The sequence below is a fragment of the Malus sylvestris genome, chromosome 6 (assembly GCF_916048215.2).
Source record: "Malus sylvestris chromosome 6, drMalSylv7.2, whole genome shotgun sequence".
Taxonomy (NCBI): domain Eukaryota; kingdom Viridiplantae; phylum Streptophyta; class Magnoliopsida; order Rosales; family Rosaceae; genus Malus; species Malus sylvestris.
This window is the reverse complement of record NC_062265.1, coordinates 22865787-22935402: the sequence shown is the minus strand read 5'-3', so window position 1 is coordinate 22935402 and position 69616 is coordinate 22865787. Positions and strand designations below refer to the sequence as shown.

Below are 69616 nucleotides of genomic sequence, written 5' to 3'. Positions count from 1 at the left end.
CTGATATGAAAAAATTAATAAATTATACATATCACTATTATATTTTATCTAAAGAACTAAATTATTATTTAACTAATTAATAATTTACACATACTACTAACACATAGATCATGACTGTCTTTATCTCCTCGGAGACGTCTCTCCAAGACTCCTAATTCACTCTGCATCTGTCATGCACCAATACCCCAACATCGCCCCGAAACTTGTTCACCATATCTGACTTCTTATATCCTACTAATTTTGCATAAGTGATTCAGTAGCGGCTGTTAGCAGAAGAAGTGTATCGAACGCATGTCACAGCTCTCTTCTTTTTCTTGTCTACCCACAAAATAAAAACTTATATTAGTCTACTTAAATATTTAATTAATTTACACAACTAACAAAAATTAGTATGTATTACCTTTCTCAGAACCTTCACCTTGAACTGTCTTTGACAAAGGACCACCAAAGTTTGCCATCGCATACGAAAAAACAAACAAAAATTGAAATAATAATTCGGTGAAAGGAATTTTGGCTTCTTTGCGTTTCCGAAACGAATTGTGAAAAATAAGGAGAGCAGAAGAGCATATTTATAAGAAGATTAGGGGCTTTGCGTGACGAGGCCTTTGTCGCGTAAACATCTGTACTAAATACGGTATTGATTCCTCTAATTCACATGCACTGAATGCTCTGACGCAAAAACTGAATGGACTTTGCGCGACGAAGCCTGTGTCGCGCAAGGTTTCCCCAAGAAAAACTTCGTCACACAATTTTTTCGGGCCAAAAAAAAAATCACCTGCGGTTTTCTTACTGACTTTGCACGATGAATTTTTTTTTTCCATCGTGCAAACACTATTGCGCGATAAAGATGTGCGTCACGCAAAGTAGCACCATTCTTGCACAACGAAGTTTTTGTCTCGTTGCGCAAAACTCACTTGCCCGACTAATTTTGCTTTGTCGCCCAAACATCTGTCGCACAAATAGTTTTTCCAACATTGAACCTTCCTAACATTGTATCTTTAGTTACAAAAATGTTCTCTCAGGTGACCATCGAAGCCGTGGTCACTCCCCCTTTGATTTGATATCTAGGGTGAGAAGAATAAATTAAGAATGGCTCTTGTTAGTTAATCACCTTTCCTTATTTTACTGCCCTGTTACATAGAGAAAGTCTTGGATGCGGACAACCGAACCACATGGTGTCCAACTGCCCGCAAAATGCCCAACCTCCGTTATTTGGTCTCACCCCCTTGTGTGGAGTCGATGTATACGTGTTTGTATTGAAGAACTCTTATAGCATGCTTTCTGTATGTGTTTTAGCTGGTTTTCATTTTTTATCATCCCATGTAAATAAAATGTTTGAGATGGTTGAAACTTGAAACTTATGAGATGTGTGCATTCTGCTTCATTTAATGGCAAGTGGCCAGTCAGCTTCTTACCTTTACCAGTTACCACTAATAGTCCAGTTTTTGGGTGAATTTACCACCTATGTCAATTTTGTTAGAAATGTTGTGATTTACGACTTAATTAGGATAATGTAGAAATTAAGTTTGTATTATTCATTTCGTTTTAGTGTTCTATTTGGGTTTGGCTTTGAATTTGACTTCTTAGTTGGATTCCTTGCTAGGTGGAGAGATTTTGTTAATTACTTATTTGATTAAAATTTGGATTTACTTTTAATTAGGATTATGATTATCATTGTAACCCAAGTCCTATGTACTATAAATAGGATCTTAAGGTTAGTTTATTTTGTGTGCCTCACCATTAGTTTAGAGAGTTTTCTCTCATTAGGTATTGGTTGGAGGTCACTGTTTGGAGTTATAAGTGTGTGGCAAATTCATAGCTCATCTATTTAACAATCTGGTGAGAGTACTTGTGAATTTGAGAGTTAGAGAGCAATTTGGGAGAGACTACTCTGTTTGTTTGAGTTCTCTACTCGTTTGTTTAGGGTTTGTAATTTGTGGGATTTAGGTTGCGAGAGTTATAACACTCTTTTGTAATCTCCGTTTGCACTAGTGAATATATAAAGGGTCTGGGAAGCGTGGCCGCCCCTCCTCTCTTCGGAATTCAAGCCGAGGAGCGACGGTTCGCCCCTTCGGTGTCGTCGGAAAACCTGCAAGGTGAAGCCATGGTTGATGTAGGCTACATCTCTGTGCAGCGCCTGTGTTTTGTTATAACCAATCATGTGAAGAAGACGTGTCCGTTGCTTTTATAAAATAAAAATAATAGACACTAAACGGCGTCGTTTGGACATAAAAATATTTATATAAAAAAAAACACAACAGAAGGAGGACCACTCGTCCCTATTTATTAACCTCACATTCACCTCCCCGATTCCCACCTCACTGCCATGCCTTCTACCTTTTTAAATTTAAATTACTAATTCATAATTCAACATAAATATTTGCTTAATTGACATTCTTTATTAGTTCTATAGGGTAATATGAATATCGATTATTGATATGAATAATATGATTATTAATTAATAAGTAGATTTTTAGGCAAAATTTAGCTGCCATTTTTCGAAAGAGTGCAACTTTTGTTAAAATTTGATGCTGAAAGGGGCTAAAGCATCAACTATTGGTTAAAGTTGCAGTTTTTATCTTGAAAAAAAAAAAGACTTAATGTTTATTAGGTAGATATGTTTGCAAAAAACTCAAATTGGTATGATAAAGTTCTCTGTTTTCACATTTGGCATATCACACTACAGTGGCTTGTATCAAATATAGGCTTCGTTTGGATTCTAGGATTGGATTTGAATTGACAAACATATAAATTCAGTCCTCTAGACCAAAGGAGGCCATATAGTATTATGATCAAAGAGATGGACATCACTGCAATGCCCCTTTCCCTTAAAGCTATCGAATAATTAGCAAATTTATGGCATAAAATCTCACCGACAACAATTGTAACTTGTTTGTCTTGATAAATATATGAACGAGATTAATATTGTCTATTATCTAGAAGAATTTGGTTGTCTACATTTATTTTGGAACCTTTTACTCTTTTAAATTTCGTCCTTCCCCCCGACAATTCCTAGCTTCGTCACTATCCAATTGTTTAGTAAAATTCCTCACCGTGTTTTGCCTATGAACGTAGGCTTTACGCCAAACCATGTTAATTTCTTGTGTTCTTATTTTGAGGTTGTTTGTTCCTTCTCTTTTGCTTATGAGGTTGATATTCGATACTTTGTTAGAATTCGCTTCTACTTGCGCATAAAAGTACAACAAGAAAATTCTACTAATCACACTTCAAGTGTTCGGCATTTTTAGCTCTATAGTAATTCTGATGTAATTATATTTTTTTGGGTTTCTAGCTGAAATGATTCACTTTGGCATTGGGTTGCTAATTGTCGTTCATATTTTATTTCGGTCATTTAGTTATCAAATGTCAAAAGTTGGTCATTTTAGCCAACTGTCATAATTTTTTTTATGTTTACTGTTATATATACAACTATATAGGGTTAGAATCTCATACAAATGCCTTTGACACTCATTTTTAAGGTCAATTCTTAATGTATTTCAATGATCTGAACTGTTAATATTTTAGTACACCATTCATAGATCCAGCCACGAACGTTGTGTTGATCTCAATCAGAAATTGAAAGAAGCCCGTGGAATTACTACGAACAACACTGCCAAAAACGACAGATAAAGAAAAAGAGGTGATGTTATAAAGCCCGAGCCAACGTGGCCACCGAAACTCTAAGCATCCTCTCAAATGATCGCAACAAATTGCGACTGCAGACCGGATCGAAAGTGATTAAGGAAGTATGTACACATTTCTGTGATGAATCTCCACTGTAAACAACACGTGGCTCGATCCTGTGCACTCATTAGTACACTTTTCAGCACTTGGTATGTACTAAGTAGAAAAGTGGCATAAGGACCATAATTTCTGCGTTCATATTACTCCGATCACTGTGTTTCAGGCAGTTCCGGCTCTATTTCCGCCCCTGAAAATGGTGCGACCATCGGAGCCTCCAATTGACATGCAAAGACGAAGAAGCGAGCGTTTGGCCGCAATCGATGCTGCAAACAATAATGTCAGTGAAGGAAGCTCTGCTTCTTCTGTAGAAGAAAATGGTGGTCATCCAATTTCAGGTAACTTGAACCAACGAATTACATAAATTTTATATTTTTTATATTTTCCTAAATTTCATTTATTTTGTGCTAATTTTTTAGTTTAGTGCTTGAATTTCTTTTGGTTAATTGGTTAATTTTGAGTAGTAAATGTTGAAATGTGTTGTTAAATTTTAATGTGGATATATATATATATATATATATATATATATATATATATATATGGTGCTTCAATTGATGTATCCTTGAATTAAACTTATTTGAGGCTCACTCATATTTTAATGATCAAAACCGTCTATTTTCTAGGTTCTTCTTGAAGATCGTTATTGCAAAAGTCACTCAATTAAATGGTTTTTAGTCCATTGTTTTCTTAAAATATCTGTTCGTCTATTTTATTGGAATGCAATTAAATTAGGGCTGGGCACGGGCCGGGCCGGGCCCATTTTTGAAGGGACCGGACCGGACCCGGAATTAAAGGAGATGGGGCGGGCCAGGCCGGGCATTACAATTCTGAAAATAGGAACCGGACCTTACCCAGCCCGGTTGAAACGGGCCGGTTCGGTCCGGGTACAATGGGTCCTTTTTTTTTTTTCTTTTTTTTCCTGTTTAAAAATGTTTGCTGCACACAGATTGCAGTTTTTACACAGAACAGATTTCACATATTGCAGTTTGAAAAAACTGCACAAATTTCACAGATTTCACAGATTCCACAAATTTCACAGATTCCACAGATTGCAGTTTGAAAAAAACTGCACAGATTGCAGTTTCTACCCTAACTGACATGTTGGACATTTTTACGAAAAAAAACGTTCCCCTAACTGACAACCATGACCCCTAGCATTCCTCCAGAACATGCTGTTCTACCCTAACACACATAATTATCAAAGAAACAGTTTCAGAAATCTACCCGCCAACCCACTCTTTTCTCCTCATCATCAATTTAATCCACAAAATCGCCAAATCTCTTATAATTAAACAAGTATTTATCTTTTCTTATTCCTGTTCTATAAAATTCACACTCATACACATACAGAAGCAGGAACAATTAAAAAAACCCGGAAATATAGAAAAATTACAAGAAATTCATAGCCACAACTTGAACATGGAAGTATATATAAGGCATTTCTATAGAGATACTAATCTATACACACACATATATACACGCAATTGCCGATCTGTAAAATTCATATAACCTACAGGTATATAAATATAACCAACTCACCAAATAAAAAATACATTGATCGTAGGTGAGCACAAAACAAATTCACCAAGTGCTTACATATAATAATGAAAGAAGAAATGACAAGCTACAATGATAAAGGACTTGAGTCCTCATATGTGCATCAAAGAACACCAAACTGACCTGGAGGGGAAGGGTGATCAAACCGCCACAACAAACTCCAGCAAAGAAACACTTAAGAAATGCCCTGCACTCAGGTAAAAACGTGTCATTCCCAAGTCAATCCAAGCAAATACCAACAAAAAGTACAATGAAATTATGAACTAACCAAGGTCCCCGCTAGAAAAGCCGTTGGATTTCTCACTCCAAGCGAAAATCGTTCAACTGAAAACCAAAATGCACTGAAACGTCACTATCTAATACCAGAATTCAAGCTTAATGGATTTGCTATAATCTTGTTATACAACACTAGGCTCTCTCACTGTTCTATTCCCAGGTGCTGAAATTCCTTCATTGTGATCAGCTTCATTTTTCCTGTACGGTCATGGGAAAAAAAAGTCTAATTAATCTCACAAATAATGGCACCAAACACACAAATAATGTACACATAAATCAAGGCTATAAATTTTAACACTTCTCCGGAGAATCGATATAAAATTATAAAATAACCAATTTGTAGCGCAGATGGTTAAAACTAGTGTCAAAACCGATACCCTTAAGTAATCAAACTTACCATCTTTTTGCATTAGGTTCATCTTCATCAAACTCCTCCCCTCCTCCTCTCTTTCTGAAAAAAATCAAAAGAGAATATTTTTTATAGCTCAATCATCGATCTACAAATTCTACAAATTCTAACTTAAAACCCCTAAAAATCCCTACACCAGAAATTCACATTACTAGTAAAACCTAATTCAAAAATACCTAAATTTTAGAGGGATGATGGTTGGTACTTGCCTTGGTACTGGTAGTAGCAGTGTCCTCGACGGTGGTGATGGGGTGATGATGGTGGTTGCGACGGCGGAGGTGGTGATGGGGGGTGATGATGTTGGTCGCGACTCGCGACAGCGCTGTGAGAGTGGTGAGGTGAGCACTGTGAGTCGGAGTCGAGGGAAGGGATAGGGAGAGGGATTCGAGGGAGAGGGATAGGGAGAGGGACTCAGGGAGATGGAGTCGAGGGAGAGTCTGAGAATCCGAGAGACTGAGGTCTGAGGCTGCTGAGGCTGAGGATGCTTCTGGAACTCGGGACTCGGGGAAGGTTGGCTAGGGTTGAAAGTTGAAAACTTGAACTGACGGTTGAGATTGGATGGAGAGATGATATTAAATCTCGTCCGTCCAATCTAACACAAACGGGCCAGTCCGGGTACCCGTGGATCCTATAATTTTGGAACCGGCCCGCCCTTAAAACTTCAATTACCCGGCCCGCCCCGCCCCGATCTATTTTTACAAAACTAAGAACCGGCCCGTACCCGCCCCGTACCCGTATTACCCGCCCCTACCCGCGGGTCCAGGACCTGTTTGCCCAGCCCTACTGAGGATGCTTCTGGAACTCGGGACTCGGGGAAGGTTGGCTAGGGTTGAAAGTTGAAAACTTGAACTGACGGTTGAGATTGGATGGAGAGATGATATTAAATCTCGTCCGTCCAATCTAACACAAACGGGCCAGTCCGGGTACCCGCGGATCCTATAATTTTGGAACCGGCCCGCCCCTAAAACTTCAATTACCCGACCCGCCCCGCCCCGATCTATTTTTACAAAACTAAGAACCGGCCCGTACCCGCCCCGTACCCGTATTACCTTCCCCTACCCGCGAGTCCACGACCCGTTTGCCCAGCCCTACTGAGGATGCTTCTGGAACTCGGGACTCGGGGAAGGTTGGCTAGGGTTGAAAGTTGAAAACTTGAACTGACGGTTGAGATTGGATGGAGAGATGATATTAAATCTCGTCCGTCCAATCTAACACAAACGGGCCAGTCCGGGTACCCGCGGATCCTATAATTTTGGAACCGGCCCGCCCCTAAAACTTCAATTACCCGGCCCGCCCCGCCCCGATCTATTTTTACAAAACTAAGAACCGGCCCGTACCCGCCCCGTACCCGTATTACCCGCCCCTACCCGCGGGTCCAGGACCCGTTTGCCCAGCCCTAAATTAAATGTCTTGGCCATTTCGGATTTATCTAAATTTTTTGTCAACATGATTTTTAGAATTAAAAAGATAGACGGTTCATATCATTTGAGGGATCTTGATAGAAGTTACTCTATATTGTATATAGGTTATGGAGGGGTAGCAAAGAAGCAGATGAAGAGCAAGAATATGGAAAAGAACATAATTGAAAAAAGGAAGGGTGGAGAAGATTATGTGCAGTTCCGTTGTAATATGATGTCATTTTTTAATACGATGCAGCGAGTTAAGAAACACTTAACAGAAAGGCACTTGGAGTTGCTTCAACAAACTCCGTTTTGGCCATTAATATCGGCATTTTACAGTGGCGTGATTTTGGAAGATCTGTGCAAGAAATCAGACAATGACGTCCGCACCATCATCAAGTGCTACAACTCCAGAACAATGAGTTTTGAGTTTGGTAGCACGTCTGCATCATTGACAACCAAAGACATTGCTGAAATTTTGGGACTTCCAAAGGAAGGTGAAGAAGTACAGTTGAAAGGAACACAGAAGCACATATCAGATTTTACCAAAAGGTATTTCGAGGAAGAAACAATATTGTACAAAAAATTAGTGGATAATGCTTTGGAAAAAGCGTTAAAGGGGAAGAGAGAAACCGATGTAGGGGATGTTGTACGTCTGATTGTACTAGAACTATGCGGTACCTTCTTATTATGTGTTGGAAGTTTGAGTAGCAATTTCCTTCCCACATTGGTCATTCCCAAAAGAGTTTATCACTTTATAAGGCTTTGTCCTTTAAAGAAAATAATTGGAGTAATAGGCCTGGAGACTAAAATTGGGCTCACCCTTGGGGTTGGGCTTTGGGGTGTATTAATTATTTGGTAATTAATATATAATTAATTATAATTAATATATAATTAATATATATTTAATTGTCAAAAGATGGGCCTTGGGAATTTTAATTAATTATTTTTAATTTCGAATTTAAATTAATTAATTATTTATTTTTTCCAACAGACTCATCTTTTCAGATGAAGTCTGAAGTGTGAAAACGCAGAAACAAAAACACCCATTTCAGCAGATGTCTCCCAACAGTTGCATCCCTTCCTTATACCTGTTGCGAACAGGTACAATCACATTATATATACATCCATCTGCATGGCATTTACAATATATAGAAAAATCATAAATCTCCTCCTGCAATCTTAAACATCCTTACTGAGAGAACCACATTAATATTCGCCAGAAGTCTATTTTCCGGTGCTGGAATTTCTGACTTAGATCGTTGAATCCTGGTGGAACAGACGTCCGTAGAACTACAAGCACAGAGTAGGGACGAAATTTCTGTTTCAAGGACATTGCGGTACGCAAGCCTCGATCTTCAAGTTGTTTGTTTTATAATTCATATTCTAGTTTATATTATGTTAGTTTATATTGCATTTATTATTTATTAGCATATATAAATTATCACAGATTGTTGACTTAAATCCAACATTATGTACCACAAGCCACACCATTTTCTGGAATTTAGTCAAGTACTGTGAAGATTTAGAAAAAAATTCAAGATATTCATGGGCAAAAGCAGTGGCTGACGTACTACACGAGGCATTGGGAAAACAGACCAGGGGATGCAAGCCATGTTCTATTCCTGGATGTGTCATTGTTATAATGGTAACTCACCTATGCTACCGTATAATAACTTTCCTAATGTAAGACTGCCTTCTTATGTGATTGTACTTACTGTTTATTTTCATGCTAACAGCTTTGGTTGTGTGAGAAAACTAACCTCATACAACCAATCAATGGAAGGGAGGGACATAAACCAGCTCTTGTAAAATGGAGGGTGCGGGAACTGCACTCCAAACTGAATGAAATAGACGTCACAGACATCGGGGTAAGTTTATAGCTGTAACATGCACATAGTAACTGTTATAGAATACATGTGTAGTTGTGATCAGTATAGGAATTAATTTAGGTACTGATATCCTATCTGTGTGCATAATGCAACTGTCCAGCTGAGCTTTAAGAAGGACAAGAAGAAGAAGAAGAATAAGAATGACGAAATGGAAAAGCCGCTTGAAGAAGCTAAAATAGATGGGCAAGATTTAGAAGAAGGGGAAAATGTATTAGATGATACAGCGGCCTCGTTGGAGTGTGCATTTCGAGCTCAGAAGACACAACCAAAACTCCTTTCAGTTCGTACTATGTCAAAAAGGTTGATTGACAAAGAAAACTTGGAAAAAAGACGGGAAGATTTAGGGGAAACGATTCAAAATGCAAGTGCTGAAGTTGCAAAAGCTCAAGGCAAAGTGAATAGGCTAACTGAAAAGTTGGAAAGTGACAAAATAAAGAACTTGAAGAGGAAGCTAAAAGAAGAAAAGGAGGAGAAGAGAAAGATGAAAGAGGACTATGAGTTCTTAATTGCTGAGCAGAAATCATTGCTTGAATCTGTAAAAAGGTTCGTGAAAAATCTGGAAGGGGCTCTTAAAGCCGAACTGGAGGAGGTGAAGAACCTTAAGAAAGACAAAATGGAGATGATCAAGGAAATTCAAGAACTCAAAGATCAGCTGAATGAAGGGAGTCCATGCGCCGCATTGCAAGACATACAAGTTGAGGTGTGTCCGAAGCAATTGTTTTTTACAAGTCTCGATAAAAACAGAGGAAAGAGGGCATCAGATCCGGAGTTTGAGTATGAACAAGAAGGAAAAAAGAAACGGAAAGTAGGGCAGTAAAAGATGAAATAGATGGATAATTTTCTCCCTGATGCAGTTGCTGCATGCATTTTTGGATGAAGAAGTTATATCAGTCGAGGAAGGCGTTGAACCTTCCCAGCAGTTTGTCTGTATTTGTTAAATGATACCCTTTCCTTTAATTTACTGCATTACATGGAGAAATTCTTGGATGTGAACGACCAGACCACATGACAAAACGCCACACCACCGGTATTTTAGTCCCACCCTCTTGTTTCTGGCACCGGTATCTGGGCCTCCGAACTGAAGAATTCCTCCTATTGCGTGCTTTGTGTGTGTGTGGTGTAGCTGGTTTCCACTTTTTGATCATCCCATGTAAAGTAAAACTCCTTCCTTATGTTTGAGATGGTTCAAATGTCTACTTATGAGATGTGTGCATTCAGGTTTACATGTGGTTCCATCCTTCTTATATCGTTGTCCTATAATGTGTGGTTCTACTTCTCAATTACATCGAGGCTTTCATGATAAACCTTCACACCATGCAGGTGTAGTTGTAAGTTAGAGGACAATATCGGTAACAATGGTAACGAGATCTTTTATGATAAATCTCAACAGAGTTTTTTTTTAAGATAGCTAGTACTTGCACTTCCCCTAAGGGATGACCTCATTCCCCCAAACGTATCTTCATTATAAAAATTACATCATAACTATTCAATCTCTTGATCTTCATATGACTATCATCTCTACAAAAATCATTCAAACTTGATATTGCTTAGTCATCTAAATCTATCAAATCGATCAATGGTTCATCATAAATATGCATATGGTCTAATATCTTAGTGGATATGTTGTTGGGTTTTTAATCATGTATCCCGCGTTCAAAACTTCCCTCTGGTAAATTATTATAAGGGACACTTTAGATGCGGTCCCTAACTATCAATATCCTTTGATTGAAACCTTGTTAGTTTTTAGTTTTTGATTGAGGTCCCTGATATTAATGTAATAATGTAAGTTACTATATTTTTTTAATTAAAAATTAAAAATTGAAATTTGTAATTGTTTATATTAATGAGATTTTAAATAAAACCCATAATTATGGGATTAAAAATAATAAAATATAAATTATTCTCTCTATATATTGTGTGTGTACATATATGTATGGGTACATTAACCAAAATTAACAAAAAAAGTTATTGTACCAAAACATGGATACATTCTCAAATCAACGAAAAAGAATGTACCCATATAAGTTTAAACATGGATTAAAAAATTTGAATGGATTTTATATTAAAAAAGGGTACATTTTACATATAACAAATTGATATATTTGAGAATGGGTACATTTAAGATTAAAAAAATTGAAAAATTATATGAATGGGTACATTTAAGATTAAAAAATTGAGAATCTTTTTATATATAAAAAAAAACTAATAGGTACAAACTTAATTTAATTTAATTTTTTATTATTTTGGAAATGTTTGAATTGAAAATTAATTAGAAGTTTAATAGAGGTGTGAGTATTAAACCCTAAATTAATTACTAATTTTTATATTAAAAAAATTATATAATAAACATGTAAATTCATTATCACATTAATGCTAGGGACTTGAATCAAAATTTGAGAACTAATAAGGTGTTAGTCAATGAACAGTAAAAACTAGGGACCGGATACTAATTTTTCCTTATTATAATAATTTCAAACTCTCCTCCTATCCTTGATAATAATACTTAAAAAGAAAATGAATATACTATTTGATACTTACACAGTTACACTATTAATTTATTTAAAACATTTAAATGATTAAATGACATTTGTTTTTTATGATCTTTTTATTAAAAATTACCTTCAAATGTAGATTAAGAGGTTCAACATCTTTTACTATAAAGGTCGTACGATCAAGATATTTTAAGTATGAGAATAAACTCATGTCAGAAGGGAATGCAATAATTATCCATCTTTTTACAATATCGATGGAATTAGGCTAGCCTTTAAGTACTCTTTGATATACATGATAAATAACAGACCGTACGATCATGCATGTTAACAACGCGTGGCACGATCTTGTGCACTCGTAGGTACACTCTTCAGTGACACTCGGCATTATTTGTTGGTAGAAAAGTGGCATTGGGACCATAATCGCATTCTTCGTTCATATTTTCATGACTTGGGTCCCTCCGGTCACTCCCACTGTATTTCTGAGACGTCTTCGGCTCGGTTCCGGACCTCCGGTTCAATTTCCGTCCATGAAAATGGTGTCGGAGACACGACGTACGATTCTTTCTAACGACCACGAGGGCGAAGCCGAAGCCGAAAATCGGAACGTTTCCGAGCTGGTTTCGGCGCTGAGAGCGGCGTCTCGGGCGGAGGATTTCGCCCGAATCGAAGAGGCTTTAGCAGGGAGAGAAGCGGAACTGAAGCGAGAAATTGAGAGGCAAAGGCACGAGAAGGCATTGATGGAGGAAAAGCACGAGTTCGAGCGGCTCGAGAAGCTCAAAGCGGAGGACGAGCTCAGGGTCAAGCTTTCCGTGATGGTCAAGGCAGAGGCGGTTAGCGAAGACAAGTTTCCGGTGAAAGACCAGAGCAATGAGGTCATTTCGGGGAAGAGGAGGAACATGCAAAGAAGAAGAAGCAAGCCTCTGGCTGCAATCAGTAATAACTGTGAAGTAGGCTCTGCTTCTTCTGTTGAAAGAAATGGAGGTTTGCCAATTGCAGGTAATTTGGATTAAGGATTTTTTTTTTTTTTACATCGATATTTTTACAATAAGGAGATAATAAGTAGTTCGGTTAAGTCATATAATGAACAGCCTAATTTAGTATTAAATTCATCATTTACGAGATTCGAACTTAAGAAATCTCTCTTCTAAATGAGAAAGAATATCATCATACCGTAGTTTTGACTAGTGGGATGGGGGTTATACTTTTATGTGTTTGGTTAAATTTTGTTAATTAAGTAATTTTCAATGAGAGTGGTTATTTCACCAATGTTCAATTTTCTCATCACATTATAATCTCACCTGTCATAAAATGTTAAAAATTTGAAATTTTATTTCCCCACCGACTATTATTCTTAAAGTAACCTCTAATATGATATTTTCTCACCTACTATTATTCCGAAAAAATTGAAATGCTATTTTTTCAACAACGAAGTCTCATCCGATGAATCTACCAGCAATGAATGACCCTTCAAATGCTTTTTTGATGTGTGATTATGCACTTGAGGTAACAACTACTATCAATATCCAATCATTATCGGATGCTAGCTTCTTCCTTTAGTACACTTTCTTTCCATAATTTCTTCTATCCTCATCCTTTATGGGTTTTTATTTCTTTTATTTTGAGAATTCGGCTTAAGAATGGTCCATTCTTTTTACAAACCAATGTCAATCTAGGGTTCCAGTGACCTTTCTGCGGCCAACTTATATATATACACACATATCTATATCTTTCTTTTTTAAGGTCTTTATCAGTCATTTTACAAATGGACATACTTGTAATTAAAAATTTCATTAAAAAATAGGTGAGATAAAAGACATTGGGATAGGAATAACAATACTCTTACCAATTGGTATTAGAATTTTTTTATTGACTTTTTACAACTAGAGTTTAGTGATTATTCCTCTACACCTATAAGTGGGTGGTATTAGGTTTTAATCTCGTGGATGACAAATTCGAGACTAATATATGACAGTGTGCTCATTATGTGATTTAACTAAAATCGTCTCAACTCTAAGTGTAATACACTGTTGTCAAAAGAATTTAAAATAAAAATTGTAGTTGACCTTTTAATTTGGTGTGGCTACTAGTGTATACGTTCAAACCACTGAGTACTATAGTATAAAAATATTCTTCATTTACTTGTAAGTGATAGATCTTAAGTTCGTCTTATGGATGATGAATTAGATGCCAACTTATTCCCCTATTCCTTAAAGTTAAAAAAAAATAAATCAACATTTTATGTGGCAAAGTAAAGTTCAGCTTTTGAGGAAAGTACAATATTGATTCAAATGAAACTGATGCTAGAGAACGACTTAAAGGAAAATCTAGTATCATTTCCATTTTTCGCAAGGGAAATGATATCCACACTCCATTTTTATCCCTTTGCAGTCTCCCTCTTGTTTCTAACCGCAAGATTGAATAAATCAACGGTGGAAATCATCTTCCTATTTGCGATTAAGAACAAAGTTAGTTTATTCTAAATTTTGAGTTTAGTGCTTGGATTTTGTTAGTTACGTAATTGAAATTCAGGAGCTTATATTTTGAAGGATTGACTTCTGTTTGATGATTGTGCCTCTGTACTTATCTGATTTCTGTATAAATGTTGAAATATATTGTTAATTTTAAATGTTGCCGTATATAGGTTATGGCAGGGACGCAAATATGCTGATGAAGAGGAAGAACATGGAAAAGACGAAAATGAGAAAAAGAGAAAACCGTGTACAATACCGTTGTAATATGATTGCATTTTTTAACACAATGCGGCGAGTTAAGAGACACTTGACTGAAAGACACTTGGAGTTGCTTCAACAATCTCCATTTTGGCCATTAATATCAGCATTTTACAGAGGTGTGATTTCTATAGATCAATGCAAGAAATCCGACAATGACATCTGCAACATCATCAAGTGCTACAACTACAGAACAATGAGTTTTGACTTTGGTAGCACATCTGCATCATTGACAACCGAAGACATTGCTGAAATTTTGGGAATTCCACAAGAAGGTCAGGAAGCAGTAGAATTAAAAGGATTAAGGAACTACAAATCAGATTTTACCAAAAGATATTTCAAGGTAAAAACAGTGTCAAAAAAATTGGTGGAGGATGCTTTGGAAGAAGCGATAAAAGGGAAGAGAGAAGCAGATGTAGAGGACGTCGTACGCCTGATTGTACTAGAACTATGTGTTACATTCTTATTATGCAGCTCAAGCACCGAAACTTCATGGAATATCGTCAAATATTGTGAAGATTTAGAAAATATTTCAAGATATTCATGGGCAAAAGCAGTGGCTGACCACCTACACAAGTCACTGGAAAAGTCGACCAGAACATTTAAGCCATATTCTGTTCATGGATGCGTGGTTGTCATAATGGTAATTGGCATACTCTTGGTTCTTATAGTATCCTGCCAATGCAAGAGTACCGCGGAATTTGATTGTAATTGTTTTTGTCCTGACAGCTTTGGTTGTGTGAGAGAACAAACCTCATACAACCAATCAATGGAAGGGAGGGACATAAACCAGCTATCGTGAAATGGAGCGTGAAGGAACTGCAAATGAAACTGAGACATATAGACGTCGCAGACATTGGGGTAAGTTTATAGTTATAATTTATCAATATCTACGTGCGTAATAACTGTTATACAATACCTGTAGTTCTAATTGGTATACACGTACTAATGCCGGTAGTTGGTGGTAGATGCTGATATCTTATTTGTTTGGATGATGCAACTGTTCAGCTCAGCTTTAAGGAGAACAAGAAGAAAAGAAGAGAAAATGAAAGAACATGCGAAGAAGCTAAATTTGATGGCCGAGAAGACAAAGAAGGGGAAATTTTGTTTGATGATACAACGGGATCATTGGAAGGTGAATTTCGAGCTCAGAAGACGCAAATGCATTTCCTTCCAACTAACATTGATTCAAAAAGGTTGAATGATGAGGAGGACTCAGAACAAAGTTTGGAAGATTTATGTGAAATGATTCAAAATGGAAGTACTGAAGTTGCAAAAGCTCAAGGAAGAGTGGATAGTGAAAAGTCGGAGAGTACGAATGATAAAAGAGAGAGATTGAAGAGAAAACTAAAGGAAGAAAAGGAGGAGAAGAGAAAGCTGAAAGAGGACTACGAGTTCTTAATTGGTGAGCAGAAATCATTGATTCAATCTGTGAAAAGCTTCGCGAAAAAGCTGCAAGGAACTCTTGAAGCCGAAAGGGAAGAGGTGAAACACCTAAAGGAGGACAAAATGGAGCTGATCAAGGAAATTCAAGAACTAAGAGATCAGCTCAATCGATGGACTCCATCGGCCGCAATGCAATTGAGAGACGGCATACAAATTGAGAAAAGCAACGTAAGGAGGACGTTTGATCCGGCGTTCGAGAACGAACAAGGAGAAAACAAGAAGGTTAAAGTAGAAGGGGAGAAAGTTGAAAAAATTCTATCTGATGCAATCGACGAAGTAGGTTATTGAACCAACCTAGCAATGTGTCTGCATTTGTAGATTGATGTAAATTATGTTGAAACTTATAAGATCATGTTTCATGTGTGTATTCTGCTCCATTTGTGGCTAGAGCAAATCTGCATGTTCCATTACCACCCGTGCTCCCTTTTTCGTGTGAATCTACCACTTGAGCCAATTTTTGTTTGAAATTCCGTTTGAAATTTCGTCTAAGCACATTATGTACCACTTCAAGATCCCTGGGCTACATCGGTAAAAATTTTGTTGACAAAGAGTAATGCTAAACTTATCACTAGAGGTAGGGTTTATCAACACATATGAGTCTCATCTTTGTTAGAGATATGGTACAAATAAATGGTAAGAGTAATATTTTTTGTTGACAAAAAATCATGTGAATAGGACTTAGAGGAACAAAAGAGATATTTTCGCATAATGTTTAATCAACAAAATGCGAATAGGGCTTAGAGGAACAAAAGAGATATTTTCGCATAATGTTTAATCAACAAAATACAAGGAGGGGCCACAAACTTGACCCCTCTTGGAAAAGAAAAGTCAATAAAAAGAGGGGGGCATAGGACCAAACTCCTCCAAATAAAACCTAAAAGGTAATAACCCGCAAGAAAAACTGCAAAACAGGAAAAAAAAAAAGAAAAAAAAATGGAGTTTTAACAAAACACTTCCAGTACTGTTCATTTTTAACGAAAAATCACATTTTTACCTTTAACTGGCACTATTCATTACACATTTAAAAGGGCTTTTCGTTAAAAGATAAGTTTTTTTGGACTTTTCGTTAGTTTTCCTAAAAAATATCCAAAAGGATTAGGTAAAAAAAAATGACACATCAAGAAGGAAAGATAAACTTGTAGGCCGGCATGTCTAAGAAATCTTATTGCAAAAAATGAAGAATCTTAAAAGGAGGATCAACATGCCAAACAAGAAAAAATGTGAGAAGACATAAGTTGACTAATTTGTCAGCAACTGCATTCTCTTCTCGAAATATATAAGTGCAGCAAAAAACCATGTGCTACGACCTAGAAATACAATTTCTCCAACTGAAATAACACTACTTCTGACCAAAATTTTATGTCCATAACAAATAATTCAACAAGTTGCTAATTAGTTTTGACATTCAAATGCCATCGGAAAGGGTCGTCTCGTCGTCGGAAATAATATTTTTTTGAACAGAAAAAGTTGGCGCCAAACTTATTTACGACAAAACTCTTTCTCCTCGGTTATAGTTGGTTTTTTATTTTCTCGACGGATAGTTCATTTTTTTTCGAAAATTATTACCTAAAGAGCAATAAGTTGTCATCGGTATAATGTCTTTTATAATCGAGGGCGAAATATTTTTGCGGAAATGATTATGCATATTTGAGGGAAATTAAAGGCAGTCAGAATGTTACAAAAGGAAAGGACCCCTTCTAAGAGGTACTTGTTCCTATCAAATAGGCCCTTAGTGAGCTTCAGAAATCTTAGCTCTCAAGTACTCCACTGCACTAGCATTAAATGAACCAAACGTGTAGACATGACTTACCGGCTATTCTTCTGTTACTCAATCAACATGTGCAAATGAAGTGATATCCACTTAGAGCTAATTGCAAGGTTTCCTAGGCCAATGCGTACGGAGCACTTTGCTTGGGTCTGAGTAGCCAAGAAAACACTTTCCCAAGCGCTAGGTCTGACAACCTTTGCGTTCCTTCATGGACCTCTGCTCTTATTGATGACCAACACGTGGTTTGGAGTTGATGTCTGAGTAGACGTGTATATAGAGCATGTATCATAAAGTTATCAGTTTTGTCAACTTGCTTGAACAATCGAAACATACTTTTCAATTAAGCGCTAGTCTTCTTTACCAATACAATCGAGACCGATAATTAATCAATTATAATGATCGTCATTTTGTCTTTGTGATAGTGCTCTTGTCATATATTTTCATTGGGTTGGCTCATAGGCCCAAGACTTTAGTCTTCTCCTCCTCTTGTGGGCCCTCTATCTTAACCCACTCTAACTGGTTCAATTTACAACTATATATTATTTAAGATCTAACTGGTTCAATCTAAATAGAACATTTTTGACGGCTCATCAGAAATGTATCTTTTCCAACTAAAGCTTTTGCAATTACCATTGACCAGCACTCGCCTTGGAAAAGAGTTTTTCTGACGAAAGAAATGTTTTATCGATGTCATTTGACCTTCGATGAGGTTTCATATTGTAGTAAACTCATATTTCAATCTCATCATCTATTAGAGTTGAACTTAAAATCTCTTACTTACAAATAAAAAATAGAGATTTTAGATTTTAAGGCTTGAATGAGATCTTTTTAGATTTTAACTTAAATGGTTTCTAAAGTTAATTCAGTTAAAACTTATCATATTTAAGTATTTATAGCACATTTATTATTTATAAACTTACCATCCGAAGTTCGATATCCATAAATAATTAATGTATTTTTTGTGCTCCAATCATATGAATAGAAAAAATTTCTACAATATTCAAAGTCTTATAATCAACAAAATGTCAACATCAAATCCCAAAAAAAAAAAGTGTTATATTTTAAAAAAAAATATTCATAGGTACGAAAATATCGATACATACGTAACTATAATATCGACAAAAAATAAAAACTATAATATCTAATAAGTACAATTATTCATGCACAATGAAGAATAGATGATAATATATAATTTTTCTTATTATGAAAACTTAACAATAATTATCGATAAAGTTACATTTTTATTGATTATGGGAAGCAATATATAACCTACGCACAAAAAAGTCAATAATTATTACAACCTGATTAATATTAAAAAAACTACAATTAAATGTCTAAGGAGTAGATTTAGTTTTAATCTTATACATAATTTTATTCTAAAAGTATTTATTATCAAGGATTGAAATAGAATTTTCCATAAAAAGAATATTACTAAATTACAGTAAACTCAAACTATTTTGATTTGCAAAAATATAGAAATCTACCTTTCTATGGGAATATGTTCGCTAATCACCCTCACATGATCAAGGTATTAAATATCGATAATATCGGAAATATCGGTAGTCCGAAAACATGGAAATATCGATGGAAATATCGGGATAATATCGATATCGATAAAAATAATATGGAAACCACGGAAATTGTAAGAAAAACTTGGAAATTTTTATTGAAACTTTGCAGGATGTTTATTTAGTCAATTATCTATTAGTTTATCACAAAAAATTGGAAGGAAATGCATTGCATGATGGATTTAACATTATAAGTTGATTATATAGCGAGCTGGCAAACATTGTGAGTGTAGAAAATATGTAGTAATTAATGAAAGAAGTTTAAACACACCATAATCATTTATATATAATGAATTAGTACAATATTTTACACTTTATACATTGCATGGTAAGATACATGAGTGACTTCGTACCACATAGAGTTCATATGAGGTTCAAATTTTTCACTATCTTCATCATCTCTATGTGTAGAGTGAGTGTATTGTGAAGAGTAGTTATCAAATGATAAATCCCCAAAATAGTTTTGCATGTAATTGTTAACATGCCACCCATATGGATCCGAGATTGGTTGACCTTGTCCATAAGCAAAATCATTTGAAGATTGAGTCTCGGATTGTTTCCATGAGTCACTCGATTCCATCCCAACAGGAATGGGATATGAAGGGTAGGGAAATGGTTGGTTATGAGTATAACCATAGTTACTACTTCCCAATCCAACAGAGTCCGAAGTTATAGATAACGAGTCATTTTCTTGACTTGACAAAATCCCCTTGCCTCTTTCTCTACGAGTATAGTCCTTCCCTATGGCACCAATTCCTGGTCCTGCCCACCTACTGCCATGGTCCTCATCCTGTGTTGCATGCGTGACGTTTCCCTCACCAATGAAGGGGCTCATAAATCCGGGAGGTGGTTCAACATAGTTTCCATATCCACCACCACTACCTCCATCTCCACTATATCCTTCATCATTCCCACCTCCGGTGGTAGGTGAGTCTCCTCCTGATCTTGTACTAGAGTTATCATTAGTATCAGCACGATGTTGTGGTTGTGTAGGATTAGGAGAAGGTGGAATTCCTGTGTTTCTTAGTCTTGGGCGCAAAAGTTCTTCCAAAGAGTCAGCGCTGCTAGATCCCACCTCCTCCGCTAATACTCTTTCTACATTTATCCCTTCATTACGTGCTTCTTCAGCAACTCTAGGAGCTGGGTTGCCTTCATCATCATCTAAATGAAGAGGTCTAATCCATTGATAAAGTTGGTTACCCTCTGTATCATCATCTTCAACAACAATATCAAACACATCTAGTGGGTCACCACGGTCGACATGATCTATTTCTGCTTCCTTATCTCGAATTTGAAGTTTCATATTGTAGTAGCAATAAACTAATTTTTCCAACCTACTATGAGCCAACCTATTTCTTTGTTTTGTGTGTATGAGTTCAAATGTGCTCCAATTTCTTTCACAAGCAGATGAGGAAGCTGTTTGTGATAATACTTTGATTGCTAACTTTCTCACAGTTGGTGCATTGGTCCCATACATGATCCACCATTCAGCTACAATGAAAAACAATGTTGATAAGCCTAATAACTCCAACAAATTTTATTATAAACTTATCGTGAAATATGTTTACACTCACTCGGAGACATTTTTGTTCGAGCAGCAACTGATGTTGGTTCTCCAAAAGTTCTTCTTGCATTTTTAAACCATGTTAGCTGAATTCAATCAATCGTGTTAGTTAATCCAACAAAGTAATTATTATAATTTAAGTAATTGTGTACCTCATTTCCAAATTGGCCAACTACTGGTGATGCAGGGTCTAATTTAGAGTATACATTATGTACAGCACGTATAAGGGTACCATCATCTCCAACACCGGGTCTGTATTGGTATCGAGGATTCAAATAATATGTTGTTCAAAGAAACACATACTCTAATAAGAGAAATAATACTTATGCAACTAAAGAAATAAATTGCAAATAATGACATAATTTATACTTGCTGCATGCAAATCGTGATATAATGTTTTATACCATCGGTCTTCAATTATCTTTATGACCCACCTTGCACCATGTTTTCTTTCCAATTCATCATTCACTACACGCATTAACTCATATATTGCCCCCATAATAGGATACACCTCTGTGTCAACGATCTGTAAAACTTTGTAAAGAGGTTCAAACACTTGGCACACATGTTCTGATTGAGTCCAAAAAGCATGATCAAGCACTATACTTTCCACCATACGACCTGCATTTGAGCGGCTAAAATTGTGGTTGGCCCAATCGTCACTAGTGAATAGTTGCTTCAACCCTGCTTTCTTCTTAAGTAGGCTGTCTAATGCAATATAGTTGGTGGCGAATCAAGTGGTAGCTGGACGAATAATTTCTCCTTTGCAAAATTCACGCATCTTTGCCAACAACCAACCGTGATTGTAAATATAATTTGTGATCGTTCTAGCTCTTTTTACCACATTAGCAACATTCTCTCTCTTCCCCATTGCCTCAAACATGAGATCAATACAATGTGCTGCACATGATGTCCAAAACACATTATGATGCTTCATTAACTTTTTTCCAGCTTTGACAAATGCAGAACCGTTGTCGATCACGACTTGGACAACATTATGCTCTCCCACCTCCATGATTACATCCCTCAATCATTTGTAAATATACTTGTAGTTCTTTATATGGTCTGAAGCATCAACAGACTTCAAAAAAATTGTCTTTCCCTTGGAGTATACCAAGAAGTTTATGATAGACAATCTAGTCAGGCTAGTCCATCCGTCACACATGATTGTGCAACCATTAGTATCCCACTTTGACCTCAACTTGTTAACATACTCGTCAATGTCTTTATACTCCATATCCAAATATTTGTTTCTTATCTCATAGGGAGTGGGAGGTTGTACTCCAACACCGGCCTGTTGACATCCCACTACCATATTTTTGAAATGATGTGATGATGCTTTCTCAGCAGGAACATTTTCATAGATAAAGAACTTGCTAATTAGACGCCCCATTCCCTCCTTCACATTACCTCCAGTGAAATAACTCCAAACACTCTTTTGACGTGCTTTGGATGACTTATATAAACTTGGGGCTATTGGTGGTGTTGGTTGTGATTCTCTAAGACTGCCTCCCCGTCTCATTTGTGCACCACCACTTGTCCCGGAACCTTGTGCTCTATTAGGAATTTTATGAAGGTGTTCTCTTTCCCATGCTGACTGTTTGGAGGCACGTAATGCTTGTTTCAAACTGCGTCGTTCTTCAGGTCCCATGTCATCATCACATTCGTCCTCATCGTCATCATCATCACTGTCAAGCTCTTGGCCATAGACTTCTCCTCGTAACCCAGCTCGAATATTTTCCATTCCATGTGTTATCTTTACCTTCTGCTGTTTTTTATTTTTTAATAATGTGCTGATGAATGCCTTCACTTCTGGGGGGACATTATCGCATCGTTGGACATTTTTTGCTGGATCTAATTCACTAAGATGATACTTAAGTCGTGTCACTCCGCCACTCTTCATTACCCGACCACAATATTTGCAAATTGTGCCATGTCTGTTTCCGTCTATTGGGTCTCCATGTTCCCAAGCTGGATCACGTTTAGTAACTCTACTGGACATCTTAAACGTACCTATATTATTTTTCATGAAAATTAGACAATTATTTTTTGGCCAAAAAATATAGTAGTGATGACAGTTATATAAGAGAACCTAAATAATAAAGTTATTCTACAGAATAATTAAATACGAAGTAAAGAAAATGATTGTAAAAATTTTAGTAATTATAAAAATAATATGGAATAATAAAACCTAATATTAATGAATAATAATCCAATTTGATAAAAAAATAATCCTAATATAAAACATAGTGATGAATAATAATCCAATTTGATAATAATCCAATTTGATAATAATCCAATTTAATGAATAATCCAATTTGATAATAATCCAATTTAATGAATAATAATCCAATTTGATAATAAAAAAACCCTAATATTAATGAATAATAATCCAATTTGATAATAAAACCTAATATTAATAAAATAATAAACAACATTAAACATATTAAAATTATCCTAGGGAATAATTATACAACATTACTTAATTACTTAAAAAAATTAACATGTAATTGTTAATATTACTTAATTACTTACAAAAACTAACATGCAAGTATTAATTACTTAAAAAAATTAACATACGAGTCCACACAAATTTTTTTGTTGTTGTATAAATTACAATAATATAAATATAAGTTTGTAAACTTACTTTAAATATGGAACCCTTTGTGTTTAAGCTCTAGAATGGATCTGGAATGGCTTTGAAAGGGGTAAGGGAAGAAGAAGAAACGAAAATGCTTTGAATGGCTATGATACTCCACCTCTTGAAAGAATATCACATTGGCACATGGTTTTGAATGAAACCACCATCCATGGTATGAAATTGTACAAGTTATAATTGTAAAAGTGGTCTGAAATTGTCAAAATAATTGTAAAAGTTGTCAGAAATTCCTGAGTGAGTCCTGAGTCCTGACAGGAGGAACCCCACACACACACACACAGTGACACAACGCACGTAACCACACACACACACAACGCACGCACACAAACATCACACACGTAGACACACAGAGACCTCTGTCTCTCTTTCTCGATCCTTCTCTATTCTCTCCATTCTCCACTCCCGCACACACACACATAGATCTCTCGATCTCTCTTTTCCCTTCTCCCACACACACACCACAGCCTTCTGCTCCTCCATCTCCTTTCTCTCTGCACCGAGACCCACATACACCTCTCATTTCTCTCTGCACAGAGACCCACACGCACACCATCGCACCTGCTCCGACGAGTTTCTTCAATTTCTCCGATTAGGTAAGCTTCGGGTTTTTCTTTTTCTGTTCTAGATCGAAGCTTAGATGTGAAATTGAAGTTCTATCTCGTGTTTTTGCAAGGTTTTTGGGATGAAATCGGCTCGGGAATAGGCACACCCATTTCCGGCGAGGCCGTGAGTGTCAACGAACTTTCCGAACACCTCCGACCGTTTCACGGCAAACGGACGTTATAAAAACGTTCCTCTCGTCTTCTATTTCATTTTCATACCTAGATCGGAGTCTAGGGGGCTGTTTTACAGTCGACCGGAGCTGTAGAATCTCCGACGTTCGTCTCCGATTTGCACAGTTCTGAAATTTCGCGATAATATCGACAATATCGTGATATTTTGACGAAAACCCTTTGGATACCTATTAAAATATCGGTCCAGCGAAAAACCGATAATATCAGCGATATATCGCCGATATTATCGGCATTTTGTTCCTTGCACATGATGATGATGCTTACTTTTTTTTTATCATCGTTGAATGAGTTTAAATTTCAAGATCTGTTTAGTGGATTAACACAAATCTCAAAATTTAGACTCATTCAATAATAATAAGTAGAAGGGTGAGCACTACCATCACTTGAGAATGGTGAGAAAATGCATCTCTTTTTATGGTGGAGTCTAGTATTGTCCATTACAATGAGTGGTGTTATTCACACACTTCTTTTTACCTTCTATAAACTCCTGCTAATTTATTCGATTCAGCTGTTTTTTTTTTTTTTTTGAACAATGAACATTATGTGTACTAAGGGTGAGGGGGTGAGTTTAGTCTTGCAATGAATTAGCAATAATATGATTCAAATTCGTCTTTGATAAGAATTGAACTTAAAACCTCTCACTTATGAGTGGAGAAAAATACCATTAAATTATAGTACAAAGTAACTATTCGATTCCGCTATTGAAAATTAAAGTATGGAAAAAAGAAAAAAAAATCATGTGGATATCACTACTTCTGATAATACATATAAAGACTCATAGAGGACGTTTTGTCTTAATGCGTTTCAATTATGGGACAACCGTACGATCATGCATGCTAGCAACACGTGGTGCTATCTTGTTCACTCATACGTCCACTATTACACTCAGCAATGGTGTCACTTCTTCGTTCCATGCTTTTCAAGACTTCAGCTCCGGACTTGAGTCTTGGTCTTTCTCCACTTCCTTCCGAAGCTCACTGAAAAGTTTCGGGGCATCTTCTCGGTTCCGTTTCGTATTTCTGTCACCGCAAATGGTGACCGCGACACCACTAACTCCTCCTTCAAACAGCCAGCAAGCCGAAGCCGAAGCCGAGGCTGAGAATCTGAGCGTCCCGGAGTTGTTTTCGGCTCTGAGAAGGGCATCTCAGGCCGATGAATTCGCCCGAATCGAAGAGGCATTAGCAGCGAGAGAAGCGAAGCTGAAGCAAGAAATTGAGCGGCAGAGGCACGAGAAGGCATTGATGGAGGAAAACCACGAGTTCGAGCGGCTCGAGAAGCTCAAAGCAGAGGACGAGCTCAGGCTCAAGCTTTCTGCGGTCAAGGTAGAGGCGGTGAGCGGAGAGGAGCTGCCGGAGAATGAGGAGGACAATGAGGTAGTTTCGGAGCGTCCGGGGGAAAAATTGAGGAGGACGAAGAGGAGGAAGGGTTTGAGTGAGAGTGACGGCATGCAGAGAAGAAGAAGCGAGCGTTTGGCTGCAATCGCTACTGATAGTGCTGCAGACAACTCTGCTTCTGATGAAGAAAATGGAGGCCTGACAATTTCAGGTAATTTGGATTAATGAATTTCCGAAATTAAAATTTTTGGATTAAGTACTAATTTTGTCAACTTTTTTTACTAACAAGTTTGGGATTGCGTGTGCTTTTTAACAACCTAAAGCACCTGCCAAATGTTTCGTAAAAAGCACTTGAATTTTTAATAAAAAATTTAACGTTTATAATAAAAGTACTTTTAATCTAAACGCTTATGAACATAAGTGTTTTCTTAAGACGAAACAAAAATGGTAGCAATTTAAAATGGAAAAGAAAATGTAGCATTTGGTATTGAATCTAAAATGAAGAATATAAATTAGCAATTTTATTTGTGGTAATTTTGAGTTTAGTGTTTGGATTTTTGTTTGTTAATTGGTATCGGCATGCATTTGATGATTATACCTTTGTGCTATTCTGAACTGGTTTTGGTATAATTCTGTTAGTTATAACGTGTGCATGTATATTTGTATGTATAGGTTATAGAGGGGACGAAAGGAAGCCGAAGAAGTGGAAGAACATGGGAAAATTGATGGAAAAGCGGAAGACGGGAAGTGGAGGAAAATATATACAATATCGTTGTACTATGATGTCATTTTTTAATACGATGAAGCGAGTTAAGAAACACTTGACGGAAGGGCACTTGAAGTTGCTTCAACAAACTCCATTTTGGCCATTAATATCGCCATTTTACAATGGTGTGATTTCCGAAGATCAATGCAGGAAACCAGTGTCTGGTATCCGCAACATCATCAAGTGCTACAACTGCACAACAATGAGTTTTGAGTTTGGTAGCACATCTGCGAGGATGACAACCGAAGATATCGCTGAAATTTTGGGACTTCCTCTAGAAGGTGAAGAAGTACAATTGAAAGGATCAACAAGATACAGATCAGATTTCACCAACAGATATTTCGATGTAAAAGAAGTGTCCAAAAAGATGGTGGATGATGCTTTAGAAGAAGCGATAAAAGGGAAGAGAGAAATCGATGTTGTACGCCTGATTGTACTAGTACTATGCGTTTCCTTCTTATTTAGTGGCACAACCCACTTCACTTCATGGAATATAGTCAAGTATTGTGAAGATTTAAAGAATATTTCAAGATATTCGTGGGCAAAAGCAGTGGCTGACCTTTTACACAAATCATTGCAAGCATCGACCATGAGGTTCGATGGATGTACTGTTCATGGATGTGTGGTTGCCATAATGGTAATTAACGTACTCTTACATATAGTGTCGCGTTAATGCAAGAGTGCTTTCATATATGAATTAATTTTTTGTTTTAATCCTAACAGATTTGGTTGTGTGAGAAAACTAACCTCATACAACCAATCAGTGGAAGGGAGGGACAGAAACCAGCTCTTGGAAAGTGGAGCCTGCAAGAACTGCACATGAAACTGCAAGAAATAGACATTGCTGACGTTGGGGTAAGTTTTGTACTAATAATATGAGTATTTGCATAACAACTGTTATACAACACAGTGTAGTTGTAATTGGTATGAAGTTACATACAACTGTTATCATATTTGTTTGGATACTTCAACTGTGCAGCTGAGCTTTAAGAAGGACAAGGGGAAGAAGAAGAAAAGAGGAGAAAACAAAACAACAGGTGAAGAAGCTAAAACTAATGGACGAGAAGATCGAGAACAAGGGGAAGATGTGTTTGAGTTGGAGACCTGCAGTTCGCAGTTTGAGCAGCGTAGTAAGAAATTGAGGAAGGGCAACAACTTGCAAAGAAGAAGTGAGCGTCTGACTGCAAACCGTAGTGCTGCAAACAATAGTAGCAGTGTAATTTCTCTTCCTGTTAAAGGAAATAAAGATCTCGGAATTTCAGGTATTGGATTAAGGAGTTTATATGATATTTGCAACTTAATTCATGCTAATTTTGAGTTTTGTTATTTAATTGGTAGTCAGGGGGTAATCTAAGTGTTGACTTATCTTTGACGATTGTGCATTTGTGCTTTTCTGGTCTGGCTTCTGTATAAGCGTAGAAGTATGTTGTTAACTTATATTTCTGAAGGTTATATAGGGGTCACAAAGAAGCAGATGGAAAATAAGAAAACACAAAAAAGGAAGATGAGAACGTGGACAAGTGCAGAAGGGGGAAAACATGTGCAATACCGCTGTAGTATGAAGTCATTTTTTAATACAATGCAGCGAGTTAAGAAACACTTAACTGAAGGGCACTTGGATTTACTTCGGCAAACTCCATTTTGGCCATTAATATCTGCATTTTACTATGGTGTGATTTCTGAAGATCAATGCAGGAAATCAGACAGTGATGTCCTTAAAATCATCAGATGCTACAACTCAATAACAATGAGTTTTGAGTTTGGTAGCACATCAGCATTGTTGACAACCGAAGACATTGCCAAAATTCTGGGACTCCCACAAGAAGGTAATGAAGTACAATTACAAGGATCAAAGAAGTACGAATCAGTTTTTACCAAAAAATATTTCGAGGAGAAACACGTGTCAAGAAAAATGGTGCACGATGCTTTGGAAGAAGCAATAAAAGGGAAGAGAGAAAAACATGTAGAGGATGTTGTACGCTTGATTGTACTAGAACTATGCGGTACCTTCTTGTTTTGTGACTCAGGTGGGTTAAATTCATGGAGTCTAGTAAAGTATTGTGAAGATTTAGAAAATATTTCAAGATATTCATGGGCAAAAGCAGTGGCTGACCTTCTACACGAGTCGTTGGGAAAACGGACCAAGATGTCGGATGGATATTCTCATCCTGGATGTGTAGTTGTCATAATGGTAATTGACCTACTCTAGTTTATAGCACTTTCCTAATGTAAGAGTACCGTCATATGTGATTGCGGTTTTGTTTTATTTTCTTTGTAATAGCTTTGGTTGTGTGAGAGAACTAACCTTATACGACCAATCAAAGGAAGGGAGGGACAAAGACCAGCTCTCGTAAAATGGAACTTGCAGGAACTGCACTCAAAACTGGAACAAATAGACGTCGCTGACATTGGCGTAAGTTTATAGTTATAACATTCAGCACTTACATAATAACTGTTATGCAATACAGTGCAGTTGTAATAGGTATGAAGTTACATATACATTATATATGCACTATTGGTAGGAATTTGGTTGTAGATGCTGATATCCTATTTGTTTCGGTAATTCGAATGTGCAGCTGAGCTTCAAGGACAAGAAGAAGAAGAAGAAAAGAAAATATAATGGGAAAACACACGAGGAAGCTGAAATTGATGGACAAGAAGATGGAGAAGAAGGGGAAGATGTGTTTGGTGATACAGTGGGCTCATCGGAAGACAAACTGCGAGTTCAAAAGACACAATCACAATTCATCCCTGCTCCCACTATTTCGAAAAGGTTGAACGGTGACAATGAGGAGTTGGAAAAAAGATCAGAAGATTTTCGGAAAATGGTTCAAAAAGCAAATGCTGAAGTTTCAAGAGCTCAAAGAAAAGTGGACAGGCTAACTGGAAGGTTGGAGAGTAAGAAGGAAAAAACTATAAAACTGAGGAGAAAACTAAAAGAAGAAAAGGAGGAAAAGAGAAAGCTGAAAGAGGACTACGAGTTCGTAATTGCCGAGCAGAAATCATTGTTCGGTTCTCTGAAAGGTTTGGTGAAAAAGCTGGAAGGAACTCTCGAAGCCGAAAGGGAAGAGGTGAAAAACCTAAAGAAAGAAAAAACGGAGCTGATCAAGGAAAACCAAGAACTCAAAGATCAGCTACATCAAGGGAGTCCGTGCACCGCAATGCAATTGAGAGAAGACGTACAAATTGTGACAAGCACCGTAAAGAGGGCGTTAGAACCGGAGTTCGAGGACGATCAAGGCGGAAAGAAGAAAAGGAAAGGAGATGAGCAGAATTAAACAAGGGTTCATGTTTTATCTGATGCCACTGCTGCAGGTATTCTTGGATGAAGAAGTATTAGTGTCAGTGAGGAAGCAAGGAAATGGAAATTTACATTTCTTATCTCTCTCTCTCATGTATAATTAGCAAGTTTAAATAACAATGAAAGGGGCATGAATCCGTAACGTGTAACTTTCTCTAATAAAGTTTACGAATTGGAACCCAAGATTATAATTACCGTGTTACAATATTATGCCACGATTAGCCCGTTTAACGTTAGCAAGCACAAAACTACTCCTAAACCACTCTTAATGTTTTCACGCCCTTTCTTCTCTTGACAGACACGAAGAAGGGGTATAAATCCGTAACATACAAGTTTTTCTCATAAACACAAAATTACTTCTAATTTTCTAAATTGAAATATTTACGTGAATAAATGGTTAAGCTTGTCATTTCACCTTCAAGTGATGGGTGTTGGATTTTATTTGATGTCGTTTATTTCTTGTGTGGTTTTTGTGTCATCAAACAATGCAGTGTAACACTCTTTTTGGTTCATGGGTTAATTTACAATTGCCCCTTAAAGTTTCATTATTTTAACTTTAGTCCTTTAGCGTTTTTTCGCCCCAAATTATTTCTTTACACGTGTCTTTTCCTTTACAATGTGATGTTCGTTACAAAATGTTGATAGATTAACACGTTACTACTTTTTAAAGAGCATTTCGACAACTCATTCACTTTCATAAAAATACTGGTCCAATAACATGTGAACAGTTATGTCCAGAGTAAATATTTATGCTAAAATATTTAAAAAAAAAAGATTGGTTGATCTAGTCTGAAACTGGTACTAAAATTGTTGAACTGAAAAAGTTAAATTTTACCTACAAACTTGATCGAATAACATGTAAATATAAATTGTGTCCATCATTAAACTTGTCAAATTTTGAAACTGACATTACTTTTATCTTCATTTGACACATTTTAAAAGCTTAAGAGCTGAATTGGGACTAAGAAAAAAGGTTTGAAGACCAAACTGAAGCTTCCACCAAAGTTCGCGGTCTAAATCTGTAATTAGCTCTTAGTCCGTCTCTCTTTTGATAAAAAAAACTACAAACGCTACTAAAACACGCCAACACTACTACTACAACACGCCAACTCCCCAACATTCCCAAAATCCAGTCACCTTCTTTTTCCTTGCATAATCAGCAGCAGCATCAGCATCAGCAGCGTCATCTCTTCAGTTGATTCTTCAAATTCCTTGACCTTCTGACTTCCCTGGTTCCCCCTCACCAACAAAAATCCCGCACTTTTTCTCCTGCTTCAAAACTTCCTCCCAAAACCCAAACCTCAAAACCTCTCACACTTCTCATCACCTCCCATCCCTCTCTGGTCTCCAACATTCGTCGTTTCACACTTTTGGGTCGCCCGTTTTACTGTTTTGGTCCCTCTCTGGTGACAAAGATTCCTCATTTTTTCACATTGGGTCGCCCATTTTACTATTTCAGGTATGTTTCTCAGAAAGTTTTGAACTTTTCCTTTTTCAGGTTATGGGTGTTGGGGTTTTTTCTTTTTTTTTTCTTCATGTTTCTGGCTTGTTTGGGTGATTGAATTGGCCAGAAAATTGGGATTTGTTGGTGGTTGTGTTTTGGGGTTTTCTGGGTGTCTTGAGTGTTTTGCATTGTTTTGGGGACTTAACTTGGTTCTTGTTCTGTATCAGTGTGCTTGAAAATGGGGGAATTTAGCAGTGAAAATGAAATTCCAAGCATTTCCCACATGATTTCGAATCTGCGGGCGACGTTTTTGTCTCGGGATTTCGACCGAGCTGAAGAGAATTTAGTAGCCCGTGAGGTTAAGCTGAAGAGGGAGATTAAAGACCTGAAGAACAAGAATATTAAGCTGGAAGAACAGCACCAGTTTGATCAGCTGGAAATGCTCAAAGTTGCGGATGAGCGAAATGTTGCGAACGAGAGATACCAAAAGCTGTTGCAGGAGATGAAGAGGGGAGTTGGAGGAGATGACAACGATGCGGTTATAGAGCTGATGAGGAAGTGCAGTGAGTTGGAGGTTGAGAAAAAGAAGCTTGAGGTTCTGCTTGAACGGGAATATTCGGAAACGGAGAGAAGACTTTCGAGGATAGAGGAGAAAGCAGAGAAATTATGGAATGGGAATCAGAGTGCAACCTCTCTCCCCCCTGTGATAAATTTGGAGAATGTGTCTAAGTTTAATGGAAATGGAAGCGGGGCGGCGAGTGCACAAGACCCTTCTCCAAGCGATCCTTCGCATTCTAAAGGAAATGGAGATAAGCAAACTTCAGGTATCGGAGAACTATATGATGTTTGCATGCTTCCACTATATTCTAGTTGCTTGCCGTTGGCTAATTGAGTTTACTGCTTGTGTTTTTCTTAAGCTTTATGAATTATGCATCAATGTGTGTGAATGTGTTACGAACCCTCGTTGATTGCTAGTCGGCTGATTACCAATTAAGTATTTTACGTGCGAAAGAGGAGCGCAGATTGTGTTTTATTTACTTCTTCCAGCGTTCTCCTCACATGTTGCATAGTTAGAAAGAGTAACTGAATAGGTAGCGAAAAAAGAGAGTATAATTGTTGAAATAATTATGAACAAATTTGTGGATGTATGTGACAATGTTTCTGTTTATTATGCTTGGTCATATGATATATGCATTCATATGCCTTCTCCTCTCGCCCTGTAAATTTGAAGACAAGTGTTTGGGGGAAGAGAACTTCTTGTTTTCGCATAGTCTATATATAGAATAAAATTTGGACATGCATTAGGTTTATTTGTGATTTGCGACGTGCAATTAATGCATTCGGTGTGGCTACTCATATGTATTAATGAGATTATATATGTTACAACCTAAGCTATCCTTAGAATAATTTTGAAGATATTCTCTTTAAGGGAACTTTGTAAATGTAGGTCAACAATGAAAACTTATATATGAATATTTTCGGTGCCTTTGATATTATACAACGAACTATTTTTGTCATCTTCAAAAGTTCTCCTAGAACCTTGTTGCCAAGGCCTCTGTGATCCCTAACATAAGTATTACATACATGCCAGGTGCTCAGAAATCCCTGATTTTGGTTATTGATAGTGATGATGACAATAATGGAAACCCCGAAGCCAATGACTATTCAGCTTTGCCAAGTGTAGAACAGAATCCAAAGGTGCTCAAAAGAAAGCGAACTTCATCTTTAAGTTCTAGTGATACCAATGATACTGATGCAATGCCCTTAAGACAAGAAGAAAAAAAGGGGGCAGAAGAGGAGTCACAATTTTTAAGGTCTCCTGTGCATATGGGTGATGATTGCAATAGTGATGACAGTTCTAGTTCTACTTCCAGTTCCAGTTCTTCTGACTCTGAGAATGGCAATGGAGGTCGGTCCTTCTATGCTGCAATTCAAAAGGTCAAAGCAACCCAGGTAATAAAAAAGATGACCCTTGTAGCTACTTGTTGCTTTTGAGAAATACCTGGAAGTGGTATGAATGGTGTTTCTTCTCTTGGCTAGTAGCGACTTGCTGTGTTCTTTCTACACTAGTGTGATTTATTCTGTCGATTTTTGTCTTAGTATTGAATTAGATTAGAAAAAGTATTCTTCTGAATGTTTTGGTCATTTGTTGTGATTTCTGCTTTTTTGTTCTTGTGTATATGTAACTTTATTCCATTTGTCCAGATCCATAAACCTGAATTTATATTTCTTGTTTGAAGAAAAAAAGCGCAGCAAAACACAAAAGCATTGAGCTATGCAGCAAAAAAACAGGTTTTTTTTTTTTTTTTTTACCTTTTCGGAAAGAGGCACTAGGGGGTTGGGGGAAGAGGCTCAGAACATACCTTTTACACCTGTTCCCCAGTTGATGCCTTACTTTGTAAGGTTTTCCAAAATCTCATAAAATTCTTCATCAATGAGCTTCAAGCTTATTGTTACCAACAATAAAATTGATAATGTGTGTCGTGTATATCTTTATTTTGACAGATGAGCTGCTATTTTGAAGTTTCTCCTGTTCTTTTCTTGTTGATCATAGCGCGTTATTCCTTGATCAGCCAATTATACTTGTTTTTATTGTAATCGTGTTTCACACATTGGCTTCAGGAACTCCGCTACAACTGATTATCCACAAGGGTGATTAAGAGGAACCATGATGGAGCTGCAGCAGATGCATGATGGACGTATTTCTGACTGCAAGCGAATATCAGTGATCGCATTTTGATCAGTTTTTTTAGATGTTCTTGACATAGTTGTCAAATAGACAGATAGATCGCTATACAGATTGCGAATAGGCTGAAGAAACAGCACATGATTCCTCTCAACTATCCTTCTACGTTGGGATCTGAAACCTTTGCTCTTCTTAGTTTCGAAGTGTTGTTACTTCTTTAGGGTTGAAATTTTAAGACCAGTATGCATTTCGTTGTTTTATTGGAAGTGTAAAGTTATCAGGTTATGGTTTACCAAAAAAAGGTTATCAGGTTATGTTTGCAGGTTACTATTTCAATCTCTTGCACCACTTTTTTTTTTTTTTTTTTTTGTTTGTATTTGACACCGGAGATATTTCGGAAACATAAAAGCAACCGTGAAGGAAACTTGAGTAGGGTTGCTTACATTTGGTCTCGTTTGATGGGAGAGCTGCCTCGGTTTCTCCCAATATGGAGTAATGTTTTTGATCATTTTAGCTACAAGTCTCTCGTACTCTAGCGATACCTAATACGACAGAATGTGGGACCGAGTACAGCTGGTAGCACCATGGGATTCCTTCTTAGCCAAATATGGGGTATTAGGGCGTTTCAAGCCCAAAAGTTTGTGCCGGCAGCTCCAGCACATGGGCCCAGCAATGGTTGATGGCTTTGCATGAACGAACCGAATGGTTGTGCTCACTCACCAGCGGTCTCGTCCCCGTGATGGGCCACGTGATTTGACCGTGATAACCTGTTGGGTGGCACGTGCAGCAGCCCATATGTTGGCCTTTCGACCAACGTGCCCCTTGGAGGGCCACTTATTCTCGGTTTGAATTTTATCTTGAAAGTGCCTCTTTAGAAATATAATTTTTTTTTTTGAGAATTGTTATTAGGATTTTAAAAATCTTATTTGATATTTTAAATTTTTTATAATTAGAAAGAAAAATACATTTGTGAAGAGTGGGAGTTCGGACGCCAGTGGAACAATCTAGTTTGATATCGAATTCGTCATTTACGAAATTCAAACTTAAAAATTTCACACTTACAAATAAATAAAAATATCATTAGATTGTAGTACATAGTTTTAAGCGGATAGAAACACAAACGGAAAATGGTTTTATAGTTTTTGATAAGGACAAACTGTATTGAGTTAGGTTTTTCCCTCATTGATTTAACGAGGTGGGACCAAATTATAGTTAGTAAGTGACTTGATTGAAATGATCAACTCGATATTGTTGAATTACTATTTTAGTGGGCCAATAGGATCCTCTTCAGATTCTTTGTGATGAAGATTCAGAGGATTCGTAAATCGTATCCGTTCATTGTACATTATGCGATCAATTTTTGTCAAATATTATTTATGTTTAATTTTAAATAAAAATATTTAAAATGATTGTACGATGAACGGACACGATTTACGGATCCTCGGAATCCTCACAAAGAGGATCCATCGAGAATCCAAATTCTTTAGTGGGAGTCTGAAATAGTTAAACACGTTCTTTGACAGTTAAAAACCAATTTAACGATATTTTGTAAAGAAATTTAAAAGCGTTTTTAAGTCATAAAAGCGATTTTTAGATTGACACTTGTCAAATGTTATTTCAACAAGCTTTTTTCCAAGTGCTTTGGATTTTCAATGTGAGTTTTTCCGTGTAATAAGCGCTTTTGATCATAAATAATTCCTTCAAAAGCAGTCACTCAAAAATGTCATATTACCTCTCAAACTTCTTTTCATATGATTCTAAGATCTTTACATGAGAAAATTATACCACAAATTTGAAACGTCTATCAATATTTTGTATTACCTCCATCCTATTTATTTTTCATATTTTTAATATAATTTTCTTTTGTAGAACATTAAGATGTGTTAAGTTATTTTTCATGAGATGTTTGAGAATCTTCGAACCAAAAAAATATAATCTTATGTTTTCTTATATATTAACACGAAAAAAATATGCTTGATTACAAGAAAGGAAACGAACTAACAATTCTAATGCACATATAACACGAAACCATCAAATTTAAAGTTAAAAAAAAAAAAAAACACTTATGACATAATACTTGGATTCAATTAAAGAGTCATGCAATTGTTCAAGAGAACATCATACATCAAAACTAACGAGAAATCAAATCAAAGTATGAAATCAATTTGGCTAATTTATGTATTATTAGATTTGGTAAAGCGTTGGATACGTGAAACTCGTGCACCATAAAAAAATTACTAACCAAATCAAAATAGCATATTATAATTCTCCTTTTAGCCTTGAGATGTATGAATTTATCTTTCTACTTAAGAGAATCTACAACAACAACAACAACAACAACAACAACAATAATAATTATTGTTAAAAGCTTAAGAGAATGTATTTAACAGAAAAATAATTAAAAGATAAATATGTCCTCCACGTTTTAAACACATGCTAAAAATTAAAAAAGAAAAGCATTCAATTTGTTTCTCATACGTAGCTTCTTCTGCTTCCATATTTGCAGTTCCATGTCTCTAGTTTACAGATTATTTACCAAAAATAAAAATTATGAAACTAAAATCATTTGTTTTACAATATCATTTTTAATGATTTTTTTAATGTTATGAAATATTATAAAATTATATCAATTTATGTATTTTTTTTTAAGATATTTGATATGTTGATCTTTTTTAATTGTAAATGTGGCAATCACCGAACGCGTTTTCATGGTGACATGGAAGTCACAATTACACTATCAGGATCGAAAATAGTTATCATAGAACTTGGACATCTCTTTAACTGATGATTTTATATTTCAAAACGACAACCAAAAATATTAATTAATCATTGTTTCACTATACATAAAAGTGTTTTTTACACACCCCAAATGAAGACGAACAAACAAAAAGAAAACTATAAATGATACCATTTAAAATTTTAATGTGCAATTTCAAAGAGGCTTATTTTTAGCAATCCTAAACTTGATTTCAATCTCACTTTACTCCTTAAAACTCAAAAGTTGTTACTTTCCTCTTTAGAACTCGATTTTGATCACACTTCATTTCGTAAAACTCAAGAGTCGTTACTTTACTTCCTGAAACTAGATTTTGATCCCTGAAATTCAAAACTCATCACTTTACTCCTTAAAACTCAGAATTCTCTTTATTATGTTGTTTCAAATTTTTTTTTGAATAAGTTCACCCATTCAAATTTATAATTAGTAATATGTCAATATCCCCTTAAATTAGAAAATAGTAAAAAGGAACAAAAAGAACCATATTTTCTCTTCACTAGCCATCTCCATTAAGAACATAAGAACGTAAGAAATGACAAAATCAATGAAACTAATGATAAGGTGGCTGGAGATGGAGGGAGAAGGGATGAATGTTATACAATGTTATTAGATATGTTAGCTTATACTTGTACCACGCCAACCATAAGTTGGCTCTAATTATGCCACATTATTAAACAAAATACTTAGAAACAAGCAAAAGTAGAGTAAATATTGAGTTTCAGAAAATAAAGTAACGACTTTTAAGTTTTAACGAGCAAAGAGGGACCGAAATCGGGTTTCAGGGAACAAAGTGATGATTTTTTTAGTTTCAGAGGCAAAGTATGATCAAAAACGAGTTTCAGGGAGTAAAATGACAACTTTTGAGTTTTAAGGGGCAAAGTGAGACCGAAAGCGAGTTTCAGGATGCAAAGTGGCGACTTTTGAGTTTCAAATAGCAAAATGTGATCAAAATCGAATTTCAAAAAGCAAAGTAACAACTTTTGAATTTAAAGGACAAAGTGAGATTGATATCGAGTTCCAACGAATCTACCTAAAAATATGCCTTAAAAACCGAGTTTTTTTTTTTTAATTAACCCTTAACATTTTACAACAAAAACAAAAAAACAAAAACCTTAAAAAAAAAACAAAAAAACAAAACCACTGGCAGAAGGTATGGCCTCGTTTGCTTCAGCTAACAGTGCGGTTCTGTGCCGTTACTTTTTTTATTAAAAAGAAATAATAATTATCATAAAAACAAACAAATAAATCGGCCCAAAATTTGACAGGCTCCTCCTTTTCCGCGTTTCGATTCAGAAAATTTAGCAAATTAAACTCCACAATTTGCGAAAAAGAAAGAAAATAAAAAAGCTCGAAAATTATCCGAAATTAGGCAAGGCCAAAGATATTTGCTTTTCCATTTCTGGCAAATGAAAGTAGCATTACTTTCACACTTCGGTTTCTATCTTTTCACTTTATTCTTCAGCTTTGGATTTCTCCTTGGGGGTTTTGAGCTCGGCGATTTCTTCCCCTTTTTGCCCATCTGCTTCTTCCTGCTTCCGAGAATCGAGTCGTCGGCGTTTCTTGGTTTCGCGTGGGAACTGCTTTTCTGCTTCAATTCAGGTGAGTGCGTGCGTGCGTGAATTGAATGAATTTTGGATTTTCAATTTCAATTTTACTTTCTGTTTGGTTGCCGAGAAAATTTGGGATAAGTAATGGTGGAGGTGGCATGTGTTATCTTATCTTATCAGCTCAGTTAACTTATTGGTTACTACTTGTTAGTCTATGGTGAGACTTGAATTTCTCTGTTTTTGTCTGTAATTTTGATATTTGTGTAATGAACTTGTGAATCAAGTGTTTGTAATTAAGAAGGATATTGCTGATTGACAGTATGCGTAAATTTGGAATTTTGATCAGTTTTGGTTCTCTTTCTTTTGTTTCTTTATTCATGAATTCCAGTTCAGAATCACTGTAACTCTATCAAAGCGTCATCGTGAAGATGTGGTTGCACGCAATTGTTTTTGCCTTTTTGATAGTCTTACGGTTTTGATCACTTTTTGAGGAATACTTTTAGGTACTTGAACGCGGTCTCTCACCAAACAAATCTCCTTATAGAGGGTTGTGAAGAGTTTTGTTGAATGCAATCAGTATAGACATCATGGAGGATGCAGTGGCTGAGGAAGTGAACCCATTAGATCCAGCAGAGGTTGCACAACTCCAAGGGAAAGAGAATGACTACTCACTAAAATCTGAAACCGGCAACCCATTGGAATGCCAAGAGATGCGTATACCAGTTGACGGTGATTATCCCTTAAGCTCGCAACATGAGATTTTAGAGAAAGTAGATATGGCTAGCTATGTTAACAAATTAGAACACCCATATGGTGGCCTAGGCTTTATGAATGATGTTGGTTTCATGGAGGAAGAGCTAACTCTGAGGAATTACAATAGTTCAAACCTAGCCATGCTTGATACATCAAACAATCAAGGAAGAATGCAATCTAGGCAGAACCCGCAACAACATTTATTTCAGCTAGCAAGTGGATCAGGAAGTGGGAGTTCACAAGTCAAAACTGCAGTCAAGGATAATGGGAAGGCAATTTCCGGTGGCTTGGAGAATGAGGGGGCCACATCTTTCCCTGGTTTTTGGAATAAAAGGGAATTAAGTGACAATCACTATGACGTTGTGGAAGAATTGACAAACATTGAAAATACGGGGGCTTCAGCCAACACTTATGCAGGTATTCGGACAAAAATCCTATCTAGGCCAGGATTTTCTGAGTTTTTTGTTAAAAATACACTGAAGGGTAAGGGTGTCATATTGAAGGGTCCGAATCATGAGAATGGTCACATTGAATCTAGAAACCTGAATAGTTTGAAGGTGGCCGGTGATTCTTTGGCAGCTTCTAATCCAACAATGAGTATGAATGCAAATGTCGTTACGTCTTCTTCCAATGGTGTGAATGTCGGGCTTAGGGGTGGTGGCTCTAATCATGATGAAAACAGTTTGAGAGAATGGCTGAATATTGGACGTCCTAAAGCGAATAAAGTTGAATGCTTGTATATATTTAGACAAATAGTGGATCTGGTGGATAATTTTCATTCTAAAGGAGTTTCTTTGCCTGGATTGCGACCTTCTTTCTTCAAGTTGTTACCTTCAAATCAGGTTAAGTATGTTTGCTTACCAGTCCGGAACGAGATGCTTGAGAGTATGAGGGATAGAGATACATCCCTTTTAGAAAATAGTTCAATCAAGAAAAAGCAAAAGATAAGTCAGAACACTAGATTGCACTGGCCCCAGTTCTCTAGCACTGCCTACTTCATGCATGATAATGTGAATACCAGCCACATCAACATCGCTCGTTTGCAGAACAGAAGTGATGCATTTGATGAACATAATCCAAGAACAAGGCATGAGATACGTACCATATCCAGCAATCCTCATATGGATTATGCAGCTCAGCGGTTTACTCCAATAAGCGAGCTATTGGAAGAGAAGTGGTATATTAGTCCTGAGGAACTCAGTGAAGGATGTTGCACAATTTTTTCAAATATCTACAGTCTGGGTGTTCTTCTTTTTGAGGTGAAAATTAGTGTTTCTGCATTTGACGCATTATATTTCTCTTCTAAATAGATGAAAAATCTAATGGATTAATTTGGGTCTTTGCTTTCAGTTACTTGCTCATTTTGACTCAAATAGCACCCTTGCTGCCGCAATGTCCAATCTGCGCCACAGAATTCTTCCCCCAAATTTCCTGTCAGAAAATGGTAAGGAGGTTGGATTTATTATGTGGCTTCTTCATCCTGAACCATCTTCACGCCCAACGACAAGGTAATCCTGAACCCTTGTCATGTTAATTCATAACATTTTAGTTGACCTAAGTTACAGAGATTTTGAATTTTTAAGTGTGAAGGTTTGCTATTCCTTGTAAATAGTTTTGTAGGTAATATTGGAAAGGAGTAATATTTAGTATATTTGTTTCATAAAAGATATGGAGTGCAAGTTCAGTGCAAATGAAGGCCAAAACGAGTTAGGGGTGAGGATCGGAGATCAAGAAATACCAAAGAACGACCGTTTTCGTTACCTAGGATCTATCTTGCAAAAGAACGGAGAATTAGATGGAGATCTCAACCATAGAATACAAGCTGGATGGATGAAGTGGAAGAGTGCATCCGGCGTGTTGTGTGACCGCCGTATGCCACTGAAGCTCAAGGGAAAATTTTATAGGACGGCAATAAGGCCGGCGATGCTGTATGGCACAGAATGTTGGGCGGTGAAGCATCAACACGTACACAAAATGAGTGTAGCGGAGATGAGGATGCTTCGTTGGATGTGTGGGCACACGAGAAAGGATAAGATTAGGAATGAGGATATCCGGGGTAAAGTAGGAGTAGCTGAAATTGAAGGAAAGATGAGAGAAAATCGGTTACGGTGGTTTGGACATGTGCAAAGAAGGCCTACTGACGCTCCGATTAGAAGATGCGACTATGGGACAGAGGTTCAGGGCCGAAGGGGTAGAGGAAGACCTAGGAAAACTTTGGAAGAGACCCTAAGAAAAGACTTAGAGTACTTGGATCTAACGGAGGACATGACACAGGACAGAACACAATGGCGTTCTAAGATTCATATAGCCGATCCCACTCAGTGACTTGGATTTTCCAAGTCTCCAACCGAGAAGTTTTCCTCACTCGGGAAATTAAGGGAACACTACCTCAACCTACATGCTCCACTCACAAAGCTTCAACATACAAGCTTCAACAAAAGAAAATTCAAAGAACTTAGCGAAGAAGGCTTTGGTGTATTTAACACAATACGTTGAAATGAAGGAAAGCTTATTTATTGATATCCCCGAATAGTTACAAATATGTACATATACTTGAGTCAAAATAAACAAACAAGAGGGAGCCTTCACAAAGGTTGCTTAGGAGAAGTCTCAGCAGTCGGTAGAGCCCCAGAAAGAGAAGGCACCGGAGGGGGATCATTCGGAGCCTCAGTACTGGACAGAACCCTAGAAGGAGGAGACATCAGAGGTTGATCATTTGGAGCTTCATTACGCGGTACAGCCCCAGAAGACGAAGGCAATAAATGCCTTTGGAACAAATCCACAAATCTCTGATGATCAAGTAAAACCTGACCATCAGATTCCTTCATCTGGTCAAGCTTCCTCTTCATGTTTGTAGCATAGTTATGTGCAAGCCGGTGCAATTGTTTATTCTCATGCTTGAGCCCTCTAATCTCCTGTTTAAGACTCATCACTTCAGCCGCCAATGATTCAACTTGGCGGGTTCGAGCAAATAGGCGTTGGGCCATATTAGACACAGAACCTGCACACTAAACACTGAGAGCCAGAGAATCCTTAACAGCCAACTCATCAGACCGTTTGGAAAGTAGTCTGTTATCTTTGGGAGTGAGAAGGTTCCTAGCCACTACCGCAGCGGTCATATCATTCTTCATCACGGAATCCCCAACGGTAAGAGGACCAGTAGGGGAGACGAAGGAGGGGTGCCATATGTTGTCTGGAGAAGGCGGGGCTGCATCTTCAACAAGGTTCAAGTCAAAACTACGGTCGGAGGGGCCAGACATTTTCAAAGATGTTGAAGAGAGAAGAGGTCGGACAAATCAAGATCTTAGAAGTGCAAGAATGGAGCTTCTACTGGTGGATATTCAAGTGTGCTTTGGAACTTAATGTCGGCCCCTATAAAAATTTGCACTTGACGAAGCTTCAGAAATCGAAGAGGCGCCTGCTCAGAAATCGAAGAGGCGTTTGCTTTCTCAAAAGCTGGGCTGCTCAGAGACCACGAGGGTCAATCTCAGAAATCAAAGAGGCGTTTGCTTTCTCAAAAGCTGGGCTGCGCAAAGACCATGAAGGCCGATCTCAGAAATCGAAGAGGCTTGCTTTCTCAAAAGCTGGGCTGCTTAGAGACCACGAGGGCCGATCTCAGAAATTGAAGAGGCACCTACTTTTCCAGCCTTGTCAGCACCTGTCACACGCACACTCAGCTTTGCGGAAATTATGGGCATTCTGTCGAAGATTTCTGGCGAAGTAGAAAGCACATGAATCGTACTGTTCAATCACCCACTTCCCACACGCAACAGTAGCTCATGGGTACCACAGATAACTTTGCCAAAGTTCTCTGACAAAGTTGAGACACGTGAAGCTTGCAGCTCCCACTACATCGCTCTGACCAAGAAGGGTAAAAGAATAGCAAAGAAACAACACTAACAAAGTTTAGACACAAATTTTGAAGGTCTAGCTACCATATTATTACCCACAAGGGTAAAGGAACAGTACCACTGCTGGATAATTGGAAAGTCCTGGTGTGTCAACCTCTTCGTGGCAAGGTAGACTAGCGAACATGCCCAACCTTTACTCACATTCGAGAAAACACTCCCAACAAGATTGCTTGCTCCAAAATCGAAGAGGCACCGCCCTCCGAATCTCGAGAGCCAGACTCCCAACATGATTACTTTCTCAAAAATCGAAGAGAGGGTAAAGGAACAGTACCACTGCTGGATAATTGGAAAGTCCCTGTGTGTCAACCTCTGTGCTTCGTGGCAAGGTAGACTAGCAAACATGCCCAACCTTTACTCACATTCGAGAAAACACTCCCAACAAGATTGCTTGCTCCAAAATCGAAGAGGCACCGCCCTTCGAATCTCAAGAGCCAGACTCCCAACATGATTACTTTCTCAAAAATCGAAGAGAGGGTAAAGGAACAGTACCACTGCTGGATAATTGGAAAGTCCCTGTGTGTCAACCTCTGTGCTTCGTGGCAAGGTAGACTAGCAAACATGCCCAACCTTTACTCACATTCGAGAAAAAACTCCCAACAAGATTGCTTGCTCCAAAATCGAAGAGGCACCGCCCTCCGAATCTCGAGAGCCAGACTCCCAACATGATTACTTTCTCAAAAATCAAAGAGACACCGCTCCCCGAATCTCGAGAACCAGACCCCCAGCAGGATTGCTTTCTCAAAAATCGAAGAGGCATCGTTCTCCGAATCTCGAGAGCCAGATGCCTGACAGGATTGCTTGTTCGAAAACCGAAGAGGCACCACTTTCCCAACTTCAAGAGCTGGATCTCCTTGGATAAAGCTTGTCTGTAATCTTCACACGCAACATCAGCTTTCCAGATACCATAGACCACTTTTTCAAAGTGCTCTGACAGAGTTAAAACATGTGAAGTTGGTAGCTCCCACTACCGTGCTATGACCAAGCAGGATAAAGGAATAGCATTATTACTTGATGTTAGGGAGACTCCTATATATGTCGACCTCCATCCCCAACGGACAGGCAGACCTGCAAAAATGCTCAACCCTTCCTCTTATCTGAGAGGGCACTCCCAACGAAGCCTTTCGAAATATTCAGCTTTCTTTCCCCCCGATAATACCTCTGTAAACAAGCTATACTAGAGCAAGAATATCTCATATCATCAGGGTTAAAAGCAAGAGTATCCCATATCATGCTTTTTCCCTGTCTTTTCCTTTGGCCTTGTTCTTACCTGCAAGACAAGGAGAAAGAGAGCAATCAGTCAGCACTTGGAATCAAGCTTCCAACCAGGAACTGACTGCCTGGAACCCCTTACCTGATTACTTACCTGGCATTGCTCTCAAGTACTCATCTTCAACATCTTATGCTTCCAGGGAAGATACCGCATCTGCCTGAGGAACAGATAGGGCAAGTGAGAAGGATATAAGGAAGCATGTGGAGACAAGCGTAACAGCACACGTGCCGATACATCCACTACTCTGTCAAAAGCAAAAGTATCCCATATCAGCAGGGTCGAACGTACTCTAGATTTGATGGACTTGTTTTGACCCTCAAATTCTTCAGTCGGCCTTATACTCTGGAGGAAACCAGAAAACCTCCAGCCCAGTTCAAGAATAAGCCTGTGGAAAGTTACTTCTTCAAAAGCAAAAATATCCCATATCATCTCTTCTCATTTTTCTTCTCTTTATCCTTCATGCTGCCTGCAAGATAGGGAGAATGTGAACAATCAGCCGGAGCTCTGATTGCTTACCTTGTCTGTCACCTCTTTCAGCAGATCCCCTAGCTCGGCGACTTGGGGGACTCCTACTACATGGTTTGTATCGCGCTTGACCAAGCCTGAAAGTACAAGTAAGCTTCAAGTGAAATTGATACATTACCTTGTGCATCTCCACCAGTTACAGATACCACCCCTGGATGGAGGAAGAGTACTTCCAGAGAAGATGCCACATCTACCTATGAGACAGATAAGGCAAGTCAAGACGATACCACACTCCGGTACTTAGAAGTTTCGTGGTTACGAGATCATTCTCCCACAATATTTCCTAATGTCATTTGTACTAAATCATTCACTTGTACTCACTAAAGGAGAGCTTGAACCTATGTACTTGTGTAAACCCTTCACAATTAATGAGAACTCCTCTATTCCGTGGACGTAGCCAATCTGGGTGAACCACGTACATCTTGTGTTTGCTTTCCTATCTCTATCCATCTATATAGTTATCCACACTAATGACCGGAGCAATCTAGCGAAGATCACAAAAAGTGACCGTTTTCGCTATCTAGGATCTATCTTGCAAGAGAACGGAGAATTAGATGGAGATCTCAACCATAGAATACAAGCTGGATGGATGAAGTGTAAGAGTGCATCCGGCGTGTTGTGTGACCGTCGTAGGCCACTGAAGCTCAAGGGAAAATTTTATAGGACGGCAATAAGGCCAGCGATGTTGTATGGCACAGAATGTTGGGCGGTGAAGCATCAACACGTACACAAAATGGGTGTAGCGGAGATGAGGATGCTTCGTGGGATGTATGGGCACACGAGAAAGGATAAGATTGGGAATGAGGATATCCAAGGTAAAGTAGGAGTAGCCAAAATTGAAGGAAATATGAGAGAAAATCGGTTCCGGTGGTTTGGACATGTGCAAAGAAGGCCTACTGACGCTCTGGTTCGAAAATGTGACTACGGGACAGAGGTTTAGGGCCGAAGGGGTAGAGGAAGACCTAGGAAAACTTTGGAAGAGACCCTAAGAAAAGACTTGAGTACTTGGATCTAACGGAGGACATGACACAAAACCGAGCGCAATGGCGTTCTAGGATTCATATAGCCGACCCCACTTAGTGGGAAAAGGCTTTGTTGTTGTTGTTGTTGTTTCATAAAAGATATCTTGTAGAAATTAATTGATTGAGCCATAAGTCATAGTGTCAAGGGTTGTCCAAATAGGTGTTATACGTATGTATTAATGTATAGAAAAACACAATGTGATTGAAATGCAACTGGAGAAAATTGAAGACCATTATGTGAAACCTGAATTAAAAAATCTTAAGCCCATACCCTGTTCTAGGGCTCCGCTATTATAGTTAGTTGATTAATATTACTTTGAATCACAATTGAAATTAACCTGGGTTCATGTGGAGGATCTTTTCAGGAAATTTCTCGATGGTCAATAGAAACTTGTGGATCTTGGGAAGTGCTTTTTCTTCTTTTAGAAAAATAATAATCGTACTGAGGGGTTGAAGCTTTGTATGTGAACCTCATTATCCTTCAGTTTTTCTTTTTCATCAATGATCTTCCAGGTGTGTTTTGGATGTACAAATGACTAGAGTTTGATGTTATTGTTCTCTCTCAATACCTACTGAAGTGCACCGAGGCTCCTTTAGTGAATACTTTAGTATAATCTAACTTGATGAAAATTTTGTTTAGTCTGTAATCGCTTTGGTCACTCCCAATATATATATATATACATATATATTTTTTTATATATAAATGTACTCTAACTCACTATCCTGACTTCTGATCTTATGATTATTGTTTTTTTTTTTTGGGCGATGTGATCATTGGTTTTTTTTGGGTGATGTGATCATTGGTTATGACAGGCAAATTCTACAATCTGAAGTAGTTAACAGGTTACAGGAGGTTTCTGTAAAAGAATTGTCATCTTCTGTGGAACAAGAGGGTGCAGAATTGGATTTATTATTGCATTTCCTTACTTCTTTGAAAGAACAGAAGCAGAACCATGCCGCAAATTTGTTGGAAACCATTGGGATCATAGAAGCAGATGTTGAAGAAGTGGAGAGGAGGCACTCTCTAAGAAAACCCTTGATTGATCGTGGCTTGTACGATGAATCCATCAGTGGAAGTAAATATATGTTCGTGAGCAAAGAAGATTCAAGGTCAGAGGTGCTTTCTCCATTATTTCCTGTTCCTAGTTCAAATGAGTCGAGGTTGATGAAAAACATAGATCAGTTTGAGAGTGCTTACTTCTCGATGAGATCAAGAATTCAGATTCCTGAGACTGATTCTAGAATACGCAGAGATAAAGATTTATTAAGAACTCGCAATAATTGGTATGTGGGAACAAAGGATGAAGACAAGGAGACATGCACTGATCGACTGGGAGCCATCTTTGATGGTTTGTGTAAATATTCGCGGTATAGTAAGTTTGAAGTACGTGGCATACTAAGAAATGGAGATTTCAGCAGTTCCTCTAAAGTAATTTCTTCTATGAGTTTTGATCGGGATGAAGACTATTTTGCTACTGCTGGGGTTTCAATGAAAATTAAGATTTTTGAGTTTAATGCTTTCTTCAACAATTCTGTTGATATTCATTATCCGGTGATTGAGATGTCAAACAAATCAAGGATCACATGTGTTTGCTGGAACAACTACATAAAAAACTATCTGGCTTCATCTGATTATGATGGTGTAATCAAGGTGTGTATATCCTGTGCTATATTCACTGTTTATGTTACTAAAAAAAACTTAGTGATGTCTGAATGTTGACCTGACAGCGTCTGCATGTTCATCCTTATGATATATGTTTCACAGTAGTCTAATAGAGATATATGACGGTTGAGACTTTGTCTATCCATGTATTTTCTCATGGATTTGTTTGTGGCTCATTTTCCCAAATATATTATAAAAAAATGACTATTGCTCGCCCTTATTTTTAATGCATTCTTGCATTGCATTTAACATAATATACTTACATGGATATCCAGTTATGGGATGCCAGCACTGGTCAAGAGTTTGCTCAATACACTGAGCATGTAACGAGGGCTTGGTCTGTAGACTTTTCTCAAGTATATCCAACAAAATTAGCCAGTGGAAGTGATGATGGTTCTGTAAAATTGTGGAGCATCAACGAGGCATGCTCTCTCTCTCTCTCTCTCTCTCTCTCTCTCTCTCTCTCTCTCTCTCTCTCTCTCTCTCTCTCTCTCTCTCTCCCTCCCTCCCACAAGATTTGCTTATTTTAAGACTCAAATTTACTATTGTGCGTGCGTGTTTGTATCTTTTCTATTTTGTATAAATCACAGGATTTGCTCAAATTAAGACTCAAACTTACTATTCAAGACTCTCTTTCTTTGATTTCTTATGATTCTTATATAAATTAAATTATGTTTGCTACTGATCTATGTAATTGAGCATATTTGAGAAACCCTAAGGGTCTCCATGGCCAGATAATATGGACATGTTTATACGTTTATGTCAATTTAGGATTTCACATTTTGTTTTAGGTCCAAAATTTGTGTTATGTAGGCCTTGCTTAATTTTTGTTGGGACTTTTTTAGCTAGTATTTGTTTTTATTATTATCAGGGGTTTCGTCATTAGCTTTATTTGTTACTGGGTTTGATTACCAATAACAATAAGGCTTATTATATGATAGGCAGTCCAAACCCAGCCAAGACGGAAACCATAGTCAGGGAAAACAACTCCTAATAGTTAATAAATCCCATTTACAATCAAGCCCCGACAGAATATAAAAATTCCAAAGTGGAAGTAGAATATGATATCCTTAATTGACATAAATAATCCCTAATAACATCTTTCCATATTATCTGCACCAGTGCCTCAACATAAGTGCTGGTGGGGCTTTTGGATGCTCAAAATATAGCACTATCCCTGTAAAGATATTGTGGCCAAATGATGCCTGACATATCTGTGTTTCATTTTGGAACTTCTTTATTTTAGTACTGATTATTACTTAAGATTATCTGTGATGCTTCTGAAATCCCTTTTTTTATTGGGGGGAATTTTCTTTTCAGAAAAACTGTTTAGATACCATCAAGCACGCTGCAAATGTATGCTGTGTACAGTTCTCTGCTCACTCCTCTCATTTGCTGGCCTTTGGGAGTGCGGACTACCACACCTACTGCTATGATCTTCGTAATACTAAAATTCCATGGTGCGTACTGGATGGGCATAAGAAAGCTGTAAGCTTTGTGAAATTTTTGGACTCGGAGACCCTTGTTTCTGCATCCACTGACAGTACATTAAAGCTATGGGATCTTAACAGAACCAGTACGAGTGATCCGTCCACCGATGCTTGCAGCCTAACCCTTGGTGGGCATACTAATGAGAAGGTTGGCTACCCCACTAATTTTTTTATTGGCTCTTTATGTTAGAATCTCTTTTATATTCGTGTGATTTTGAGATCTGGATAATACTTGCTCTAACTACATTATAACTGTCTGACCAAGTTTCTTTTTCCTTTTCTCTGTTGGTTCACACTTCGGATGCTTACTCCCCCAGAACTTTGTCGGGTTATCCGTTTCAGATGGTTACATAGCATGTGGTTCAGAAACGAATGAGGTACATATTTAATTCCCATGCACATGAGCACTTGTATTTAATAAAATGAACAACTAATGGGCTTCTAATTGAGTTATAGGGAAAATTTTAACCAAAAAGAAAAGTAGAAGGAAATATTGAAGGCGAGGTAGTGTGCTTGTGTGAGATGTACAGTTTAATCATAATACAATCAACTACTTTAACTTTCTGTGTTGATATCCTTCAGGTTTATGCTTACTATAGATCTCTGCCTATGCCGATCACTTCACACAAGTTTGGCTCCATTGATCCTATTTCTGGAAAGGAGACTGATGATTATAGTGCACAATGGGTTTCGAGTGTCTGCTGGAGAGGGAAATCAGATATGGTTGTCGCTGCCAATTCGGACGGGTGTATAAAAGTGTTGGAGATTGTTTAAGAAAAAGGTAACCCCTTTGACATCAATCAGGAAGTCACTATCCTTTTGAAACCTTGTTGATGTTTTGTTATTCCCCGAGTTTTCTTCTGGAGGCTGTTTATAAAGTTGAAACTGTAAGTTCATACAGAGAAGCCCTAGGAAGTAAGTTGGAATGGAGTCAGAGACTATGAAATCTTAGCGCATCTCGGGTTCTAGCCACATCCTTGTTTAATGGGGGCCAAACTGACTAAATGATTGATGGTGTACGTTTTAGCTACAATATATAGTATCTGAAGGACATCGGCTGGTTGTGAAAACACTTTGAATCTTCAAATCCGAAGATTGACATACCAGCACAAGAGCTGACAAACTTCAAACAGTGCCGTATTGCGATATACAAAGGAGACTTGAGGATCGGTTTGTGATACTCGGCTTCAAAATTGTTAAACTGTGACCGAATGTGAAATCAGGGAAGCAGGTTGCAGATGAATATATACTCTTGGAGCAGGTTTGTCAATCATTTTCACACCAGCTATCACATAATGTGGCGAGCCGATTTGATCGGAATGTATGTGCAGTACAACGCTCTTCTTCATATGGAGCCATATGACCAAGCTGTTTGTTGAGAAAAACGTCCGGAAAGCATTTGCAACACTTGCAACGAAGGCGATCTCAGTTGAGTTGTTTTGAGTGTATAGTGTAGAAATTATGGGTCATCTGTTGTAAATTCTCGGCAACTAGATTTATAGGACAACCCTGTTTTTGGGAGACCACAGAATTTACTTTGTATCTCATATGCGATTGCGCAATTATATCTTTTATCTATTGGGTGGAGCTTTGTCAATTTAATTTTATCTTGCATCTGTAACATGCTGAATTCTAACTTGAATTAGAGGCCAAAATTTACTTAATTTGCCTCTTTTTTTTCTTTTTCTTCTTTGGTTGAAAAAATTGATATTATCTACATTAAGAGAGAGGAGGTGGGTTTAGCCTTACAATGAGCTAGCAATAGTGCCGTTCAAATTCGCATTTAACGAGAATCGAACAAACGATATTATCTACATTAAAGGGGAGGGATAATCGAGTTCAAATTCGCATTTGGCGAGAATCGAACGTAAGATCTCTCACTTACAAGTGAAGAGAAATACCACTAGACCGTAATACTAAATGACATTTTTTTTAAATGAAAAAGAAACACAGGGTGCATGAAAGACGATACGTGGAATTATGTTCATATACCTATGACGGTAAGAAATTTAAATTTTACAGATAAAGAGAGACAAGGAGTCACTGCTTCTAAAAAGGAACTAGAATTTTTGTTAAATGGAGGGGAACAAAAACTGATGTGTACTTGATTGAAATATATCGTGTTATTTTTTTTTTTTTACAGTTTGCTAAACTCTATTCGACGCCAGCAAAGTTTCTGGTGTCAAATATGTGATGTGAACCAAAAGACGCCTAATGTATCTCCGAATCCGAGACGTGTCCGCCCGTTCTGTGCCTGCTTCCGCTCGCACTACTCTTTGTGCTCATAGGACTCGGCAGTGGAGGGCTTTGGTTTGTCTTCATACCGCGTAGACATGGTTTTGCTGGAACCGAAAGCTTTGCTGGTGGAAGTTTCGGTGAAGCGAGTTTTGGTGGCGGAAGTTTTGGGGATGGAAATCTTGGCGACGGAAGCCTTGGCGTTGAGAGTCTTGGTGTTGTTGGTGTTTTTGATGTCCGTGTGTAACCTGAACAACATTTTTCCAGTCAAAGATTGTTAATGGTGAAAGTGCAGAAGCCCTAGGGCTTAAGGTAATCTGCTGATCGGTATTTCTTACGAGTACAGAAATGAATTGAGGTGGAATTATTGGCTGACCTGAGGCTTTTCTAGCCATCGCCTCTTGACGTTTCTTCGCAGTGAGAGTTCTCTTCATTGGAGCCTCTGAACAAACTGACCTTAGATCATAAGAGGACCTCACATCAAAACAGACGGACCTTGTTTCGCTTAGTGGTACGAATGGATCTTCTGCAATGGACATAGTGTCAACGTTGCCATTCGGAGATTCTTGCTTGAAATTTGCGGATGTTGTATCACTTATGGAATCCAGACTCCTGATTCTCATGATGCCAGGGCTAGTCTTCTCCTTCTCCCCAAGCCGGTAAGAGAACATTTGGAATGGAAGTTGCGATATTGAGGATAAATCAGCGTACCCGGCAGCTGAACTATTCTTCAGGAACCATGACTCTATCTCGCAGTAATCCGTAGGAGGGGATTGCAGTATAGGCTGATCATCGTCGGGGTTCAGAGTAAGGAACTTCTTTATGTAGCGCAAAACGCGACAGATGGATGAGAAGCTCAGGCGCTGAGACGGGTCACTGTGCCAGCATCTCTTGGTTAAATTGACAAGGTATTTTGGTGAAGGGTATGGGAAGAGAGGCCTCCCTCCTGCTCTTATAGTGTTACTCATCTTGTCCCCTTGAAGATGTGAATCTTCGAAAGGAACTTTCCCAGTCAAGAGCTCAAAGCAAAGCATCGCGAAGCTGTATACGTCTGCTTTCTCCGTGTATTTGGAACGACCTTTGTTTCCTGGTTGCTCTTGCTCAGCTAGGACTTCCGGGGCACACCAAATCAAAGGGTTGATTTCGTTCTGCTGCTGTGATTTTCGATAAGTAGGTTTGCGCACGCATGATAAACCAAAACCTGAGACTTTTACATGAAAATAGCCTTCTGTGCAGCTCCTTGCCTTAAGAAAGACATTCAAAGGGTTCAACTCCCCATGGTAGATCTTCCTAGAGTGGAGATATTCCATGCCTCTTGCAATCTGAAGCATGATATCAACCACTACCGGGAGTGAAAACAAAACCTGCCTTCTTGCGCCACAGTTTTCCTTCATGTAGCAGCGCAGATCCTTGTTCATCAACTCCATAACAAGAAAGCATTCCTTCTTTTCCTCGTCATAAAACCCGGAAAGGTACTGCAGCACATTGGGGTGGGAAAGTGTGAGAAGAGTTGAAATCTCCGAATTCAAAGGTTCAATATCCCCAAAGAAGTGTCTCATGGCAAAGTTCTGGCCCAACCACTGGATCTCCTTGTACTGCGTTCCCCCTCCTAACCGCCGCCTAACATGGTAATCCGCTGATCCCAATAAGATTGAGCTCGGAAAGAGCTTCCCATTTAAGGTTTCCGACCCACTCAGTTTCTTGAGCAGCAAGTCTCCAAGCTGCTGCTCATTCCTCGTTGAACCAAAGGATCCTGAAATCTTTTTCACCTTAAGAGCTTCAACAAGCCGCCATCTATCTTCCCTCCAAGCACTCTCCAACCTGTTGCAAATCAACTTCGGGACCAAATACTGCTTCCCAAATCTCCATTGGAAAAGTTTGGGGTCATTCCACTCCCTGTCATACTTCCTCGTGAGCAGAACCCTCTTCTTGTGCATCTCCTCCTGATCGAGCCCCGCAATCTCTCCAGCATTCTCAATCGCCTCAATCACGGCTGCATAGTGGCAGAACAAGTTGTGGATGTGAAATTCGACGCAGTCCTTGTTCTGATGGAGGAGGATTGTTTTGCCCCACCAGTTTTTCACATCCATGCAATGCCGCATATAAAGCTCCCCTTCCTTGAAAACCCTGTGCAGCTCCCTCAGAGGCTGCTCGAGGGCTTTCCATTTCGTCTTCTTCTCTTCGAGTTTTAGGTTCAACTGGATCTCCTCTCCGATCGTGTCAAACGCCAACGTGAACACATCATGCAACAAACAGCACTGGCATTGATTGATCAGAATCTCATCTCTCAACATCATCAGAGCCTTCATACTTCCCAAAACCTCTCCAATATGCCGGAATTGTTCCATTCCGGCTCACACAGCGAAAAACTTCCCGATACAGACAGCAATCCGGACAGAAATCAAGCAACCAAACTCCGATCAAATTCTCAAGATCCTCTGCCAATACAACCAAAAACAAACACACGAAACGAAAACAAAGGTTTTAATTACATTTGATCATCAAGATTACAACTTTACAACCATACATCAAAACCCAAAAATACAAAATTGTTTCATCTAATTTGAGATTAATTAAGAAAATAAATTAAGAAAATTGAAATTAATTAAAGGGTTTTCATCAAATTAACCAATAACTACGTACCCTGAGCCAAAATTCAAACTTTAATTTCTCTTTTATTGGATGCAGAAATATCCAAATGAGCCAATCCACGTCGAATCCTGACCCTGACCCAAAAATCTGATCAACCTGACATCAATTGGAATCAAATCAAAAGATTAAGGAAACTGAAAAGAAACCAGACAACAATAAGGAGAAAAATTACAGACCGTTTCAGTTGCTGTTTCTGGTATCCGGTGTCGGGTCGGAATTCCCACCCAAGTTACGGTCAAGCATTTATCTGAACCGCCTCCTGATAAGGCGGTATGGTGGTCATTGGACAGAAACCGAATCAGAACCAGAAAAATGATGAAACAACGTTTGACGAACAGAAACAAAAACAAGTGACGGATTTTCCGAGGCAGCCGTTTGTCACCTTCCGAAACGATTTTTTATTTATTAATTTTTCGAATAAAAAAAACTGAAACACCTGACGACACAAGAGGAAGAAGAACAGAACGAACCAAAAAAAAAATGGAAAAAGAAAAAGCTGCAATCTGTTTTTTAATTTTATTTTTTCTCTCGAACGAAAAAAAATTAACAAAAATTAAAAAACAGACTGCAGCTTTTGGGGGAAAATTAAAAGGAAAATGGAAAGTGTTGAGGGGCAGAAGGGAGGCGTTTGGGTCCGTTTTCTCTGGGACTCTATTTATATTGTCTCCCGCGTTTTTCGAGTTCCTTAAGGACAAGGAAGACAACGTTCTTATTATGCTGTTTACCTTCTCGGTCTGCGACTCTGTACTCGCTTGTTTTAGCGGGAGAATGGTCCGACGTCGTTCTGAGGTGGGCGTAGGACTGACTGCCCAGTCAAAAGACTCCAAGGTGTTATTTAGGGCTTCGAGTTTGAACAATGAGCTGTGATGAGGTGTTTTCTGTATGAGTAAACTAAATAAGGTATTCCTCTTCAATTTGTGATGAGATACATGAGCCATAAATTTACAATAGGGGCTCGAGAAGCGATATATTTGAGTGTTAAAAATTGAATGCCCGTTCTGAGTTAACTCAAACACGAAAAATTGAAAAATAGTAATTTTGAACTTTATTGGTGAATGAATACAAGTTCTAATACAACTAGAAATGAATTCGCAAAGAGCTTGCGCCCAAAGTTCCTACTTCGATTCCCAATTCCTAATATTCATGTTCGAATATTCTATCTGTAATTTAATGTAAAAAATCGTTGATATATCAAATACACATATCTTAATATCTTGGTTAAATTTCCATCCATCTTTTTTTTTCCACATCACGATGTTACCGTTGTTCCATATGTTCTAAAGCTTTCAATTCAAACAAATTAAATTATGTCAATTTTGTTTCAAGCCGAATGTTTTATGTGAAATTAGCTTGGATGTGGCAGGTGACAGCAATAAACTTGGATTATATTAATTCCTTGATTTTGACGGTAATATTATATTATACATAAAATATAGGATTTGACAATATTTTTTTTGTTGGAAAAAGATAATATAATTAGATTTTTTAATAAGGATTTTTAACCAAAATGATATTCGAAATTAACATAACTCATTATTTTAGTTTCTAAGAATATTAAAATCAATTTTGTTCATCATCAATTATTTTGATACTTCTATGACAATCTTTATTAAATAGGGATAAAATGATAAAAATACCTTTAATTTTTGTCAAATCATTTTAGTCTTTTGTTTATTAAATGAAAGGCATTTTTTTTTCATTGTGGTCCCTATTTAACAAATTTAAAAAAAATTAATTAAATGATTAATGGTAGACAAACTTAATGATCACTTCGATAAATTTCAAATTTCATAAACCCAAATGCCTTTTGGTTATTCATAAACGACAAACACTAAACCAATAAGTATCCCTTAAGGGTGCGTTTGGTACGCAGACGGGACGGGACGGGACGGGACGGGACGGAACGGGACGGGACGGAACGAAGGTGTAATTTTTGAAAAAGACATGGGGTATATTTGTCTTAAAATGGTAAAACATTGTGTTCCACAGACGTGGAACAAACCCGTTCCAGGGGGGGAGGTGGAACGCAAAAACACCCAAAATCTGTCCCGTGGAACAGCCCGTTCCACCCATTTTTGGCGCACCAAACGCGGGACGGAACACCTCGTCCCGTTCCGTCCCGTCCCGTCCCACGTACCAAACGCACCCTAATGGCATAATCTAGGTGGTCTAAGTCAATGGGGGATATGCCACGTAGACCACTAACGGTTGTTAACGAATGGAAACACACGTTTGAACAATTCAAAGCTGCTGCAGAGGAGAGAGGGCAATTACTTAGTATATTTAATTATCACCGGAAATGCATTAATTAAGATTTAAGATGTGCTTAATAGCTTTTTTCAGTTGTTTTCCAACATAACATGTAGTAGGACAAGCTACGTGTAACGGCGTTTATTTTCTGCTGATCAACGTAACACCATATTGAAAAGAATACAAGAATTTCACATCGAAAAATTGATAAACGGAATCCGTAAATAAGACTACATTGTGGGACTTGTAATAGAAATGAGACCTAAGGCCACACGCTTGACGTGCAGTGCAGGTGATAAAATGCAAAAGTCGAAAACAATACGGTGGTTGGTCATAAAAAAGTCATGGAATGGCGAACAAATAAATCGCAAAGCAAATGACACACAAGCAATACCAAGTTGGCATGCAGCTGAAAACACACAAATAATCAAATAATTCTGTTGATACATTCGACTAATGAAACGTTTTATAATTAGTAAACTATATTTAGTGTCATAACCTACATCATCCAACCTGCAACCTTTCTTCCCAAGAGTCTAGACAAGCATCATTTTTACAACTACGTACAATACTTGAACAAAGTGAAAGTTCGTGCAAACAACATTCGTGAAACACACAGAAATTACATCATATATCTTTCGTAAAGAGAGTCAATTCTGCAATTCATTAAACCTCAGGATTAATGAATTTTTCTGGACATGACAATTAATTCGTCGCGACACACCGTTAAAGGATATAATCTAAAAGCAGAACAGCAATGAATAACTAAGAAAGGAAAATTATGAGCTGATCAAGCAAGATAATTATTCATTGAACGTATCAAGGTACAACAAAACTATAATCGCTAAACCGAAATTCCTTCCACATGCCGGTTAACTGAGGAGGAATTAACAACAGACTACAATTTAATCAAAATATTACAAAATTACAAGAAAAGACATCAGCTGATGATACAGATTCAAGATTCGAAAAGCTTGCAGAGACGATGTCAATGAAAAAAATACAGAAGCGAGAAATAAACACTACAGGTAGCCTAAAGAGCCCACTTAAACTACCAGTATACAATATATTTTTCACAGAAGAAGCTCCTAGAAGTAGTCGATCAGTCCACATAAAGAAATAGCTCAGGGGAAAGTATGCAACTCACATGCTTAACAGTGTTGTGCCAACTCTTAATGACCCCTCCATCTTGGACTTGAAATGGGGAAAAACCCCGAAGGAGATATTGGAAACAAAATGCCGGGAGAAGGTGGGGGTTGAGGCCCTGGACCTAATAGCCCTGATTGGCCCATGGGAGAAAACTGAAAATTGGGGGTCCATGGTGGAGGAAACTGTATCCCAGGTGAAAGCAATGGATAAGGTGACCGTGGTGACAACAAGTTCATGTAACCCGTTGGGGATGGCAACAAAAACTGTGAAGTTGGTGAGGGTAAGAGGGGAGGACCCATCATCTGTGGGTGCTGTAGATTAGTTGCATGTGGCCCAGGGCCGTTCATTCTCGGGGGTGGGTGAGCAGATATGGATGGGTTAGGAAGTAAACCGGTTGATGGTGGCTGAGACTGCATCTGATCTGAAACTTGTGGTTGAGGCTGAGGTTGGTTTCCCCTTGGAGTTGGATCTAACATCGAACTTTGAAGGTACCGCATATATGCTGAGATTGGAGACTCAGCTGTATTTTGCCACATTGAATCTCCAGGTGGAAATGGCGGCATTGGTGTAGGTGATGGATGTCCAACCTGAGGAGGCCTAACAAAGTTATTGTAGGGAACCAGTGGTTGGCCTGCAGGAAGAGGAGCTGGAGGTGGGTTTAAGGGTCTATTGTTGATAGGCGTTAACGGGGGAGGTCGAATTCTCTGCAACCGCATACTTTGGGGCTTTGGCGGATTCTGGGGAGGTCTAGGCAAAGGTTCCTGTGATGGAGAACCAGTAAGCTGCTGAACCATGTTCCTGAAATCATTCTTGCTTATGTTGTATACCTGAGGCTGAGGTTGTTGCCTTGCGTCATTATTACCAAATTTGGGTTGGTGCAAGGGACTCTTCCTTATATTTTTCCCCATTTTGTTCACACCCAAATGATCATTATGCATGTTTGCAGAGTTATCCATTTTGAAGAAACTCACAGATACTCACACCAGCTACCAATTTAACTTTTGACAATGTCCCACAATGTCAAACCATTCTGATACTTTGAAACTGCAGCCAAAGCTTGAAATTGAAGCTCAAACCACTTCCCAGCTCCTTGAATCTCACTTCAACCAGGCCAACAGAAATACACGTGATTGGCTAAATACTTTTTTGGTGAACAGACCAGATACCTCAGTGTTGCATGTTAGAAACAGCAGAACAATCCAATTCTCTTTTGGCAACCTGCATGCTAAAAATTGAAGGTCAAGTAATCCCCTCCAAAATAAACTTAAACAAATACTAATTCCCTATCTATTATTATATCTAATATCCTACTTGAAAGTTGAAAGTAAAAAACAAATCAATCATCAGCAGAAACGTTAGAATTCCTAAGTATAAATTCCCCCATAAAAAAAAAGAAATTCAAAAATTACAGTAACTAACCTAAGGGAAATGAAACTAGTGTGTATTCATGATAGCTTTCTATAAACTGATTTGCATTAGTAAATGCCCATGTTTCATTGCGATTATTTTGTGTTTGGGTCCAATTTGGTTAACCTATGTTTGACATCGAATGCTAAACCAACTTGTGTATTTTTTGGTTTTATTTGTAGAAGGCAATGACCAAGTCAGTCCTATTGTTTCAAAGATTGTTTAAAAAAGGTTGCAGGGGACAATAGTGCCCTCCCCTATAACATTAGGCAAGGACCCCTATCTAACCACAGGCTCCTAAGAACCAGTGCTTCTATTTTTTAATCTATATCAATGAAATGCTCATTCCCGCCATATTTTGATGAAAAACTTTACTGTGATTACTTTTATGATCTTAACACAAATTATAGTTAGAATAAGTATTTTTGTAAAAGTCAAGTTACTGACTGTACTCGATTGGTATTGACTAGAGGAGAACACTAGTTTAGTATAGAATGGAAAAACCTATTGGTTCTAAGCCATCTATGGTAAGGCCCTTTGACATCACTGCCTTGGCTAAGAATTCTTGATCTGATTACACAGAGAAGATAGCCAACCACCAACAATGTTGGAGGGAGCTAACGCTCGAGGGGGCACCCCCTCTTTTTTTTTTTTTTTTGGTTGTCACCAAATGAGGACTCAATAGATGTACAAACTTTCCTTCAAATCGCTAACTGCCCCTTTAACTTCTTTATGTTTTCCTTCTCTCACCATGTTCACCTCATAAAAATTTTCTATTTTTCTGATTCTAAATTTTGAAATATACAATATACCTCAAATTTCTCTCAATTTTTATTTCATAACCTTATCTGCTTCATATATTAAAAAAGTAAAAGTAATTTTGTTAGTGTGGAAATCTAATAAATTACGTTTCTTTAGTTTTGTTAGTTCAAGTTCAATTTACATTCACAGCAAGCAACCAATACATTAACAGAAAGAAAAAGGTTGAGATTTTAACCTGCAGATTCAGCAAAAGCAACCAACATCCCCCAATTCAATGGTGAACTCCTTCTCCAACAAAATAAACCCTTCCTACGTTACACAAATTTAGAGAAATTAGAATCAAACTAATAAAATAGAAGCCAAAATTTAAACTGAAACCCTTCAAAACCCTAACTGCAACCCGAGAATGAAATTGCAATTGACCCTTTAACTGAAATAAAAACCCTGTGGGTTCAAAACCCCTCAAAGATATTGAAATTAAGCAAAACCCTAATTCCAAAAAATGAAAGTTGACCTCATATAGTGATGTTACCTTAAATTTGAGTTCGAACTTGAAGAGGGAGGATGGACTCGTCTAAAATTGCAAAGAGTAGAAGAGGCGGATGGATGCTTCTGATCCAATTTTAGGGTTTTGGATTTTGGGGAAATCGGGGGTTTTCAGGATAGGTGGTCGTGGTGGTGTGGTGCCGGTGTTTATGGTGGTTTTAGGACTTTCGAGAAGAGAGAGAGAGAGAGAGAGAGAGAGTCGAAGACCAAATCAAAAGGAAGAGAGAATTAAATAACGGTCCAATCAAAAGATGCGGAAATTGCTTTAGCTAGTCATTCCTTTCTTCAATAACCGCGTGAGACTATTTTTATGGTAGAATAAATTAAAATTTTAAATTAAATGATGTATCATTACTAAAAAATTAAAATAAAAATTAATGAAAAAAATTTGAAAATTTTAAGTTTTAACGGTAATAACAAAATAAATGAGAAAATGAATAGTACCAAGATTGACTTTTTAGTGTAAAAATATGATTTTTCGTTAAAATGAACTGATAGCTTTTCGTTAAAGTTCTAAAAAATAAACGCGTTAATTAATATTTAAGTAATAATTCAATACCAACGTTCATAACATTTGGTTTAGAAATTTGGTTTCTTATTACTCTTTATCGTACATAATCATAATGTGTATTAAGTATGTATAATTTAACAAATCTTCTTAAAATTTTCTAAAATAGAAAATATTTTTTTTAATAATATTATGCTCAATAAAAATAAAAACGTTAATAATAATTTAGTCATTAACATCTTATTTACAAAATACGATAATCTTTACATAATCTGATCCCCCAAAATCTAATATATATTTTCCTAAATAATTAGGCAAACCATGATAAACCGTTAAACATTTGAACTCACTCAAAGCAAGTGGTTCTCTACTGCACTGGGGGATAGGAATGTTGTTCTTGCACTACACGTGTTCAAATTCCGTCTGTTTCTTAATCTAAACTATACATTAATAAAACTCTATTTGTCAAACAAAACTTTAGCAAATTATCACTCTAACCCTCTTATCAAAACTGAACAAAAATAAAAAAATACGTGAACAATTTAATAATTACGGCATAACACAAATTTTATAAATAAATAAGGGAACTTTAACGAAAAGCACCCGGTACTGTTCACTTTAATGAAAAACCACATTTTTACACTAAAAAGTCAATCCTGGTACTATTCATTTTACCCTTTATTTTGTCATTATCATTAAAATTCAAAGTTTTCAAGCCTTTTTCATTAGTTTTTCTTTTTTTATTTGTCTCTTTTTTGTTTAGTTGTTATCGGTGCTCATTAATGTTAAGCCGTAGTAAAATAAAAATATATATTTAGTTGAAAGCATGTGTGCCGATTTCTAGCCTAACATCAATCTAAGAAATCTTTGATAAAAAAAAAAAAAAAAAAAAAAACCTCAGAAATCCAACTCACTAAACAGGCCAAAAAGCTCTTGCCCACACAATCCAATGCCCGAATCAGCGCGTACATATTCTTAGCGAAGCCCCAAACTTTACGCGCGCAACCGCGGGTTGCCTGGAAGAAGACGATGCAGTGGTACTTCGTTGCCGCGCTGCTTACCGTCCTCACCAGCTCTCAGGTCAGCAAACATTAAGACCCTGCGATTTCTGGTCGTTTTGTTACTACCCTTTTGCGTTTCACTGTTTTCTGGATCTCTGTTGTCTCTTAATATCTGAATCTGAGTTCTGCAATGTTTGGATTTCGGACCCAGTTTCGATATTTTGGGCAGCTCAGCTCAAATCAGCTCAAATCGATTCAGTGTAGCGTTAATTTAATTCTCCCCGAAATAATTATTTTTGAGTTTTTGTTTAATATTGATTTAATATGCAGCTTTCTGTTTGTGTAATTATGTGTTACCCAATATTTGAAATGTGTAATTTTGAGTACCAGTGTGGCAATGGCACATCGATTTCGATTTCCAACTGAAAGATGAATGAAAGAGGCTTTAAATTGTTTAAAGTGTGTGGCTTTGCTTGCTTATGTTTACTGAAAGAGCTGCTGATGGAACTATATCTCAAAACTGTGGCTAATATCTGAGCTGTGAAAGTACAACTGTGGGCGCTACATTTCTCGAACAAAATAATGCGAAAGGAAATATTTTGCTCTTCGTATCTGATCATTGACTAGTTTACGTGAAAATGTAATGCTCGAAGCTTGTACCAGATATGAGTTGTTTCTTGAGATCTTATGGTGGATGTTCTCGCATGTAATTTTGTAGAACTCATGGTTGGGGATCAAATAACACTTTAGCACTTAATGATTTGTATGTTTTATGAAACTCCGTAGGGGGTTTGTGGTTTAACTGCTGGTTTTGGATCAATTTGTTCCAAACATTTACCCCATTTTTCAATCTGTAAGAAATGAGCATTCATTCGTTTATAATTTAAATAATGTCAGGGAATCTTGACAACTCTTTCTCAAAGCAATGGCAAATATAAGTATGACTATGCAACTGTTCCGTTTCTTGCTGAAGTATTCAAGGTACTTCACCATACCTATCTTCATTTATTGCATCATTTAGCTTGTAAAGTCAATGATTTTCCTCTTAAAGCCATCAAATTAGAGATAGTATTCCACTACAAAATGACTCATTTCCTTTCCTCCAATATTTGATGCCTTTTCTAGTTGTACTGATATGTTTCATTGTGGTTCTTTAAAATACAGCTTATAGTTTCCTGTTTACTTCTTTGGAGAGAGTGTCGCATATCACCCTCAGTACGAATGACTACAGATTGGAAGAGTGTGCGCTTGTATCCTATTCCTTCAGTCATATATCTAATTCATAACAATGTTCAGTTTGCCACTCTTGTTTATGTGGATACGTCCACATATCAGATATTGGGTAACCTGAAGATTGTTACTACTGGAATATTGTTCAGGTGCCTACTTTATTAGTTTTCGGGGTGACATAATCTGAATGGTTTTCAATTTTTTTATATTTCTATTTGGAATTTTTCTCTGCCCAGTTATATCTTTGTCATTAATTGATTGATTTTTCTGTATTGTCTGATACTTCAGGCTATTCCTGAGAAAGAAGTTGTCAAATATTCAATGGATAGCAATTGTTTTATTAGCTGTTGGAACAACCACAAGCCAGGTGTCTTTTTGGTTTTCAAGTTGGGTTTTCTTTTGTTGACTATTCGTTTTCAGAACTGTTTCACAGATGTTTGCAGGGTAACCTGTTGTTGATGGAGCATGTTAAAAAGATATTGTTGTCTACAATCATCTCAACTTTCTATTAGGTTCTTGACAGAATCCAGAATATGATATTTTTCTGACCTCCTAAGATTAAATTGGAATTAGTTGAGAAGAGTATGCGTAACATAAGTTCTTGTTTTCTATTGGCTGACAAAAATTCTTCGATTCAGGAATTTCTTGAATGATGCAATTTTATTACACTCTAAAGTTGATAAATTTTGTCCATTAGGACGAATGATTTCTTATTTGTTGATATACTTTTAATTAATCTGGTAGGTTAAAGGTTGTGGAGAAGCGTCATGTGATTCTTTGTTCTCAGCACCAATCCAAGGATATATGCTTGGCATTCTATCTGCTTGTATGTCAGCATTAGCAGGTGTTTACACAGAGTTCCTCATGAAGAAGAACAATGATAGTTTGTACTGGCAGAATGTACAATTGTATACGTAGGTATCTTTTCTCCACATCATGCCTTGCTTTCTTTGATTAATTTCAACTATGATATAGTATATTATGACTTCTTACTATCTGAAAGCTCAGGGGTGCATTTTCCATTTAGTTCAGTTCTTCTCAAAAAAAATTTAGTTCAGTAAGAATTTTTTTTCATGGACCTTGTTATATATTACAACTACAAGTCAGGCCTCTTTATGCACCTTTTAGGATTGTGATATAGAAAAAGTAGCATCATTTGTGAACTCATTGCATTGTCTTGTCTTGTGATTAGCAAATAACATTTCTTTTGTTTGAGATATGTACATGAGTTTTATTTACTGCATGATTAATTGTCCATTTAGAGTTGTGGAAAGAAAATATTGTCTGTTCCTCTGAGGGTACACACTAGATTGGTCTAATGGCAATCCTTTTACAGGTTTGGTGTGATTTTCAACATAGCACGGCTTCTCTTCGATGATTTCAGGGGTGGATTTGAGAATGGACCTTGGTGGCAACGCCTTTTCAATGGATATAGTCTTACAACTTGGTTGGTCGTGCTAAATCTTGGATCTACTGGCTTGCTTGTTTCATGGTTGATGAAGTATGCTGACAACATAGTGAAGGTAATTATTGGAACTGCTGAGCTAATTTCCGGTGTTCTCTTGTATTAAGTGTTGTTATCATTTTAGATGGATGCAACATGTATTATACTAGTGGTAAGCAATCTGTGTGGAAAGATCAAATATAGGGTTTAGCATCAATCAAGTAATTTCCTTTTTTCCCTGTTGTAGATTCTTTGCATACATTCTTATCAAATACAACTGACTGCTGACCCGAGTTTGTCTTTCGCCCTTCAACTTACTCTGTTCATTTATTTGCTTCTTTCAGGTGTATTCCACCTCAATGGCAATGCTGCTGACAATGGTTTTGTCAGTATACCTTTTCACTTTCAAGCCCACATTACAGGTATGTTCCATCCATGCACAGATCTGCACTTCCTCTCCTTCTCTCTCTTTCTCTCTCTGGAAACTACAAATTAGGTTATTAATAAACTTTGGTTCTCATCCATTCTGTTGTTGCAGCTTTTCTTGGGCATTATTATCTGTATGATGTCACTACACATGTACTTTGCCCCTCCGAACATGCTGGTAGACTTACCCTTACCTGTAAAATCAACCACTGAGAGTCTGAAAGAAGTTTCAGTTGAACGAAAATCAGATTCGTGATGGTCTCCTTGAGGGAACTAATAATTTTGAAAGTTGCATTGAATTGCCCAAACTGGGGCATAATATAGTTTGGTTGATTGGAGAAGTATCTGTAGTTTGAATCAAAAAATTCTGCCAAAGAGAACGCTTAGTCTAGCTAGGATTACTCTTCTTGACGTTGGGGAGAAACTGATTTGATCATGTACTTGAACAGATTGATTCCTTGTGGCCACAAATTCTTGTTTATGTATCTGCTGGGTTTGCCTGCTCAAAGTCTATATGTAACTGTGACTTGTTGAAACATGATCAGGAGATTTACTTCTTGAAATTCTTCATTACTCGAGGTTTGTATCGTGATTAGGTTAACTGTTATTCATCTGAACTGTGACCGGAAGAAATGTTTGCCTATCAGATTCTGATTCAACAACTCCTTGTTTATGGGATGGCTTTTGATTGTGACCTTTTCCGGTTATTTGGTGCACAGTTGTATGCTCCAGTGTTTAATATACACTGAATTTTAGCTGTTAGATCTTGATCATTAGATTGTTGATCAATCAACGATCTACAGTAAAAAATCTTGGCGCATAAGACATACCAGAGTATAGTAGAAAATCTCAGTCTACATTTTTGCGCTTCAAATATCATTTTGAATGTGTAGCCCTTGCTATATTTTTTCCATCTCTATTGGCACTTCATACACTAATACTTTATTAGTTATAGTATATTGAACATTTTAATAAAAATTTAGAAAGAGAGACCAACTGGTAGCCCGCTTGCTGGGGACAACATTTTCACTTTTCGTATTAAAAGAAGCCCTTTGAATCACGATTGGAGATGGTCCTAGACCACATTACTGTACACCAACCAGTCTTTTCCAACGTTGAAATGAGCCTCAAATTTGAATTCTTTCTTTGAGTATTGCCAAAAAATATACTCAATAATAATTCTGGTCCATGTTTTGCCAACACCAGTTACGCCATTAAAAGATTGAACATTAAGACTATTGGAACAAGCCCACAAAATTGAGCTCAAGACTTTTGCTACAGCAATGAGCTAACATTGTGACCATAATTGATGGCCAACACCTTCCCTTAGAGACAATGAAGTGCAAAATGGATATGTACAGAGTATCGCATGATATAAAAAGTACCAAGTTGGTTTGGACATTATTTTCTCCACTTTGCTTTGAACGTTGAAAGATCTAGAAAATATGGGTGGTGGATGTTCAATTAGAAATCAATTATAGAATACTACTAATCATTCTATCTTCGTGCATTTATTTTAGAATAGATATGTTTCACTCTAAAGTAAGTAACTTGAGAGGCTTTGCATTGTAACTCTCTCTCAGCCCTTGAGCTTGCCCATATAAATATGTAAAATATCACCGAGGAATCTTTTGATCCAATGCCACCTGGTGTTATTAACTCGTAACACTATATTATAACACATGTTAATACAATATTTTTTATCTGTTTTTATTAATTACATGTTGTCCACCTATGTTATAACACGTATTTTTTACTGCGTGACAATCATGCTGAAGTGTTTCAAAATGCTTTTGTTTTCAAAACGTTAAATCTTCTCTTTAGTACGCTTTCTTGTATTCAAGCACATCCTAGAATAATCTTCCTCTCTCTCTTGCTCTTTGGGATGCCTATAAAAGGCCAACTTTGCAACACCAAAGACCAACTTTGCATGAGTTACTAGCCTTCTCAACAGAATCGAGAAGATGAATACCACTGAAACTGGCTTTAGCAACCACGCTTTCACCAAGCTCGGTGGCCTCCAAGGAAATGAGCAAACTAGTAAGAACCACACCCCATGCAACTTCCAGATGCCTCTGCACTACCCAAGGTACCAGAAGAGTGACTATGAGAGCATGCCTGAGTGGAAACTGGACTGCCTTCTGAAGCAGTATGGCCTCCCAGTCATCGGAGATGTCAACCAAAAGAGGAAGTTTGCCATGGGGGCCTTCCTTTGGCCTTCCCAGTATGAATGAGAGAAACCCTTGTTCTTGCTTTGCTACAATTTTCTAGTGTTAGTTGAATATTATCTTGGATTAGTTTTGAGAAGTATCCCTTAAGTACTGTCTGTATGTAACCAGCAATACATTATGATACTGTACGTACTTTTGCTTAATGTAATGAATCAAATAAGGGTTCTAAATTAACGTGTGTGTTATCTACTATTAAAAATTAATTAATGAGATGAAATCGTTGTTTAGTGCTCCGTTATTACTATATGTTAAGCGTCTCTCCGGTTCTACGCCGCCGGTATGATGAAAGCTGCTGCGGTGAAAATCATAAAAACTATCTCTCTGGTTTTCGTCGAAGCAAACAGAAACCATGTCAAAAATAGTATTGTTTCGCAGTTCATGAGAAGAATTATTGCTCCTTAAGCAACTATTGTTGTTCCAGAATATCCAATGCTCAAACTACGTACCCAATGCCAATACCAATTTCAATGAGATTGATCAGCAGAAAAGGGATGATGATTCCTCCTCAGTTGTAGTTGCCAATGATCCCGCTTTTGAGAAGAAAGGTTACGGTGATGTGATGCCACAATTAGTGTACTGATGTTGATGGCCGCAGGCATATGGTAAGCCAGTAGTGCCTTCACCACTAACAGGGGTGCTCATTGTGAATAACAACACTGACAGTTTCTTCAGGTTGTTCTTAGGCCGGAAGTAGTTGGCCCAGAACATGCCCTGGAAGCAGCCATTTGTGGAAAACAGCTACGAAAATCCGGTTATAGTCAACTAATGACGACTCACAAGACATGTAAACGGATGGCAATAATTCCTCTAAACAATTATTTCACCAAAAGATAAGATCATCCAAACAATAAGGTCATCAAACATAAGCTTGGTTGCTTCTCCATCCATCTTTTATGTACAGTTTATTTTTTCTGGGTTCAAATGCTTGAAATTGTTAATTTCTATAAGTTGCCCCTTTTGTTTTTTAATGTTACCTTAATTTCACTGGTAAAAAAAAAAGGTGTCTCTCTAGTTCTAGTTTTGATTAAAAGTTTGGAACAGTTGCATTTGTACATAATTCTACTGACATTTTTAGAAGCTCCTCAGGGTGGGATGTGAATAGTACAAAATACCGAACTTGTTCTTCAATTTGCGGCGAAAACTTTCTGTGTCATCAGACAAGTTTGCTTGTAGTCTCCATATCTAAAACCCTTTTGCTGCCTTGCTGGTGTACATCTGTAGCGGATCATATGTGGCAAGTTTCGTTAACTAAGTTATCAATAGTAACTAGCGCTTAGTCTAGTGATATTTTTCTCCAATTTTCTGGAAGAGATCCAACAGTCGAAGTCCCTCTCTTTCAAATAAAATGAAATGCAAGCAAACTAGAGGCATATGACTAATTCAACCAAGTTAGTTCTACAGCACTTCAATGGGGAAGTTAGTTTTGCAGCAGCCCTCGGATAAACAATAGTAAACAGCGCACATGTCCACACGAGAGCGTACTCATAGCGAAACAATTTTGATCTTTACATAAATGCTTAATAATGAACGGGTAACTTTTATTTCTGTCACTTGCATTCAATAATTGCAAGTGATTGATTCTCATGTGATATGTTTGTGCCTAATCCACAAATTATAATTTGGGTTAGAAATTTATAATTGGTTTTATCCATATTGAAAATTCTCGACCCTCTTTATCTTCTGTTATTCAGTTTGATCAATGCTACACTACGTTAAAAGCATGAATATAATTGACGTTGTTGGGTAAAAGGGTTAAATGCTCTTAACTACTTAAGTTACAAGGCCTTGCAGATAATGGATTGCTCATAATCTTAAGGAAGAAGAAGAAATAAAAAATCTGATAGGATGCCATCAGAGGTGCAGTGGATTTGGTATGAAGTTTCTTCACGGTAGGTTTTCTCAATAAATATGAAAACAACACATGACCTCTCATCCACGGCACACAAATTCTGTCACAGAAAATAATCAATTCCTTTCTATTTATTTGGATCCAGTAAGTCATCCCACCATGCGTGCACGATGTTTCAACTCCACAACCTGAGATTGAAGTGGGTCAATAATAACCTTGTATCATTTCCCTGGTAGTACTAGAATGTTCCAGCTGCCCTAATGAGCATGAAATCTGTCTGTCTTTTCATGATCTGGTGATCGTTGTGAACATCCGAATACTTTGACTTTCTGATTAACTAGTTAATCCCACTTGTATTTCGGGTCCCTTTGCCTTAATCGTTTCGGTTTGCTAGAAGGATAGATCATAGATTATAGATCATTTTCTCGCATCCGCATGCACGCACACAGTTTATCCACTCGATCGATTCAAGTTGCTAGGGTTGCGAAAAAGATGGCAGATCGATTCTTCTGGCTGCAATGCAATGCAATGACATGACATGCTTGAATATTTGAAATGAAGGCAGATGGATGAGACGGATTATGTGTTGTAGCTTTAGTTGTTGTTGCGCTTCATTAATTTTCAGATAGACAAATTAACGATTCGAGTGAGAATGATTGGCTCTTGTTTATCTGAATTCATCCAGTGATGCATAATTATAACTAACTATAACAATTATGTGTCATTAAAAAAAGACTGCAGTTTTGGCATTCTTATCATTAAGCAGCAACATGCTCATCATTGCACTTGATCATTCAATAGTTGTGAGGACATATTCCAATTTTGGCATAGATCACCAACTTGCCGGTGGCCAAGGCCAGGGTGTTTTGAAAGAGGGAGATTGATCAAGTTGCTATGACATCAGGGAAGAAAATAGGCCAAATTGGATTATTCATTTTCTTTCTACCCACCTATATATTTGTGTTTAAGAATGCGGTAGGTTGTGTGGTTTTTCATGTTCTTTCATGTAGTACATTTGTGTAAGATGAGGTAGCTTTAGTGGTTATTCATTATTTATCAGAATTTAAATAATTTTAGGTTCACAGGTTCATAAAAGTAAATTAGGATAATCTACATATATTTTATTTTAAAAAGAATTACCAA

The 69616-nt window shown here is 37.4% G+C and overlaps 8 protein-coding genes and 1 long non-coding RNA gene across 11 annotated transcripts; 6 read left to right on the top strand and 3 right to left on the bottom strand.

Annotated features, from left to right (window-relative positions):
* The first annotated feature begins 3672 nt into the window (after positions 1–3672).
* LOC126626844 (uncharacterized) lies at positions 3673–10498 on the top strand. Its single transcript, XM_050296247.1, has 5 exons — positions 3673–4079; positions 7509–8077; positions 8861–9031; positions 9123–9254; positions 9376–10498. The coding sequence occupies exons 1-5, from the start codon at positions 3938–3940 to the stop codon at positions 10090–10092; spliced, it is 1731 nt and encodes a 576-aa protein (XP_050152204.1). The 5' UTR covers positions 3673–3937; the 3' UTR covers positions 10093–10498.
* LOC126626845 (uncharacterized) lies at positions 5474–6030 on the bottom strand. Its single transcript, XR_007624785.1, has 2 exons — positions 5972–6030; positions 5474–5772 (listed from the first exon to the last, which is right to left on the bottom strand). It is a non-coding gene; the product is annotated as an uncharacterized LOC126626845 (long non-coding RNA).
* Positions 10499–12210: 1712 nt separating the features above from the next.
* LOC126626843 (uncharacterized) lies at positions 12211–16355 on the top strand. Its single transcript, XM_050296246.1, has 4 exons — positions 12211–12763; positions 14409–15139; positions 15226–15357; positions 15505–16355. Exons 1-4 carry the CDS (start codon positions 12211–12213, stop codon positions 16228–16230), a joined length of 2142 nt encoding a protein of 713 aa, XP_050152203.1. The 3' UTR covers positions 16231–16355.
* An 8848-nt stretch (positions 16356–25203) lies between these two features.
* On the top strand, positions 25204–29887 carry LOC126626717 (uncharacterized). Of its 2 annotated transcripts, none has more exons than XM_050296113.1 (7): positions 25204–25840; positions 26302–27032; positions 27119–27250; positions 27375–27657; positions 27853–28586; positions 28677–28808; positions 28972–29887. In XM_050296113.1, the coding sequence occupies exons 1-7, from the start codon at positions 25327–25329 to the stop codon at positions 29671–29673; spliced, it is 3228 nt and encodes a 1075-aa protein (XP_050152070.1). In that variant the 5' UTR covers positions 25204–25326; the 3' UTR covers positions 29674–29887. The 2 variants fall into 2 exon arrangements, with proteins under 2 accessions (XP_050152070.1, XP_050152069.1); XM_050296112.1 differs by having other exon boundaries at positions 25205–25840; positions 27844–28586.
* A 929-nt stretch (positions 29888–30816) lies between these two features.
* LOC126624997 (suppressor protein SRP40-like) lies at positions 30817–34156 on the top strand. The gene is made up of 4 exons (XM_050294067.1): positions 30817–31155; positions 31368–31964; positions 32732–33093; positions 33763–34156. Exons 2-4 carry the CDS (start codon positions 31379–31381, stop codon positions 33778–33780), a joined length of 966 nt encoding a protein of 321 aa, XP_050150024.1. The 5' UTR covers positions 30817–31155; positions 31368–31378; the 3' UTR covers positions 33781–34156.
* A 3728-nt stretch (positions 34157–37884) lies between these two features.
* Positions 37885–50447, top strand: LOC126625952 (protein SPA1-RELATED 2-like). The gene is made up of 8 exons (XM_050295076.1): positions 37885–38201; positions 38653–40161; positions 40253–40410; positions 46444–47281; positions 47569–47715; positions 48614–48931; positions 49101–49160; positions 49366–50447. The coding sequence occupies exons 2-8, from the start codon at positions 38737–38739 to the stop codon at positions 49555–49557; spliced, it is 3138 nt and encodes a 1045-aa protein (XP_050151033.1). The 5' UTR covers positions 37885–38201; positions 38653–38736; the 3' UTR covers positions 49558–50447.
* Positions 50448–50738: 291 nt separating this feature from the next.
* On the bottom strand, positions 50739–54310 carry LOC126625953 (uncharacterized). Of its 2 annotated transcripts, none has more exons than XM_050295078.1 (4): positions 53847–54310; positions 53662–53757; positions 51395–53456; positions 50739–51266 (listed from the first exon to the last, which is right to left on the bottom strand). In XM_050295078.1, the coding sequence occupies exons 3-4, from the start codon at positions 53364–53366 to the stop codon at positions 50995–50997; spliced, it is 2244 nt and encodes a 747-aa protein (XP_050151035.1). In that variant the 5' UTR covers positions 53367–53456; positions 53662–53757; positions 53847–54310; the 3' UTR covers positions 50739–50994. The 2 variants fall into 2 exon arrangements, with proteins under 2 accessions (XP_050151035.1, XP_050151036.1); XM_050295079.1 differs by having other exon boundaries at positions 53662–53744.
* Positions 54311–56699: 2389 nt separating this feature from the next.
* LOC126626910 (protein HAIKU1-like) lies at positions 56700–60031 on the bottom strand. The gene is made up of 3 exons (XM_050296310.1): positions 59771–60031; positions 59474–59547; positions 56700–58287 (listed from the first exon to the last, which is right to left on the bottom strand). Exon 3 carries the CDS (start codon positions 58023–58025, stop codon positions 57093–57095), a length of 933 nt encoding a protein of 310 aa, XP_050152267.1. The 5' UTR covers positions 58026–58287; positions 59474–59547; positions 59771–60031; the 3' UTR covers positions 56700–57092.
* A 1104-nt stretch (positions 60032–61135) lies between these two features.
* Positions 61136–64966, top strand: LOC126627119 (CMP-sialic acid transporter 1-like). Its single transcript, XM_050296545.1, has 8 exons — positions 61136–61372; positions 62191–62274; positions 62458–62672; positions 62812–62890; positions 63268–63437; positions 63860–64046; positions 64312–64389; positions 64506–64966. The coding sequence occupies exons 1-8, from the start codon at positions 61322–61324 to the stop codon at positions 64647–64649; spliced, it is 1008 nt and encodes a 335-aa protein (XP_050152502.1). The 5' UTR covers positions 61136–61321; the 3' UTR covers positions 64650–64966.
* The last annotated feature ends 4650 nt before the right edge of the window (positions 64967–69616 follow it).

Bases quoted from the DNA above. Each gene is read 5' to 3' on its own strand.
- LOC126624997 (XM_050294067.1), top strand. From the start codon at position 31,379: ATGGGGGAATTTAGCAGTGAAAATGAAATTCCAAGCATTTCCCACATG. The intron at 31,965-32,731 runs GTATCGGAGAAC...CATACATGCCAG, and splicing joins TGGAGATAAGCAAACTTCAG to GTGCTCAGAAATCCCTGATT.
- LOC126626910 (XM_050296310.1), bottom strand. From the start codon at position 58,025: ATGGATAACTCTGCAAACATGCATAATGATCATTTGGGTGTGAACAAA.
- LOC126625952 (XM_050295076.1), top strand. From the start codon at position 38,737: ATGGAGGATGCAGTGGCTGAGGAAGTGAACCCATTAGATCCAGCAGAG. The intron at 40,162-40,252 runs GTGAAAATTAGT...CTTTGCTTTCAG, and splicing joins TGGGTGTTCTTCTTTTTGAG to TTACTTGCTCATTTTGACTC. The intron at 47,716-48,613 runs GCATGCTCTCTC...TTTTCTTTTCAG, and splicing joins AATTGTGGAGCATCAACGAG to AAAAACTGTTTAGATACCAT.
- LOC126627119 (XM_050296545.1), top strand. From the start codon at position 61,322: ATGCAGTGGTACTTCGTTGCCGCGCTGCTTACCGTCCTCACCAGCTCT. The intron at 64,047-64,311 runs GTAATTATTGGA...TGCTTCTTTCAG, and splicing joins ATGCTGACAACATAGTGAAG to GTGTATTCCACCTCAATGGC. The intron at 64,390-64,505 runs GTATGTTCCATC...CTGTTGTTGCAG, and splicing joins CTTTCAAGCCCACATTACAG to CTTTTCTTGGGCATTATTAT.
- LOC126625953 (XM_050295078.1), bottom strand. From the start codon at position 53,366: ATGGAACAATTCCGGCATATTGGAGAGGTTTTGGGAAGTATGAAGGCT. The intron at 51,267-51,394 runs GTCAGCCAATAA...AATGTTGTTCAG, and splicing joins GATGGCTAGAAAAGCCTCAG to GTTACACACGGACATCAAAA.
- LOC126626843 (XM_050296246.1), top strand. From the start codon at position 12,211: ATGACTTGGGTCCCTCCGGTCACTCCCACTGTATTTCTGAGACGTCTT. The intron at 12,764-14,408 runs GTAATTTGGATT...TGCCGTATATAG, and splicing joins TGGAGGTTTGCCAATTGCAG to GTTATGGCAGGGACGCAAAT. The intron at 15,358-15,504 runs GTAAGTTTATAG...GCAACTGTTCAG, and splicing joins TAGACGTCGCAGACATTGGG to CTCAGCTTTAAGGAGAACAA.
- LOC126626717 (XM_050296112.1), top strand. From the start codon at position 25,327: ATGGTGACCGCGACACCACTAACTCCTCCTTCAAACAGCCAGCAAGCC. The intron at 27,251-27,374 runs GTAAGTTTTGTA...TCAACTGTGCAG, and splicing joins TAGACATTGCTGACGTTGGG to CTGAGCTTTAAGAAGGACAA. The intron at 28,809-28,971 runs GTAAGTTTATAG...TCGAATGTGCAG, and splicing joins TAGACGTCGCTGACATTGGC to CTGAGCTTCAAGGACAAGAA.
- LOC126626844 (XM_050296247.1), top strand. From the start codon at position 3,938: ATGGTGCGACCATCGGAGCCTCCAATTGACATGCAAAGACGAAGAAGC. The intron at 4,080-7,508 runs GTAACTTGAACC...TATTGTATATAG, and splicing joins TGGTGGTCATCCAATTTCAG to GTTATGGAGGGGTAGCAAAG. The intron at 9,032-9,122 runs GTAACTCACCTA...TCATGCTAACAG, and splicing joins GATGTGTCATTGTTATAATG to CTTTGGTTGTGTGAGAAAAC.